The sequence below is a fragment of the Trichosurus vulpecula genome, chromosome 6, assembly GCF_011100635.1.
Source record: "Trichosurus vulpecula isolate mTriVul1 chromosome 6, mTriVul1.pri, whole genome shotgun sequence".
Lineage (NCBI taxonomy): Eukaryota > Metazoa > Chordata > Mammalia > Diprotodontia > Phalangeridae > Trichosurus > Trichosurus vulpecula.
Window position 1 is genome coordinate 96,340,722 of NC_050578.1, and position 72,089 is coordinate 96,412,810.

General features: G+C 37.9%; 2 pseudogenes; one reads left to right on the forward strand and one right to left on the reverse strand.

The window, feature by feature from the left end:
- Nucleotides 1-1,142: 1,142 nt before the first annotated feature.
- LOC118854689 lies at nucleotides 1,143-34,526 on the reverse strand (annotated as a pseudogene).
- Nucleotides 34,527-40,610: 6,084 nt separating this feature from the next.
- LOC118854188 lies at nucleotides 40,611-42,005 on the forward strand (annotated as a pseudogene).
- The last annotated feature ends 30,084 nt before the right edge of the window (nucleotides 42,006-72,089 follow it).

Sequence of the window (72,089 nt, forward strand, 5' to 3'; positions counted from 1 at the left end):
CTGCATTTAGGTAAGGAAAAGACAGTTTTGGTGATGAGATGGTAATGAGACACACAAATCTTCAAAGGCACCACTGCTGTTGCTGTTTTTGACTCCATTCCTCCCAAAGACTCCCTGCTATATCTGATCATCTATGCCTACTGTGGCATTACATTCACTCAGAATTATGAGTTTGTCCTCTTTCAGCACCTTGAGGATGAGGGTCTTATAGTCTTCCTTTTTCATGGTGGAACCATATGCACTGATGAGGGTGGCATGACACTTTTCCTGAAGTGGCAATTGCGTTGTCACAAGCCTGGCATTCACTCCCTCTGGGAGACATATAAGCATGTTGATTACATTAGATTTGATTGTGAAAGCTATGTAGGCTTCACAGTGCTCCTCATTACTCTGGCCACTTCAGAAAAAAATGTGTATCTAGCTCTGATTTCTTTCTTTTTATATTTTTTTTATATTTTAATTTTTTTTTAGAAGTGCAATAGAGAGGCACATGATGGGCAAGCACAGGCTACAACATATCATCAAAGAAGAACTGAGCAGAAAGGGTAGAAGGAAAGTCATCAGAGAGATGTATCACCAGAATGGGGGGGGGGGCTCATCAGATGGGGAAAACTAAAGGTTTGTGGGCAGACAGCCTGTGAGAGCCATTGGTATCTATGTAACATCAAGAAATGTAGAGTAAGGCCACCAGCACATTGATTAACCAACTTCTGCAGGAATTAGGGAAGAAATGGACAAGAGGCACCCAGGATAAAAAGGTATTGAGGGATTGCAATCTGCACCTCTGGAAGCGTTTCATACTTTGACAGATTCTACAAATCCCAAGTGCTGATGTTTCCTCCCTTTGCTCCCTTCAATTTGTTTCTGTGTCACCAAGCACCACTTGATTCTAAGTCCTCTAATGGTTGGCATGAAGCTCAAGGGACAAAAATGGATAAAAAAGGTACAGAAACAAAGCAGGGTGGAGAGGGTCACTGAAGCTCTGTTGGGGAAATGCCAAAGAGTCCAGACCGAATCATAGATCCAAGGAATAAGGTATTCCAGTGAAGGGGTCAGTACAGCTAATCTCCTGGAGATCTGGGCACAAACAGGGCTCTACCAACATAGAATGGTGGCTGTTCCAGAGGACACAGTGTCAGGGATCACCTCAGGAACCCTGTTAGTTGTGAACCCCGATTTCCTTTCTGACTCCTTTTATGGACAATGAGGCCAACCCCAAAGATCAGCCCCAGGAGGAGGCCCACAACTCCAGTCAGCATCTTACTCTGGGCAGATTCAGATTGTGCTTTCCAGTCCAAGAGGGCAGGTCTCTGAAGGCTGGGGTGCTCCACTTGGCAGATGTAGACATCTCTCTACTTGGGGGTCATTTCCAGCAATTCCAGGATCTGGCAGGTCCAGTCTCCATTGCTGATCAGGCCTGTGGACACAAACTCAGCTGTCTCTTCCTGCCCATTCAAGAACCACCTGACCTCAATTTCCCCAGGATAAAAACCTGTGAGTGACAGAGCACACAAGCAGGTTGTGGTGTCCCAGGGGAGCCATCTTTGATGGATGCACAATCACCTTGGGCTTCATGCTCCTGGGCACTAAGGAGGGCTCAAACATCTCTTTAACCCATTCCTAATGAAAGTAAGTTTTCAGCAGTACTTTCCCTCCCCCCACCAGCTTCTTCCATGTCAATTTTTCCCTTTTTTTGCCTCATTTGTATGAGGTAATTTCTCCTTTTAATCTCTCCCTACATGGTTTTATTTTTTTAATCATTCCATCATACTCAGCTCAACCCAAGCCTTTCTTTCAAACTACCCAAATAAAAATGACAGTCATAATAGAACTTATAAAATTTTCATATATAAGAAGTAAATTATTTGACTTTATTGAGTCCCTTATAAATGGTCCTTAATGTTTACTTTATATTTCTCCTGGATGTTTTATGTCATATTTTCCATCAAGTTCTACTGTCTTTTTCACAAATACCTGAAAATCTTTCAGTTCATGAAATGTACATTTTTTCATTCAAGATTGTACTTGATTTTACTGGGTAAGTTACTTTGGTGGTAACCCCAACTCTTTTGCTCTATGAAATATAGTATTCCAAGATCTACATTTCTTCAATGTAGTAACTACTAGGTCTTGTGTAATCCTTATTGTGGCTCCATGATATTTAGATTGTTTTTTTTTTCTTGTTGCTTGCAATATTTTCTCCTTAACCTGGGAGCTTTGAAACTTGGCTATGATACTCCTGTAAGTTTCCCTCCTGTGATCTCTTTTGTGTGGTGATCAGTGGATTTTTTTTCTATTTCTGCTTTGCCTTCTTGTTCTAGAATGTCAGGGCAATTTTCCTGGATAATTTCTTGTAATATTATGTCAAGATTCTTTTTATAATCATAATTTTCAGGCAGTTCAACTATTCTTGTTATTTCTCCTCAATCTCTTCTCCAGGTCAGTTGTTTTTCTGTTGAGATGTTTCATATTCTCTTATATTTTTTCCATTCTTTTGATTTTGCTTTATTAGAACATCATTGATTTTCCTTTACCCAATTCTAGTTTTCAAGGAATTACTTTCTTAAGTTTTTGGTTCTTTATTTCAAGTTGGTCCACTTTCTTTTCATAATTTTCTTGGATTGCTCCATTTTTTCTAATTTCTCCTCTATCGCTCTTATTTGTTTTTATTTTTTTGGCTTAAGAGAATAGAATTCTTTACTCATCATCAGGATGAAAAATTTTAACAGGATATATTGAAATAAACATGACACAAAGTGGACATCCAGGTGATCTAAAACTTTTTAATCTGTAATCAAGTCCCTAAACCCAGAAGTTCAATGGATTTTGGGTACTTACCTTTAAGCCTACTCATTGTCTTTAATTTAATTTATTTAACATATTTAGTTTTCATATATATATATAGAGAGAGAGCGGACACAGGGTGAGTTGAAGATGAAGGGAAGGTATCTAAAAGAAATAAAATCAAATTAAGGGATGAGAGAGGAACATATTGAGAGAGGGAGATAAGGAGAGACAGAGTGGGGTGGATTATCTTGCATAAAGGTGGCAAGAGGAAGCAGTCCTGTGGGAGGAGGGGAGAGGGCAGGTGAGGGAGGAATGAGTGAATCTTGCTCTCATCAGATTGGGCCTGAGGAGAGAATACCATACATACCCAATTGGGTATCTTACTCATTGTCTTTAGGCAATGCCCAAAGAAACTCTAGGAATTAAAGAAGATACAATTTGGGATTCTAGAATCAAACCTTCTCATCCTTCTTGACACAGGGAAGAGAAGATATCACATGGGCTCTGAATGTCTAAGCATTGGAATTCTCTGCCAGATGTCACCCTGGGGAGCTGGAATGTCACCATTCTAATTTTGACAGGTGTAGGGGGTATGAATCATCTTTGCCCTATTTTGTAGCAATTAATAAAAAAGAAAGGGATTTCCATGGGACAAATTTGGTCCATGTCTCTCAGACCTGTCTAGTCCCCATATCCCTTTCACTGCCCTTGCTCCTTTTCAAATTTTCATGCCATCTACGCTCTAGGTCACTTTTGCCCTCAAATTGATGCCTTACCTGCTCTTTAGTTCTTTCTTTATTATCTCAGTAGCTGAAGCTCTGTGGGTATGTCTACCATTAATTTTCCTAAGAGCTTTATGGGTAAGTCTGACCTGATATATGGGTCCAACTGCCTAATGGGTTGTCAACTGAGATTCCTTTCCCATCACTCCTTCTACACCCTACTATAATTATCCTTATACGTCACTGCTCTAGACCAGGGTTCTTAGCTTTTTTTGGTTTGTTTGTTTTTCGTATGGACCCCTTTGGCAGCCTAGTGAAGTTTATGGAGCCTTTCTCAGAATATTTTTAAATGCATAAAATAAAATACACAGAGGTACAAAATGACACAGAAATTCAGTTATCAAAATATTAAAAATATGGAATCCAGAGCCTAGTCCCTTCCTATGGAAGGATTTTGTCTTTCACTTGCAAACTTGCCTTGCTTTTTTTTTCCATTCCTGGATTTTTTTAATTAGATTTTTTATTTTCAGTTTACAAAACTCAGTTCTACATGTTCTTGAGTTTCAATTTTCTTCCCTTTCCTCCCCTCTCCCCTCCCTCCCAAGATGGCAGTATTCTAATATAGATTCTATATATACCTTCACATTAAACTTACTTATACAATAGTCAAGTTGTAAAGAAGAATTATGACCAGTGGAATGAATCATGGGAGAGAAGAAACAAAACTTAAAAAGAAGAGAAAAGAGAAAGAGCAAATAGTTTGTCTCAATCTACTTTCAGACTCCATAGCTTTTTTTCTCTGGATACGCATAGCTTTTTCCATCATGAGTCCTTTGGAGTTGTCTTTGAGTCTTGTATTGCTGAGAAGAGCCAAGTCTATCAAAGTTAGTCTCCAAAGAATCAATATGTCTGTGGTTGTGTACAGTGTTCTCCTGGTTCTGCTCCTCTCACTCAGCCTCAGATCATGTAGGCCTTTCCAGGTTATTATGAAGTCCATATCTTCCTCATTTCTTATAGCACAATAGTATTCCATTACATTCATATACCACAACTTGTTCAGCCATTCCCCAATTGATGGGCATCCCTTTGATTTCCAATTCTTTGCTACCATGAAAAGAGCTACTATAAATATTTTTGTACATACAGCTCCCTTTCCCACTTGTGTGATCTCTTTGGGATACAGCCCTAGGAGTGGTATTGCTGGGTCAAAGGGTATACACATTTTTATAGCCCTTTGGGCATAGTTCCAAATTCCTCTACAGAACAGCTGAATCTGTTCACAACTCCACCAACAACGTATTAATGTTCCAATTTTCCCACATCCTCTCCAGCATTTATCATTTTCCTGTTTTGCCATGTTAGCCAATCTGACCTAAGAGTTGTTTTGATTTGCATTTCTCTGATCAATAGTGATTTAGAGCATTTTTTCATATGCCTATAGATACCTTTAATTTCTTCCTCTGAAGACTGCCTGTTCATATCCTTTGACCATTTCTCAATTGGGGAATGGCTTTTATTCCTATAAATTTGACTCAGTTCCCTGTATATTTTAGATATGAGGCCATTATCAGAAACACTGGTTGTAAAAATTTTCTCCCAATTTTCTGCTTCCCTCCTAATCTTTGTTGTATTGGCTTTGTTTACACAAAAACTTTTCAATTTAACAGAATCAAAATTATCCATTTTGCATTTTGTAATGCTCTCTATCTCTTATTGGGTCATGAATTCTTCCCTTTCCCATAAATCTGTTAGGTAAAATATTCCATGCTTTCCCAAACTGCTTAGAGTATCAGCCTTTATTTCTAAATCATGAATCCATTTTCACTTTATTTTGGTATATGGTGCAAGATATTATTCTATGTCCAATTTCTGCCCTACCATTTTCCAATTTTCCCAGAAGTTTTTGTGGAATAGTGAATTCTTAGCTCAGAAGCTAGATTCTTTGGGTTTATCAAAAGTAGATTGATATACTTGTTGACTACTGCGTCTTGTGTGCCTAACCTATTCCACTGATTCATCACTCTGTTTCTTAGCCAGTACCAGGTAGTTTTGATGACTGTTGCTTTATAGTAGAGTTTTATATCTGGTTTGGCTAGGCCACCTTCCCTTGAATTTATTTTCATTAATTCCCTTGATATTCTGGATCTTTTGTTCTTCTAGATGAATTTTGTTATTATTTTATCCAGCCCTTTAAAATAAGTTTTTGATAGTTTGATTGGTATGGCACTGAAGAAGTAAATTAATTTAGGTAAAATTGTCATTTTTATTATATTAGCTCAGCCTAACCATGAGCAACTGATATTATTACATTTATTTAAATCTAACTTTATTTGTGTGAGAAGTGTTTCATAACTGTGCTCATATAAGCCTTGGGATTGTCTTGGCAGGTAGACTCCCAAATATTTTATAGTGTCTACAGTAACTTTGAGTGGAATTTCTCTTTCTATCTCACGCTTTTGGGCTTTATTAATAATGTATAGGAATGCTGAGGGTTTATGTGATTTATTTTATATCCTACAACTTTACTAAAGTTTTTTATTATTTCAAGTAGTTTTTTTACTTGATTCTCTAAGATTTTCTAAGTAAATCATCATATCACCTGCAAAAAGTGATAATTTAGTTTCTTCCTGCCTATTCTAATTCCTTCAATTTCTTTATCTTCTCTTAATGCTAAAGCTAACATTTCTAGTACGAAATTGAATAATAGGGGTGATAATGGACATCCTTTTTTCACCCCTGATCTTATTGGGAATACATCTAGATTATCCCCATTAAATATAATGCTTGCTGATGGTTTTAGGTAGATGCTATTTATAATTTTAAGGAAGACTCCATTTATTCCTATGCTATCTAGTGTTTTTAATAGGAATGGGTGTTGTATTTTGTCAAAAGCTTTTTCTGCATCTATTGAGATAATTGTATGGTTTCCCCTAGTTTTGTTATTGATATGATCAATTATGCTGATAGTTTTCCTAATATTGAACCAGCCTTGCATTCCTGTAATAAATCCTACTTGGTCTTAGTGTATTTTTCTAGTGATAAGTTGCTGCAATCTTTTTGCTAATATTTTATTTAAAATTTTTGCATCAATATTCATTAGGGAAAGTGGTCTATAATTTTCTTTCTCTGTTTTGACTCTTCCTGGTTTAGGTACTGGTACCATATTTGTGTCATAAAAAGAATTTGGTAGGACTCCTTCTTCACCTATTTTTCCAAATAAAGTATGGGAATTAATTGTTCTTTAAATTTTTATAGAATTCACATGTAAAACCATCTGGCGCTGGAGATGTTTTCCTAGGGAGTTCATTGATGGCTTGCTCAATTTTTTTTCTGAGAAAGGGTTATTTAGGTAATTTATTTCCTCTTCTGTTTACCTGTGCAATTTATATTTTTGTAAATAATCATCCATTTTCCCTAAGGTTGTCAAATTTATGAGCATAAAATTGGGCAAAATAATTCCAAATTATTGTTTTAATTTCCTCTTCATTGGAGGCAAATTCACCCTTTTCATTTTTGATACTGGTAATTTGGTTTTCTTCTTTCTTTTTTTAAAATCAAATTGACCATGGGTTTATCAATTTTATTGGTTTTTTTTTCATAAAATCAGCTCTTAGTTTTACTTATTAGTTCAATAGTTTTCTTGATTTTAATTTTATTAATCTCTCCTTTGGCTTTCAATATTTCTAACTTGGTATTTAATTGAGGATTTTCAATTTGTTCTTTTTCTAGCTTTTTCAGTTGCATGCCCTTTTCATTGATTGCCTTTTTATCTATTTTATTCATGTATACATTTAGAGATATAAAACTTCCCCTAAGAACTGCTTTTGCTGCATCCCATGAGTTTTGGTACGCTGTCTCATTATTGTCATTCTCTTGAATGAAGTTATTAATAGTTTCTATAATTTGTTCTTTGGCCCACTCATTTTTTAGGATTAGATTATTTAGCTTCCAATTAATTTTTAGTTTATCTTTCCATGGTCCTTTATTACAAATAATTTTATTGCATCATGATCTGAGAAGGATGCATTGAGTATTTCTGCCTTTCTGCACTGGAGTGTGAGGTTTTTATGTGCTAGTACACAGTCAGTTTTTGAGTATGTGCCATGTACCACTGAGAAAAAAGTATATTCCTTTTTATCCCCATTCATTTTTATTCATAGGTCTATCATATCTGCCTTTTCTAAAATTCTATTCACCTCCTTAACTTCCTTTTTGCTTATTTTGAGATTAGATTTACCAAGTTCAGAGAGTGGGAGGTTGAAGTCCCCCACTAGTATGGTTTTGTTGTCTATTTCTTCCTGTAACTCCCTTAACGTCTGTTCTAAGAATCTGCATTCTATACCACTTGGTGCATATATGTTAAATAATGATACTGCTTCACTGTTTATGGTGCCTTTTAGCAGGATGTAATGTCCTTCCTCATCTCTTTTAATTAGATCTAATTTTGCTTTTGCTTTGTCTGAGATTAGGGTTGCTACTCCTGCTTTTTTTTACTTTAGGTGAAGCACAATATATTTTACTCCAGCTTTTTACTTTTACCCTGTGTTTATCCCCCTGTTTCAAATATATTTCTTGTAAAAAAAAATATTGTAGAATTGTGGTTTTTAATCCATTCTGCTATCTGCCTCTGTTTTATGGGACAATTCATCCCATTCACATTCACAGTTATGATTACTATCTATGTCTTTTTCTCCTTCCTATTTCTCTCATTTATGCTTTTCTTTCTCCCTTTCCCCTTCCACTCCTCAACAGAGTTTTGCTTTTGACCATTGCCTTCCTCAGTTTACTCTCCCTCTTGATTCCCCTCCCTTATCTTACCCTTTTCCCCTTACTACTTCTTCGATCCCTTCTGACCACACCCCTTTTCTTTCCCCTTTCCCCTCTGACTGCCTATAGGACAAGTTTGATTTCTACACTTATCAGAATATGTTATTCTCTTCTTGAACCAAATCCGATGAGAGTAAAGCTCATATACTACTCTTCTCCCTCCCTTTTTTCACTCTACTATAATGTGTTTTTGTGCCTCTTCATGTGATGTAATTTACCCTTTTCTACAACCTCCTTACCTCTTCTCCCAGAAGCCTCCCTTTACATCTCTTAATTATGTTTTTTATCAATATATCAGTTGTTTTATACTGACACTCGCAGTGTATGTGTATCCCTTTCAGGTGTCAAAATAACTTTACTATTCTCAAGATTGACATATATATAAAAATATATAAAGCGATATAATCCTATATAAAGATGTGAACAGTTTGCCCTTATTGATTAACAAGGTTTGTGGGGTTTTCCCCCTGTTTACCTTTTTATGCCTCTCTTGAGTTTTGTATTTGAAGATCAAATATCCCATTGAGTTCTGGCCTTTTCATCAAGAAGATCTGGAATTCCCTTATTTCATTGAATGTCCATCTCCTTGACTGAAAAATTTTTTTCTGGGTAGTTTGGTTAGAGTCCAAGATCCTTTTTCTTCTAGAGTATCATATTCCAATTACTCCTGTCTTTTAAGGTAGAAGCTGCAAGATCCTGTGTGATCCTAACTGTGGTTCCATGATATTTACATTGTTTCTTTTTGGCTGCTTACAGTATTTTCTCCTTGACTTGATAATTCTGAAATTTGGCTATAATATTTCTTTGAGTTTTCAATTTGGGATCTCTTTCAGGGTGTGATCGATGAATTCTTTCAATGACTATTTTCCCCTCTGGTTCTAGGACCTCAGAGAAGTTATGCTTGATAATTTCTTGGAAGATACTGTCCAGCCCTTTTTTTCATCGTGGCTTTCAGGTAGACCAATACTTCTTAAATTGTCTCTCCTGGATCTATTTTCCAGGTCAGTTGTTTTTCTAATCAGATGTTTCACATTTTCTTCTATTTTTTTCATTCTTTACATTTTGTTTGACTACTTCTTGATGCCTCATAGAGTCATTAGCTTCCACTTGCTCAATTCTAATTTTTAATGCATTGCTGCATTCATTTTGCTTGAGTCTCCTTTTCCAATTGGTTGATTTTACCTTTCAAGGTGTCATTTTCTCTATGTAGATTCTGAATCTCCCTAGCCATTTTGCAAATTTTACTTTTTAAAGATTTGATCTGATCAGTGATAATTTTTTTCCCATTTTTTTCCTTTACTTCCCTAATATGGTTTTTAAAATCCTCCTTTAGGTCTTCCAGGAATTCTTTTTGGGCTTGAGACCATTTCACATTCCCTTTTGAGGTATCAGATATGGGTATAATGTCAATGACGTCCTCCTCCGAATTGGTGTTTTGATCTTCCCTGTCTCCATAAAAAGAATCAATGCTCCTCGGTTTTTTTGTGTGCTTCTTCATGTTGATTAGCTTTTTCCTGGCTTTAAAGTGGATTTCTGTTTTGGGGCTCGGGGAGCTCTGTCCCATGTTTCTTGTTCTGGGAATTATGAGGGTAGTTACTGGTTTTGTGTGCTATGGCCTTCAGTTTCCTCTGGTGTAGGGGAGGTGTCGTCTGGCTGCTGGAAGTCTCCTCTTTCCCTGGGGCTGCTCTCCAGCGCCAGTGGTCTCAACCATTGTCTGTGCTGGTGTCTGCCACTTCCCCTGGCTGTGCAAACACATGTCTGGGTTCCTGGTGTTGATCCTTGCTGGCTCCACCCTTCTGGGTCTCAGGAACTCCTGCTATTTGGTTGGCTCCTTTATTCCAAGGTTTTTTTCCCGAGGTATTCTCTGGTTCAGGGAGGGAGGGATAAGAGCTGTTTACCTGGCCCTTATGGCTCCCAGAAGTTCAGGAAGGTGGGTTTCAAACCATTGGGCTGCAAGCCTCAGGAATAAATGTCTCATGGCCACAGGCACTGTGCTGCTGCTTCCCATCACTTCGAAAGACTACCATCCTGTGCTGGGAGGCCTGGGGATCTCTTATTTGATTTTTAAAGTCTTTTTAAAATTTCTTTGAAGAAATATTTTTGTGCTTGGGACCATTTGATGTTTCTCATTGAAAAAGGAGTGGCTTTTTTAGCTCCATTATCTTCCTCTGAATATGAGCCCAGTTCTTCTCTATCCTCATAGTAGCTATCTATGGTTGGGTTCATTCTCCTCTGCTTGTTCATTTTTATTTATTTATTTTATTTCATTTTATCCTTTGCAGTTATTAATGTGATCAAGTCTTAGTCCCAAGTTATGAGGAGTAATAACCCAAGCCTCAGGGCCTTTTTACTCTTATTTTCTGAGGTCTGTCCTGGGGCTCAGCCTTGGGCTCTCCTCTCCACTCCTAAGCCACAGCTAGAGCCCCAAGTTACACTGTCCCACAAATGATCTTATTCCCTGCAATCCCTCAGGTGACTGCAAATTATAGCTATCTTCTCTTCCCCGGAACTGAAACCAGGGACTCTGCTCTCCCGCAAGTGGGAAGACACAACACATAAAAGGGACCTAAAATCAGGAAGGGAGGGGCCAAGAAAGTACCCCTTCAGGGGCATGGTGGTAAAGCCCAGAGAATCAGAAGTATAGCTAGGAGAGGAATAAAGCAAGGCCAGCTTGGACCTGTCCCCAAAATGGAGGCCCCATAAGGAATTCAGGAATAGGAGAAGGAAATCAACATAGTGGAGGGATATTGCAGGGTGAGAAGGTCTTGGGTAATGATAGAAGTCCAAGGATCAAGAGGTATGGTGGTCAAGTCAGAAGTGAAACTGGAAAAAGAATGTAGATGTAGGGCTGCTGTGTTTCCTTGCCACTCTGTATAGTGTTCCAATGCTATAACCTTCTGCAGGGGCATTCTCCTATCTTTCCCACTGCTCTGGGATACCACTTGGAACCAAATCAGTAGTCACATAAGCCTCTCCAGGACCTTATTTTGGTTACACAAGTACCATTACAATTTAGGCAAATAGGGCACAAAATCAAGAATGTGCCGTTGAGGCAATATGGGCATAGTAGTCATCCAAGCTAACTACCCCTAGCCCCAATTACTCTCAATTATTAGGTGAATTCAAACAAAAACTTTCCCTGACCCCGCTCCCTTGTGTCGGGATGATGACAGCTATATAACATGCTGCTCTCTCAGTGGCTCCCCATAGAGCATATGTAAAAGGTGGGGAAATTTGTGGGATCCATGGTCTATTGGTATTGGAAGAGTAGTTCAAAGGGGAAATGAATACACACAAAGGTGAGTTCTTTTTCATCATAGTCCTTAAGTAGTTCAATGTTTTCAAAAGAAATACATCAACAGAACTTCTACAAAAATTCCTAGCAAGAAATGTATACTGTATAAACCACTTGATAGCACTAATCCAGGTGTCAGGCTGAATGTCTTAAACACTGGGATACAGTAGAGCAATCCCTAGTTTTGGAGCCCAAGGACCTGGTTTTAAACGCTGGCTCTGCTGCTTATATCCTTTATGAACAATGGTGTAGCCAGAATGGCCTTTGTTTTCTTTGAATGACTCAGTTTACCTCATTGAGCTTCCCTGGACGCTGGGGCTTGCTCTTCCGGGGCAGAACCAGAACTTCCTGTGTGATGAGTCATGGGGCTGGCTGAGGGGAGGTGTTAGCTCCAGAACCTGGTCTACCCTAGGGGGAGGGGCCAACTCAGGAACCAATCGGCCCTGGTCATTCGGGCGGAGCTTGATGATGTCAAAAACCCTATAAGAGGGGAGAGGACAGCTTGAAGATTCTTCTCTTTCCTTTTTCGGTTGGAGCCAGCGACAGTTACGACAGTTACGTCAGTTACAGCGACCGTTACATCGTCAGTTACAGTTGCAGCTTCAGTTACAGACACAGACACAGCTGAGGCAGGAGCTGCCAGTAGCAGAGCTGACCTACGGGAGGAAGCTGAACAAAGACTTCAGTCCAGTGGGTAATCTTATTACCATAAAAGGGGGAAACATGATTTTGCTTTACGCAATCATGTTTCTCTGTAGCCTCCTGGTTACTCTTTCAAGGCGTACTTATTGGGCCTGGAAGATTATGATCAACATATCAAAATGGGGCTTCTGGTTCATGGGTTGGTTACTGTGGAGCCTAAATAAATGTTTTGATTCTTCTGCCTTCTACTTTGAGAGTTTCTTATATCCGGCGGTTCCGAACCTTTCAGACATGTTTATGATCCTCTTTGAGATTATAAACTCGGCACTCCTGATACATTTGGCGTCATGAACAGGATCGCTAGGTATAAGATCTCTATTTAGAAGCAGAACAATTCCAGAGGAAGAGATGAATATCCCAGGATGGGAGGATCCATTTTATTCCTCCCTAGCAAAAGAATTGGCTAAAAAAGCTGGACCCTGTGAAAACTGGGAACCAAGGCTACGGAGAGGAGATCCTAGGGATTTGGAAAAGTGTTTACGAGAAGTTGGGATTCAGTCAGGGGCATCACTATCTAGGCAAAGCTGGATAGTGTTATCAGCCTACCGGCTAGTATACGAAAGATTGAGATTAAGTGAAAGACATGGGGGCACTCCTACCCCACAGGAAGAAGGGAAATCTCAGATAGCAGAAGACCAAGCTGACTCAAATGAGAACTTTTCTATTAATGTGGCTAAGAGCAACAGGAGACCAAAAAAGCCCAGAGTGCATTTCAACCCAGCCCAGAAAGAGCCTGATTGCCTGCTTCGTCCTAGCCATGGTGGCAGAGGAAGTGAGTGGGGAGAGAATGAGACAATGTTAGGGGCTGAGGCACAAAACACTACTGGGGTTCAGGATGTGCCTCACACAGAGAATAGGAGATGGTTAAATGATCAGACAAGGGCTCGACCCATACAAAGGAGGAAGACAGAAACCCGAGGTGAAGATTCAGTTACAAGGGAAATTCAGGAAGATTTCTCACCGCAAGAGGTCACAGATATTTTGAGTAGATTCAGCCAAAGAATAGGAGAACCATTGATATCTTGGATGGTAAGACTCAGTGATCAAGGGGCCGGTGGAATATCAGTAGATGGGACAGACTGCATGAGATTCATAGGTATCAGCCATGATCCTCTAGTTCAACAAGCTTTTAGGGAACATCATCAGCAAGGAGATGGTGATAGCAGGACTACTCTGTTGGCATTAGCCGCTGTGGGATGCAATAAGAGATATGCTACTGATTCTATGTGGCCCACTGAGCACAGACCCTGGTATTCACTTAGAGATTGTATCATGAGACTAAAGGAGGAGGTAATGAAGACTGCCATTATGACAGGAACTGCAGACAAATATTACAATGATTCAATGGAACTGCCTCATAGGAATTTAATAATTAGGACAGCTCCCCCTGCTTATAAACAACTAATTTTGAATTTATTACTTGGAGAAGTAGGGAGCCGTCTTACAACAGTGATAAATAAGATTTTACAGTTATATGACTTAGGTGACTGGGGAAGGGATAGATCTCCTCAAGAGAGAAGGGTGAATAACCAGCAAACTTGGCGCCAAAGGAGAGTAACAAGGAAAGAAATGTTTACTGCTTTATTGAGAGCAGGGGTAGGTTTTGAAATGATAGATGGAATTCCAACCAATGAATTATATAGAATGTACAGAGATAAAGGCCTTGATAACAGGAGAGATAGGGAAATAAGAACTGCTCCTGCAAATACTACAGATGTTGAACCTTCAAACCCAAGTGAATCACATGAAAGGGAATACTAGGGAACAGGCCGAGCCCCAGTCCAAATTAAGGAAATACACAGGCTGGATTGCAGACCTCACATTAACTTGACCATATATTGGAAAAATGGGTCAAGTACGGTAACTGAGGCATTAATAGATACTGGGGCCGAGGCCACCCTTATTTATGGAAATCCAGACAAGTTCAGCCATGGAACTCCTATTACCATTACAGGACTAGGAGGGACTGAAATATCAGCCAGGCAAGTTAAATTAATGATGAAAATTGGACAGTTGCCCAAGAAAGAATATAGTGTGGTTATTGTGCCTATTCCTGAATACATCATTGGAATAGACATATTGAAGGGTATGACCTTAAATTTACCCGAAGGGAAATACCAATTTGCTGTAAGGAAAATGGGCATTAATGCAGTCTTAGTGGGGAAAATCAAGATGGATCCAATCACTTTGCCCGAACCTTCTGAAGTAATTACTTTGAGGCAATATCGTGTGCCAGGTGGGCAAGATGAAATTGCCAACACTATAAGAGAATGTGTTGAGGCAGGAGTGTTAGTCCCTACAACTACTCAATGGAACAACCCTGTCTGGCCAGTCCGAAAGTCAGATGGAACATGGAGGATGACAGTAGATTATAGACAGCTGAACAAAGTGACTCCTCCCTTGTATGCTGCTGTTCCAGACACGGTTACTTTAATAGAGAGAATACAAAAACATGAAGGGACTTGGTATGCAGTTATTGATTTGGCCAATGCCTTCTTTACAATCCCAATAGACCCCAAGCAATGGAATCAGTTTGCTTTTACTTGGCAAGGCCGACAGTATACATTTACACGCCTGCCGCAAGGATATATTCATAGCCCAACTATTTGCCACAGGATTGTAGCTGAACATTTGGATGAATTAAAGTTACCTGGTGTACAGCTTACACATTACATAGATGACATCATGATACAGGGAAAGAATATAAAGGAGGTGGAGGAGAGTTTAGCATTATTAATTGACCATATGAAAAGCAAAGGATGGGAAATCAACCCCGCAAAGGTTCAAGGGCCAGCTCAAACTGTAAAATTCTTGGGGATACAGTGGAATAGAGGACTGCGAGAAATTCTCCCACAAGCTCGACAAAAAATCCAGGATTTTCCCACCCCTACCAATAAGAAAGAGGCCCAAAAGTTCATAGGGCTGTTTGGTTATTGGAGACACCACATCCCACATTTGGGACAGATTTTAAAACCCTTGTATAAAGTCACCAGAAAGAAATATGAATTTGACTGGGGACTTGAACAAAGTAGAGCTTTGGAGGAAGCAAAGGCTGCTATTCAATTAGCTCTAGACTTATGGCCTATGCAAAATGGGCCAGTGGAGTTACAAGTGACTGTACAAGATGACTATGCAAATTGGAGTCTGTGGCAAAAACAACAAAGCCGAAGTGTACCTTTAGGCTTTTGGTCAAGGAAACTGCCCTCATCTGGAGTGCAATATACACCTTTTGAGAAGCAGCTGTTAGCTGCATATTGGGCTTTAGTAGAAACTGAGCAACTAACTCTGGGTCATGAAGTGGTATTAAGGCCTGGAATTCCAATTATGACTTGGGTAATGAGTACCCCAGCTTCTCACAGAATTGGACATGCACAAGAGGCAAGCATAATCAAATGGAAGTGGTATATTCAGAATAGGTCCAGAGCAGGCAAAAATGGAGTTTCTGCTCTACATGAATCTGTGGCGAACATTGATACTGAGAGCAATGAAAAGCCCCTTGAATCTAAGCAACAGATGGTACCATCCTTAGTGAAATGGAATAATGGATATGACGGACTAAATGAAGAACAGAAGAAACATGCTTGGTTTACTGATGGGACAGCAAAATATTTAGGACAGAAGAGACATTGGAAAGCAGTAGCCTATAACCCCTGTACAAGGAGAACTCTGGAAAGTTCTGGGATAGGTGGAAGTAGCCAATATGCTGAACTGATGGCAGTGCATCAGGCCATCAGAGCAGAGAAAGGAGGACAGTGTCATATATTTACTGACTCGTGGGCGGTAGCTAATGGATTAGCTACGTGGATGCCTATATGGAGGAATCAGAATTGGGAGATTCATGGCAAACAAGTTTGGGGTAAAGAGTTATGGGAAAATATATGGGACATGTCTTTGGTTACAGATCTGTCAGTTTTTCATGTTGATGCTCATGCAACCCTGACCACACCAGAACGTGAGTACAATGCACATGCGGATCGACTAGCAAAGATTGCTACTGAATGTATTGTCCCTACTCCGACTCCAACTGATGACCCAGCCTTAGCAAGATGGGTCCACCAGACTGCTGGCCATTTAGGGGTCCAGGCCACCCATCGATGGGCACAGGATCGAGGTATCAGTATTTCTCATGCGTTGTTAAAACAAATAACAGAGGAGTGTTGTATATGCCAATTAGAAAAAGAACGAACTCTTCCTAGGATAGTTACTGGAGAAATAGCAAGGGGAAAAGTTCCAGCCCAAATTTGGCAGATAGATTATATTGGCCCACTACCCCAGGATAAAGGATGTAAATATGTATGTACGTGTGTTGACACCTATTCCGGTGTACTAGTGGCTTGTCCTTATAAAGACGCAACTCAGAAAAACACCTGTAAAACTCTAGATATTGTAAGTTTATATTATGGAACCCCAATGCAGATTCAAAGTGACAATGGGTCACATTTCAAGGGCAAAGAAGTGAAAAGATATTGTGTGTTGAATAATATAGAATGGATATATCATATTCCATATTACCCACAAGCATCTGGGCTAATTGAAAGAATGAATGGATTGTTGAAAGAACAGCTGAGAAAATTAAGCTCAAATAATTCATATCGACATTGGAAGGATAATTTGTCTATTGCCTTACGTAATTTGAATAATAGGCCCTTAGGAGGGAGTACACCTCTAGCCAGAATGATGACCCCAAATCTGCAGATCAGAGAACAGCAAACATGTGAGATCCAAAACATTGAATTTTGGACTGTGAGGGAAGATGTCCCACTACCAAGTCCAGGAACACCTGGTTCAGCAGGATATGATTTACATTGTATAGAGAATTTTAGGTTAAATAGGAAAGAGATAAGAAAAACCCCTACTGGAGTATGTATGAGAATCCCCAAGAATCATCTTGGATGGATATTACCTAAACCAGGATTAGCGGCTCAAGGAATACATGTATTGGCTGGAGTGATAGATTCTAATTATCAAAAAGAAATTGTTGTGACACTCCAGAATATGGGTAAAAAACCTGTACAATTTTGTAGAAATGATAGGATGGTTCAAGTCATTATTATCCCCTGTGAAAAAATACCCTTTGTGAAAACTGACCCTCCTCCCAAAATAACTACTAGAGGGGCAAAAGGGTCTTGCTCCATTGATAGAATAAAGTCAGGAGCTAAGGTATGGGTAAACGGAAGCCAGATGATATTCCAAAGGCTGCAGAAGTTATAGCCCATGGGAAGGACAACACTGTAACAGTTGTCTATTCAGGGGAAAATAATTACCAAATCGTACCCCTGAACCATATATTTTACCGTGAATAGGTTATAATAATAGATTCACAGACTATTCTTTTTGTCCTTTGTTTTGGCTAACCTTGTTGCTAGTTTTGTTTCCTTCAGGCTTAAGCACCCTGCACTTTCCGGTGACTGCCTAAGCATGTAGCATTCTTGGAATTCCTGCCAGCTCGTTAAAGAAATGACCTCTGGAATGGGACTTTTTGGGGGCAGGGCCATCTCTACATCCAATTTCAGCATGAAGAAGCTATGGAAAATGAGACCTTCACCCCTCACCCCAAGATTTTGAGCCCCAATCGTTCAAGGGGGGTGGAAATGATGATAGTGTTCTGTTTACTTATTTTGTGTTATCCTTGCTGTGTTGTTTTATTGTTATGATATTATTGATCCTATGTAATGGATACAAGGATTTAGGGGTGGACATTTGAATTATTAATAATTATTTTGGGGATAATTGATTGAAGAGATTATCTTGCTGGGATCTAGGGGTGGATCACATTTGAATCGTAAACCAATATTTAGGAATGTCACCAAATGATATGTTTTGCTTTATAATGAATGATATGTTTTAGTTTCCTTTGTAATTGGATCACAATGTATGTTCTAGGATACATGGCTGATTAGATTATGTATCCTATAACAAGGGGTGGAGTGTAGCCAGAATGGCCTTTGTTTTCTTTGAATGACTCAGTTTACCTCATTGAGCTTCCCTGGACGCTGGGGCTTGCTCTTCCGGGGCAGAACCAGAACTTCCTGTGTGATGAGTCATGGGGCTGGCTGAGGGGAGGTGTTAGCTCCAGAACCTGGTCTACCCTAGGGGGAGGGGCCAACTCAGGAACCAATCGGCCCTGGTCATTCGGGCGGAGCTTGATGATGTCAAAAACCCTATAAGAGGGGAGAGGACAGCTTGAAGATTCTTCTCTTTCCTTTTTCGGTTGGAGCCAGCGACAGTTACGACAGTTACGTCAGTTACAGCGACCGTTACATCGTCAGTTACAGTTGCAGCTTCAGTTACAGACACAGACACAGCTGAGGCAGGAGCTGCCAGTAGCAGAGCTGACCTACGGGAGGAAGCTGAACAAAGACTTCAGTCCAGTGGGTAATCTTATTACCATAAAAGGGGGAAACATGATTTTGCTTTACGCAATCATGTTTCTCTGTAGCCTCCTGGTTACTCTTTCAAGGCGTACTTATTGGGCCTGGAAGATTATGATCAACATATCAAAATGGGGCTTCTGGTTCATGGGTTGGTTACTGTGGAGCCTAAATAAATGTTTTGATTCTTCTGCCTTCTACTTTGAGAGTTTCTTATATCCGGCGGTTCCGAACCTTTCAGACATGTTTATGATCCTCTTTGAGATTATAAACTCGGCACTCCTGATACAAATGGCAACTCATAAAGCTTCTCAAGGCTTTAGTTTCCTTATATATAAAATGATGAAATTGGAATAGTTGATCTTCATTATCCCTCCTGGCAACACATCCTGTGATTCTAGTTTCTACATGTTTAAAAATCTGCTAAAGCAGGGATTCTTAACCTGACTTTCATGAACTTAACAAGAAATATTTTAATATAAATGGTTTCCTTTGTAATCTTTTTGTTTTATTGTATGCATTTAAAAACATTAAGCTGAGAAAGGGGCCATAGACTTCAACAGATTTAAATAACATACAAAAAGTTAAGAAATCCTGTATTAAAGAACCTATGGTGCCTGCTGATTTAAACCAATACAGTTAGGTATTATTTTAATACACTATAAAGGTATTCATGTATATTGAGAAAATTGTCAGGTACTAGGAAACTTCTTCCACTATCTTTCCTTTCTTCTGAGCAAGGTGGGGTCTCATATGAGTCAAGCTTCAGGCTGTGATCTAAGCTTCACCACTTATTGATCCTCTCTCTTCTTGGCTCTTCCTCTACCAGTTGCACTCAGACACGGTCAGGGTAGTGTAATGAAACTCCACATTGATGGAAATCCATAGAGAACTATGACCAAAGCTCCCTATTGTGGAGAAGGTACACAAATTCATTTAAGAAGGGTTAATGGAGGGCAGAACACAAAAGACTAGTAAGTGTGACATCAGCTTAATTGTGGAACCCACTTTGCCTCAGATAGTCTGAGATTCAGTACATAATAACCTGCCTTTCCAAGCTTATTCAACATTAATCTCTACTGTCCACCAAAACTGACCATCTTTCTATTTCTTTCACATCACTAGTTACCCTCATATTCCTCCTTCTCCCGTAGAGCCATCTTATAAAACAAACAGTATTTTTAAAGAAAAAAAAAAGTCTGCATAGCTAATTAATTCATTTAAAAGGTCCAAAATATATTCAGTGCACAATGCTTGTGGACCTCCCACCTCTTTAAAAGGATGGGTTGAAGGTATCTCCCACCTCTTCTTTTGAGCCCTGTTTGTTCTTTATAATTTTGCAACATTGATTTTTGATGTGTGTGCATGGTTGTTCTTCTATTTACAATGATATAGTCATTGTATACATTGTTTTCTTAGCTCTACTTACTTTCACTCTGCAGCAATTCATGTAAATCTTTCCTAGCTTCTCTTTATTTATCGTATTCATCATTTCTTCAGTACAATTCCATTACATTTATGTACCTCAAATTGTTTAGCTGTTGTCCAATCAACAAACATCCACTTTGTTTCTGATTCTTTGCTATGACAAAAAGTTCTGCTATTCCTCAAGATGCCTGGAATGTGCTCCCTCCTAATGCTTTCCTCTTAGATTCCTTCAAAGTTCAGCTAATGTCCTCTTCTATGTGAGGTCTTTCCTAATTCCCCCAAACCATTACTGCTTGCTCCTGGGGAGTCACCTAGTCTCTCATTTTCTCCTCCAAGGCATCATAATATGCTTCATGAATGACTTTTCTGGGTATTGGCTCTTCTGCCTAGGAGATGAGGGATCCCTTCTCTCCTGGTGCAGCCCTGCCAGCATTCACAGTCTGCTTCCACTAATAGCTGTTACTGTGAGGATGGGGCCGTGCCTTTGATTGGTCAACCTGAACTGGATTCATGCAGAAAAGTAATGTGCTCTTCTCTGTGTTAGAATTTAACTCTTTCCTATAGTCTCAGGAAGGTCATTTTGGAGATAATATTCTGGTGCCTTGGTAGAAGAAATGAACCCTTTCTGAGAGAGCAGATCACTCCCCAGGAGGAAGCACTGTGTCTTTACGTTTTGGCAAATTGCTTCATAATTATTTCATTACTTATTCATAGAATCTGCAAGTAATGTGTACTCTGGGATTATTCCAAGGTATTTGATAAGGGCGATAGAAGCTAAATAGGGAGTTTAACACATTATTTGGGGAAGGGATTTATACTACCTGCTTAATGACACCATTTCATTTTAATAGAAGATTATTAGAGCTTGTGCTAACAATGAACTTAGGGAAATCTAGTTCAACCCTTCATTTCATCAGTGAGGAAATTGAGGCTCAAGGATGGGAATTTCCTTTCCCAAGGTCATACATATAGTAAGAATAGCTTTGTTATAAGAAGTCATCATTTTCTATCCGCCTCAGACACTTTACTGGCAGCCAGGTGGTACAGTGGATAAAATGCTGAGCCTGGAGTCAGGAAGACCTGAGTTCAACTTTAACCTGTGTGACCCTGGACAAGTCATTCAACTCTATTTGCTTCAGTTTCCTCATCTGTAAAATAAGCTGGAGAAAGAAATGGCAAATCTCTATGGGGCTACATAGCATCAGATACCACTGACACTGACACTTATTGCGTATGAGACCCCAGCAAGTGCCTTAAGCAGTCTGTGTCTCAGCTTTCTCTTCTATAAAATGAAGAGGTTGGATTCCAGGACTGCTTACATTCTTTTCATCCCTAAGTCTATGATCCTAATTCAATAAATATTTACAGATGATCTACAATGCACGAGAAACTGCTAGATGCTAGAAATAACCAGACAAAATTGACACAGTCCCTGCCCTCAAGGAGCTTATATTATTACATGAAACTAAGAAGATTGCTGTAGTCCAGAATGCCTCTGGCTTTTTGAGTACAGCTTTTTTAAAAAAATTGTCTCTCTGTTCTACACATGTTCACTCTTCATGCCTAGTACCTGCCCCCTCTTCCCCCTTTTTTATATGGAACATTCCACACTGGAAACTACCAATTTCCTAGGTCATTAATTCCTCTTCGCTTCTGACATCAGAGGTGGAAAGTCATAAGACCTGCCTACAGGGGACTCTTAACCCGCCTTAGAAAACCCTGGCTCTTCTCCCACAGCAGCTCTGTTGTCTGTCTCGAGAGGTGGGGAAGACCTACAAGGTCCCACAGATAGAATGATGGTAGCTTGGCACAGCCAAAACAGAATAGAGTAATGATAGACTGGCAAAACCTAGGCACTGTTATGAGAGCTTCTTTTTAAGGCTTCTTTCTTCCTTTTCCTCCTTTTGGTGTAGCCTGAAGACCATATTACCCAGGACTGGGTGTTCCTTTGGAGAGCTGGTTGTATCCTTGTCTCTCCAGTGACTGTGAGTCAACAGTGTCCTCACTCATTCCTCCTGGCCTGAAAGGTTTCCAATTAAGCAACAAGAAAGAGGTCACATATATTTAAATTGCCAACAGCCTGCTAGTTTTAGCATGCACTGGACCTTCTGCTTCTCTGGAGACCACTAGTCTCCAAAACAACTTCAATGAATTGTGCCACATGTACACACATCTAAATGCAACAGACATGCAAAGGTAAGCAAATGTGAAGAAGGGAAGCACTAGAGGGCTGAGAGGAAGGGATCAGGGAAGACTTCATGTAGGAGGTAGCACCTAAGCCCAAGGAAATGAGGATTTTAAAAGGTAAAGATTATGCGAGTGTGCACTTTTGGTATGTATCTGTGTTAATGTATGGAGGCAGGGGTTGGAACATTGAAATCAGGGAATGACTAGCTAGTATTTTAGTCTGGCTAAAACATAGAGTGTGTTTAGGAGAGTAATATGAAAAAGTCTGGGAATGTGAGGAAGGTCCAGACTTTGGAGGGCGTTTCTAAGGTACGTAGAGCACTTGGCAGACCTTAAAATGCTCTGTAAATGTCAGTTATGACAATCGTCTCCAGACTCAGAATTTTTAGAGGGCTGGGTCATTTCTGTTCTTTACTAGAAGTTTATTGTTTGTTTTCTTTCATTTTTATCTGTGGTCATTATGAAGTCTCCTGTACCTTGCAAAGTAAAAAATAAATAATTATTTCAAGATTCTGAGAAGTACTCTGATCCCTCTTTATTCCCTCAAGGAGGCCTATTTAACTTTCAAAGAGATCTGGATCTGGAGAAGATGCTCAAGGTTTTTGTTTGCTTGTTTGTTTGCTGGGGGAGTAGAGAGGCAGAGACTAGATCTGGTGTTAATTTTTATGTATGTCATGGACCCCTTTGGCAATCTGGTGAAGTCTATGAACTCCTCCTTAGAATAAGATTTTAAAATGCATAGAATAAAATACACTGGATAAAATTATTTAAATAGTTGTCAAATTATATTAAAGTTATATTATAAATTAAATTATACTTAAAAATTAATAATAAAATCTTTAAAACACATCACAGACTTCTTGGGTCACTAGACCAAGTTCTATTGCTCTGAATCTGGAGAGTAGTTCCAATGCAGTACATACTGGGTGTCATAGTGTGGGCCTAGACTTGACATTACATTAAATGTAGCTATTGGTTATCCAGTGATTGAGGACTAATAAATGTACCCAATAGAAAAGGGGGAAATTAGTGGAAAAATATATATTTATGCTGGAGGCAATGTGATGAACTAGGGGAAAAATAGACTCTAAATCAGAAGAATTAGCCTTGAATCCTTTCTCACCACTTAGTAGCTAAGAGACCCTAGTCAAAGTAATTAACCTCTCTGTGTCTCAGTTTCCTTATCTAAAAAAGAGGGATAATGAAATTTACACTATTTAGCTCACCATGAAGTTGTAAGGATGCAATAAACTAATGTAAATAAGGTGGTTTACAAAGAGTACTATCTATGTTGGTGAAAGGGATAGTGACTAGACCCATTACTTTATTGGTACAGGGAACACCCAGGTGAGGAAACACCCTCTACTAACATTGGACAGCAACTTCTCTGCCAGTTACAATCTCAGAAAGCTACTGAGGGCATTTGACAGGTAGAGTGACTTGCCCAGGGACACACAACATGTGTCAGAGCTGGGACTTCAATGCAGGTCTTCATGTAAGGCCAGCTCTCTGTCCACTATGTCAAGCTGCCTCTCAGTAATATTTATTACTGGGTTATCAAATGATCATATAACTGTAAGGGAGGAGTGAGAAAATTAGCATGGGGGTTGAAATTAAAATTAGTATAACTACTTCACCAACCCTAGCAGACTTGCTATTTCTTAACTCTACCTCCAACAGCTGCTACGTACAAATCTCATTTTAGGTCAATTCTTTTTTTTTGGTTGGGCAGGGGGAGAAAGGGAAACATAACCATACCTAAATAACTCAGGCTTTCTTCTGAGCTAGATGGGACCTTAAAAATAAGACTACAGAGAGGTTGTGTATTTGAAATGATACTAAGTTGTCAATCAGGAGATCAGGGCTTGATTTCTGCTTGTGTTTCTTATTATCTATATGACCTTAAGTCCTTTTACAACTCTGAGCCTCATTTTCTTCTTCAAAAAGAGAGAATTGGACTGGATCATAGGATAAAAGATTTATAATGGGATGGACCCTTGCAAACAATTCTCCATGTTATAAATGATTGATTCAATGCAAAAAAAAATTATTAAATCTGGCAATGTTCTAAACTATGAGTAAACCAGGGCACAGAAAGGTTAAATGTATTGTGCAGGGCTATATAGAGAGTAATTGGCAGGAGTAGGACTTGAACACAGGTTCTCTCTGGCCAAATCTATTGATTTTTTGCACTGTAATTCCTTTGATCCTATGATAAATGTGTTCTCTCCCCCCCCCCCCATGTAGACCCATGTTTGTGGTGTCACCATTGCTTTATGGAAACTCAGTCTCCTCCAAAGAATGATAGTTAAAAGAGTATAAATTTAATCTCATGTCACGTAAAATATTGTAAATTGCTAAACACATTTTATCTTTTTAAATAGATTAATACCACACGTATTGATATAAATTGCTTTAAAATTTGTAGAGGTAAGAGTACCTGTTTTCCAAAAGATAACCCAACAAAACCACCTACTGGGCCAGTGTGGAGTGCCAATAATCAAATTCATTTAAAATTGCTGATCTGGATGCAGAAGATGAAATGAGACCTACAGCTTGAATTATCTGAGCACTCTGAGAATTTTTATGTATTTACTTTTGCTATACCAGTGAGAATGTTTTTCATGTCTCATAAATAACAAGTAAACTTCTGAAATATTTTGATTCCCCTTTGTTTCATCAGAAAGTGGAAATAGGTTATGGCACAAAAGTAAATCCCAATCTTTCAAGCCTCAACTCTTTAGAAAGGGTTATGGTAAAATTATTGTTAAATGATGGCTATGTCTGAAGTTTTGATTCTCAGATTTTAGAAGATGATGACCAAAAAAAATCAAACCAAAAATTTCACCACTCATTAGACTTGTCCATAGGCTGTTCTAATTAGATCTATGTTTTCTGGTTTTATTCAAAATCTCCCTGACCATATAACCATGGACAAGTCATTTAAAGTAGCTGAGACTCAGTCTCTACAGCAGTAAAATGGACCCTACATACTGTAAATGGTTTAATTTAACAAGCATTTAGTAAATACTTCTAGGTGCTGGGTAGACAATGAAAAGATTTCTTACCTGAGGAATACTATATACAGTAAATACAAAGCATTTGTGTAATTGAAAAGTGTTTTCAGGTTGGAGAGACACTAACAACTGTGAGGGATGTCGAAGTCTTTCTGTAGAAGGAAGAACCTTAAAGGGAGTCAGAAATATCAGGAAGAAGAGGAGAGGAGAGAAAACATTCCAGGTTTGGGGGGCAACCCACCAAAAGGTATGAAGGCAGGTAAGGAAGGAAAGGGAATAAGCATTTACATAGTGCCTACTCTGTGTCAGGCCCTGTACTAGGTACTTTAGATGAATTATTGTGTGGGGGGAAGATCAAATAGGCCTCTGTGTTCTGCCAATGTGTACGGCCAATCTTAATGCCACAGAAGGAGAGTAGGATAAGAGGCAGATTAAAAAATATATACCCCATGTTTTCCAGAATTTTAAAACCAGAATTCTAATCATTATATAAGCACTATTAAGCATGTCCCCTTACCCCTAAAAAGGAAATCATGATTTCATCTCTTGGACATTCATTTCACTCATAAAGATCATAAATCTCTTTTTGAGGAGTTGCCATGGACCCAAAAAAATCATCACCTGGGGGCCAGAATTGCAGTGAGGAACCTCTCTGTTTGCTTGAGCTGATCTGTAATATTACCAGGTATATTTAAACTTTTCAGACTTGGTGGGATCTTTCAGAGCTTGTGCTATGCTGGTATTATCTACAAGAACTATAGATAACCATAATCAGACATCAGAGGAGGATTTACGTAGAGTCTCATGGTACTATAATTTCTCAAACCCACAAAAGGGTATCCGTGTTAACCTGTTGTAGTCATTTGTTGTATACAGTTGAATGGCAAACCTGGGTTGGGTATCAATGGAATATATTGCAAGTATTCTCCACTGATTTCTGATACTGTCAAAGAAACTAGAAGGACCCCAGTAGCTTGGGTAGATACACTAGTGGGATGCTGGAAAGAAGCTCTTGGGGACTGAGGACCTAGGTTAAAATACTGACCTAGGTTCAAATCCTGCCCTTGATACTTATACCTGTATGACCTTGAACAAGTCCTCCTAAGCCTTAGTTTTCTCATTTAGGTTTCATGGCTTCTGAAGTCCCTTCCATCTCTAGTTTTAAGAATTCTAAAAACCATATATTTCATGGAAAGACAAGGATGAGCTGAGATTTGTTTTATTTAGAAGCAACACTGACAGCAATGAGATCACATATCAATTAAGTCAAATATTTGATTATAGCAAGAATGTGGAATAGGTACAATCATATGAAGACTCAAAGGATGATTAATATGTCAGCCCCAAAGTTATAACTCTTCTTTCCCTAATGTTTTTGTTGTTTATCTAAGGAAGCTATTTGAGCTAGAATTATTGGGATCAGGATGATAAAATGGTCTCTGTATTGACATAACACTTTGCTTTCTTGTCTTGCTTGCGGCTGTTAATATTTCATAATACCCTATTTCAGAGGACAAAAGTAAAAATGAGACTTCTATGACATAGAGAATTGTTTTATTTCTCCTTTTGGACTTTACTATTGGCATGGTAAAATGCTTTTTAACAGTATCACTTTCTCCTAATATTTTGTTAATGATTTAGAGCTAGAAAGTGGGGTAGGGAGAGGAGGAGAAAAAAGTTTCTTGGTAACCTTCAAGTTCAGATCAATTCTCAATTTAATTAACTACGTATTTACTTTATCTTTAGTTTCTAATCTGTCACCTCTAAATTTGGAAAGAGTTGATAGAGGTGAAAAACTGAATTCAGAGGAATTTTTGGGGACAGTAGTATGGAGTACATTTGGATTATAGTTCTTTTTTGTGTCTGTATTGTCTAGGAAGGAAACTCCATCAATCAAGATAGACCGGCAACTATCTTCTCCTCTGAGGGAGTTTCCTGGAGCCCTGAGAAATTGTGTGATTTGTCCAGGATCACACAGCCTGTACGTCTCAGAGGCAAGTCTTAAACCCAAGTCTTCCTGACACCTAAGTGGATCCTCTATCTGCAATACAATGCTACTTTCCAAAGATTTTTTAAAAATGCATCATAGGAAAAAAATAGATTTAATAGCTAGCATTTAAATAGCACTTTAGGGTTGACAAAGTGCTTTACGTGTCTTATCACATGTAACCTTCAAAACAACCCTGAGAGGTAAGTGCTATTATTATGCCCATTTTACAGAGGAAGAGACTGAGGCTGAGAAAGGTTAAGTGACTTGCCCAGGGTGGCCCAGCTAGTAAGTGTCCAAGGCAAGATTAGAACGCAGGTCTTCCTGACCTGAAATCCTTTTAGGTTGTAAGCTCATTGAAAATAGGGACTGACACCTTTAATAACTGTATCCTTAGGATTTAGCATAGTGCTTAGTATATTGTAGGCACTTAGTAAATCTATATTGGTTTGGATTGATTGTATTGACTCCAGGTCCAGGGATTTTTCCCATGTGCAACTTAGCTTTCTTGAAATGAGCTTCTATTAGCATATGTGGAATTACATTTAGCACAGGAGTTAATGAACATTCAAATAGGTTTCTTACAAAAGGTAAAGAACCCACTTTTTTAATTCCATGCCAATAGTCTCACCTTGATAGCGTTGTGCTCTAGAAATCTCAGGGATGTTTTGTTTTGTTTTGTTTTTAAGTATATTTTGTTTTTTTTAACATTTTTTGCCCTTCAGTTAAGCCTCATGGATCATACAGACATAGACCCAGAGACGGAAGGAAAGTGGAGATGACATCTCTTCTAATTCACTCATTTTACAGATATGGAAACTGAGGCTCAGAGAGGTAAAATTGTTTTCCCAAGGTCACAAAGACAAGCAGTAGAATCCAAGTTTGAATATGGAACCTCTGTTAATTAATTAATTGTATTACTTAGCATATTTACTAAAGCAATCAAGAATTCACTACATGGTAGATTATGTCAATATTTTTTAAAGGTTTTTTTAAATTTTAATCTCTATTTATAACATTCTCTAAATTTTTAGTTTTGAATAGATGTCAACTGCAATCTAAAGTTCCAGAGGACTAAATTCAAATTCTGGTTTTACCATTGACTACATTGGGAACTTGGACAAGCTGTTTAATTAACCTCTCTAGGCCTGAGTTTCATGATTTGTTTAATGAGGGGATGTAAGCTCCTTGAAGGCAGCGAATTAAATTTTATATTTATATTCCCAGTGCCTAGAAAGAACAATGCTTGGCACATAGTAGGACTTTGTTGATTTATTAATGAAGAGTCCCTCTCATTTTCAAATCTACTATAGGTTTTTATTTAAGGAAGGCAATCAACTGTAATTTGCTGTTTATTATAATATGCACCAAAACAAAAAAATGGCCCAATCTCTAGTATCCCTAAAATATACTTGTACAATACATGACTTCCTCGATTTCCTGCTGTCTCAATAGGTTTTTTTAAGTTCATATAATTGATGAGCATGAAGGCAAGAAATCAAACATAAGGCAAAGCAGTTAACACAGTGGCCACAAATGAGAACACTTTGGATGAGAAATTGTTTTAATCAATTTTTCACAGAGATTTGAGAAAGAAAATCCCTGAGCTATTTATTGTCATAGCAACTAGATACCATGTGTCAAGAGAAAAAAAATATCCTCATGCTTTTGCTTACATTAAGAAATCATATGGTCAGATTGTTTTCACTAATGATGTGAGGTGGAAAATTGAAGCTGCAATACAGCTAGCTAGGTGATTAAAGCAAAAATAGATTAGAGCAGGAAGGAGAGAATACGAACATCACTTTATTTCTCTACTCCCTTAGAATTGAGGCAATGTGGCATTATAGTGTCTTTGAATTTACAGCTGTGAAGATCCAGGTTCCAATCTCACTTGTCATGAAGTCACCTCTATGTGATTTTGGTTAAGTCACTTAGCTTTTCTAAAAGTATTTCCTCATGTGCAAAATTTAACTTCTAGTTCCTATCTCACAGGGCCGTTGTGAGGCACAGAGGTGATAATACATGTCTTTTGTAACCTTTAAGGTGCTATCTAGAGGTCAGTTAAATAGGTAATCCTGGCCTCATGGTATAGAGGTGGCACACTTTGAAATTAAGTCATATCATTCATAAAGGATCTAAAACTATACATTGGGGAACTGACATTGTCAGAGAATTATATCTATGCTTCACCCCCAACTTCACAGACATTCTCCACCAGATGTTTTCAGTTATTGTCGTTCAGACATATAACCAACCAACTAAATATTTTGCTGACTTCTACCATCAGGATCTCATCCATACCACACATAATGCCTTTCAAGGACGATTTCAACCTGTTGTTGGATTTAATCTTTCTGTTTTTAATTCTGTTTTTAGGGGGATGTTTACCATCTAATAAATCCCATGAAGGTGGGGGTGGTCTACCCTCATAAGAAAAGAAATAATGGGGTTTAGGCATAGAAATAGCACTGTTCAATTTTCTCTGCCAGAGGTGCCCCTTAAAAGGAGAGGAGATTTGGATTTTTCATGTTCCCTGTAAATTATAAGCTCATTGAGGGCAGGAACTATTTTTCTATCTCAATTCCCTGCATATAACAGGTGCTTTACAAAAATGCTTGCTGAATTGAAGGGAGGACAAATTGTGATTTACATGATTTCAGAGATTTCCATGAGTTTAACTCTCATTTACAGTGGGAGAAATTGGGGAGAAATCAATCTTGTGTGACTTACAAATTCAATTCTATTTAATGCTATTAAAAATAATAAAAAGGGAAGCCTAGTCCAATACTTAATGTGTTAGGGGAAGCATGTCCACATGGTGTTCTAACACCCAGGTTTATCATGATACCACTAATTTAAGATTATTTTTATCATGTTGCATTAGCAAGGCAATAAACATCTAACACATTTAGGTGTTGATTTTCATAGAATTTTGGCAAAGATTTTCCTTCTTGATTCCATTTCTATGATGAAAAATGAAAATATCTTTCCATTTATAATACTTTCATAACAGTGACATATTTAAACAGTCAGGTATAACTTAAACTGCAACAGATTTCTCTTTTTAAAATGCTATATTAATTTTTGATTAATATCAAAATCACTCCCCAATTTTTTGTCCAAGCTCTAGTGCTCTTCGTTACCACATAAAAATATTGCCCCCAAAAACAACAAAGCAAAAGTGTCTGATGCAGTGACCACAGCTGACCTAATATGTAATATTGTACACCTTAAGCCCCCACCTCTTTATTGAAAGGAAGGAAGAATGTTCACATATCATGCCACCTCTGGAACCAAAATCGATCATTGTACTAGCTCTGAATATGGTTGCTGTTTAATACCACCTTTATTTCTATTATTGTAGTTATAAATATCATTTTCCTAGTTCTGCTTTCTTTGCTCTGTGTCACTTCAATCTTTCCACGTTTTTTTCTGACTTCTATATAATTCCTCCATTAGTATGTGATAATATTCCATAACAATCTTCCATTGAAATTTGTTCAGCCATTCTCCTCTAGCTACTGTGAGAAAGGAAAAGCCTTAGTACCTTTAGACTTAGGTCATTATAATGGTAAGAAGAGTGGGACTTTTTTTTCACTGTTTTCTCTTTTGGAATGCTGAGGTAATCAAGTGCCTTTGATGAGTCTTGCCTTTCAAATGTAATGGCAAGCAAAGGGTACATTTTGTTCTCTTCTGTTTGAGTGCTTCTCAGCCCTAAAGCAATCAAGTGCTTTTGATTGAGTCCTTTGTTTCAATCAAGAGTCTTTGATTGAATGGAGAGTCTTTGATGACCTGCTTAGGGAAACAAGAAAGCCCCATGCTCCAAGCCCCACACCCTTTTGCTAAGTAGATGCTAAGCCCCAGGGCCCTGAGACTTGTATATAAGATCTGAGGTTGGCTTTGGTTTTGGGTCTCTCACTTACTGGAAAAGTGTCCTGTCATTTGACCAGATGAGACTGTGAATAGCTGTCACGGAGGAACCTTCCCCTGGGCCTGGCTTTGAAAACCCAGATGTTGCTGCTTTTCTCTCTGGTAACTGTGTATGTGTTGCGATAGACAGATAGAATCCTGTTTGCTGATTTGTGTTATTTTTGCTCTGTTTGTATAGTTTCTGTTTGTATTTGCTCTGAAGTTTAAGGTGCTGATTTTTTCCCCTGAACTAAGTCAATGATATATGTATGTTTAATTAAAGTGAGATTATTAACCCCTTAAAGTTACTTTCCTTAGAAAAGCAGATCAAAGAACCTATGCTAGCAGCCCTCCCGTGTGATGGTGTTATTGGTCTTAAATAGCCTCAGTAGCTGTAAGCAACATTGTCGTTACATTCATGTGTATACATATGTATATATGTGTACATGTACATATATAAATGCCATATATGTATAGGCGTATTTGTGTGTATGCCTGTATTCACAAACCAAAATCACTGTTACAGAGCAAATGAAAAAGAGCCAGTAGTTTCAGCCAATCTACTTGTAATAAATGGAAGTGCCACAACCATATTAATTTTCCAGTAATTGTCTATCCCAGTGAGCATGTTGACTTTTTCTAAGTTGATTATCTTTAAGTATGCTAATATTATTCTGTACAAGTGTCATGTCGACCTGGGCCCTTGTGCAGCTAGATTAGTCAATTTAGGCCATAATCTCCTAAAATTAAAAAAAAAAATCTACTCTAACTTGTCTTACCCATTTTGACATCTGTGATTTATCAGGTTTAATTAGATAAACCTGGTATCGCAACTCAATTGTAATTTGTACTTTCAACCCCTGATAGGCACAATCTTGCTGTTTTTATATTTTGAGTGCTTTACAGATAGCTGTATTGCTGTGTCTAAGAAGTGAAAATAATGATGGAAAACAAGTTGAAGACCTCAGAAATCATCTCCCCCCAACTCCTTACTTTAGAGATGAGGAAACAGGCTTGATGGTGAAATTACTTGCCCAAAGTCACATAGAAAATAAGTAAGAAATTTAGGATTTGAACTCCACATCTCAGATTCTAAATCTAACACTCTTTCTCCTAGGCCACTCTGCCTCTCTTCAGGAAAAAAGGGACATAGAAAATTCAATATTTTCTCCATCTTTTTGTGCCAATCATGCTGCTCGAATGGAGTTTGCTTTGGCCTTGAACACTTATTGAAGAGGACAATCATTGAAGTTGTTAAATATTACTGCTTGGTAACAACATATAAGAATATTTTGCATAAATATTAATGTAATTAACATTGAGAGGTTAGGAAATTCATATTTAATTATGAAGATATGCAAGGGTAGCAATTTCCCTTTCCTAATTCAGGCAAAGTGTTCTAAGTTTGGATGATTTCTCTAAGGAGAGTCACTCTGTGACCATTGCTGACTAAATCGGGACAAAATGAAAGAGCATAAATAAAAGTCATAGCAGTAGTATATGAATAATCAGATTTTTTAGTTCTTAGAGCCCTGTAATATGGATTTTATAGATGATCCATAGTGAATTGGATGGCCTAAATGTTCACTTGTATAAACAGCCTTATAGATTAATGCTTTTTTTTTTAAAGCATCTATTAATAGTTTACAAGTGTCAAGCTTACTAGGAACAGACACAACTGAACAACAACAACAACACCCTTTAAGGGTAAGGAATGTCTATTTTGGGAGGAAGGCAGGTGGCACAGAGGATAGAATCTGACCTCAGACACTTACTAGGTATATGATCCTGGGCAAACCACTTAACCCTGTTTGCCTCAATTTTCTCTTCTGTCAAATTAGCTAGAGAAGGAAATGGCAAATCCTTATATTCTCTTGGCCAAGAAAACACCAAGCAGGGTCACGAAGAGTTGGACAAGACTGAAACAATTGAACAAAAACAACAAAGTGTCGGGCACTATTCTGGGCACTAAGAATATAAAATTAAAAATGGACTTATCCTGAACTCAAGAAGTACATTTCAACCTAATAGGCGGAAAAATCACATATAGGAAATTAGTGGCCAGGGAAAAGAGTTTGGTATGGGGAATCAGAGGAACAAAGAATCTTTGGCAATAGGCCATAGGGCCATTAACATGACTTTTCCAGAAGTAATGTTAGTATTTATTTGATTATTGTGCCAAGGCAAGAGATGGAGGTTAAGGACTGGGGAGTGAGATGGCCCAGGGGAATATACTGTTAGCAGGAAAGCAGATGGCAAGATGGCCAGGTAGAGAGATGGCTGGGTTTGGATGTGAAGCGTGGTGTGGTCAGGAGCCAGCCACATACCGGGGATCTTTTTAAGGAAATTGAGAACTGACTTAGCTTTTCTATCAGAATTTAGATTCATATTTTGGGCAATCCACACAATCTCATTGGGTCAGATTCATTTTCCCCTCTGAGAAACGAGGTTAATTGATGAGATTTTCTTTCAGCTCTAGAATACTATGACTCCATGATTTTTTCACAGAGAATAAAGGTTTTCACTTAGATAGGCAAATATAATGTATTATAATCTAAGTATGCTTTATTCAAAAGAAACACCACTGTGCTCTCTTGTGTTTTGATGGGATTTTCAGACTTGAAACGAGAGTGAGAATAGAATTAGGATTGTTATTGTCATTGTTTTGTTTTAGTTATTTCTTTTAGGTGTGGGACCTGAGAAAATAATTACCTGAAAGAAGTCATTCACTTCCTCAGCAATGGTGTCATGTCTTTATATTGTCCAAGGTCATAATAGAGTACACGATGCACTTTGATAAACCTCACACTTGTTATATCCATGTCATATATTATTATTTTTTATTTGGAAGTTTTGTTTTTAATGTTATTAATTATGTTGACTGTTTTTCTAATGTTAAACAATCCTTGTACGCCTGGTAAAAATCCAACTTTGTTATAGTAAATGATTTCTTGAACAACTCACTGTAATCTATTTGACAGGATTTTGTTTACAATTTTTGAATCATCATTCATTAATGATATTGTCATACAGTTTTAACTCTGTGTTTTATCTTTCCTTGGTTAAGGGATTAGGACTATATTTGTGTCATAAAAAATTAAAATAGTTTTGCAAGATATTTAATCAGCCATTTTATATTTCACATTGGCTCCCTATGATGCCACACCTCTTGTGAACTTTGCGCTCAGCTGCTCCCACAATCATCCGTTGCAATGGATGCTGCTGCTGCACCCTGAAGGTCTTTTCCACATCTGGACATGTCCATATTTGTATATTGGTTGCCCTTTTCATGTTTCTCTTGAATCTTGTATTTGGAAGTCAACTTTTCACTTCAGCTCTGGTCTTTTCATCAAGAATTCTTGAAAGTCCTCTATTTCATTGAATACTCAGTTTTTCCCTTGATGTATTATACTCAGCTTGCTGGGTCAGTGATTCCCGGTTTTAATCCTCGCACCTTTGATCTCTGGAATATCACATTCCAGGCTCTTCAATCCCTCAATGTAGAAGCTGCTAAATCCTGTGTTATCCTAATTGTGTTTCCACAATTGAATTGAATTGTTTCTTTCTGGCTGTGTGCAATATTTTCTCCTTGACTTAGGAGCATTGGAATTTGGCTGTAATATTCCTAGGAGTTTTCCTTTGGGGATCTCTTTCAGAAGGTGATTGGTAGATTCTTTCAATCTCTATTTTCTCCTCTGGTTCTAGAATATCAGGGAAGTTTTCCTTGATAAGTTCTTGAAAGATGATGTCTAGACTTCTTTTTTGATCATGGCTTTCAATAATTTTAAAATTCTCTGTCCTGGAACTATTTTCCAGGTCCATTGCTTTTCCAATGAGATATTTCACAGTCTTCTTTTTTTCATTATTTTGGTTTTGTTTTATAATTTCTTGATTTCTCACAAAGTCATTAGCTTCCATTTACTCCATTCTGATGTTTAAAGAATTATTTTCTTAGATGATCTTTGGACCTCCTTTTCTGTTTGCCCAATTCTGCTTTTTAAGGCATTCTTCTCACTGGCTTTTTAGACTCCTTTTGCCATTTGGGTTAGTCTATTTTTAAGGTGATATTTTCTTCAGCATTTTTTGGGTCTCCTTTAGCAAGCTGTTGACTAGTTTTTTTTTTTCATAACTTTCTTGCATGACTCTCATTTTTCTACCCATTTTTCCTCTATTTCTCTTACCTGATTTTAAAAATCCTTTTTGAATTCTTCCATAGCCTGCAACCAATTCATATTTTTTGGAGGCTTTGGATGTAGGGGCTTTGACTTTGTGGTCTTCTTCTGGTTGTATGTTTTGATCTTCCCTGTCACCAAAGTAAGATTCCATAATCTGATTTTTCCCATTGTTTGTTCATTTTCCCATCCAATTACTTAAATTTTTAGCACTTTGTTAAGGTAGCACTCTGCTTCCAGAGTGGATAGTGCACTGCTCCAAGCTTCAGGGGTTTTGTGCAGCTGTTTTCAGAGATATTTCTAGGGATCTGTAAATTTTTAATTCTTCCAAGTTTGTATGATCAAAGGAAAGATTGTTACTACTCTCCTGGTCTATTCTCTGGTCTGTGAGTGAGCACAAGCACTCTTTTCTGCCTTGAAACTGTGAGGAGGATTCCCTGTCTACTACCACCATAAGCTCCACCATGCTAGCATTCCTCCTAGCCCCAGGATCACCACCCAGGACTGCAACCCAGATCCAAGCAAGGGCAAAGCAAGAGAATCTTGCCTTAGCATGAACAAAGAGATCCCTGCAATCCCCCTCTGATCAGTCTCTCCATCCCCCACTGTCTATGGGACAAGAGCTCCAGAAGCAGCCACCACCACCACCCTGGGGCTGGAGCTGGACCATGCTGCTCTGTCATCCAGGTCCAGAGAGACATTTTCCACCAACCTTCTATATTGTCTTGGGCGTTTGAGGGTTGAGAAGTCTGGAAACCACCACAGCTGCCAGTGATTCAGTCCCCTGAGGTCTACTTAGGATGTTGCTGTGTCTCAGTCCATACCCAATCAGCCCACACTGGACTATGCTCCTCTCCCAGGCCAGTGCAATAGACCTTTCCTACTGGCCTTCCAGGTTGTCTTGGGCTAGAAATTGGTCTCACTCTGTCATTTTGTGGTTTTTGCTGCTCTAGAATTTGTTTAGAGTCATTTTTTACAGGTATTTGGAGGGGTTTCAGGGAGAGCTCAAGGAAATGCCTACTCTTACTCCACCATCTTGGCTCCACCCCCCCATATATTATTATTATTAACATGATATTTGTTAAGAGGCAGCAGGGCATGGTTGCAAGAAAGCTGGTGCCCCCAGAATCAGTGAGACTGGATTTTAAACTCACATCTGGCACAAATTGCATGACTCTGGATGAGTCCCATAATCTTTTGGTGCTCCCAGATAATCAGTAAGACTATAAGTGACAGAACAGTTACAGATATGCTTTGGAAAAGGAAACTCCTCGCCAAGAACTACCCACACCAGTAAAACCACAGGTTTGATAAAAAAAATCATAAGTGTTGAGTAGCCCACATTTTCCCCAGTAGATTTCCCCTCAACAAGGTGAAGATATAATCAAATGGGATATATGAGGAAAGCTGTAAAAATGATGGATGTTTTTAACCCGTGTCATGAAAGTAGGAGTAGATGAAGGAAATTATTAATTCAAATTACAGCTTTGTTAAAATCTGTCAGCATGCCTACTTTAGAATCTTAAGATTTAGAATTGAAAGGAGCTTCAGTGATCAACCTATTTCAATCTCTTTCCCTCTTCCACTCTGTCTCCCCAACCCCAGATCATTTGACATATGAGGAAGCTGAGGCCAGTGAAGTTCACTGACTAGCCCAGGTCAAATAGCAAGTTATAGACAGAGAAGAGACTAGAACCCCAGGTTCTTGATTTTTATAATCCAACACATTGGCAACATGAAGCCTGTATTTATCCTTTGTGAAAAAGAAAACCATGGAATCAGAGTATACTATAGATAGAAGAGAAAATGTAATCAACTAGCCTTATTTCTGAGATGGAGGAAAGGAATCAGGCCCAAAGAGATTGGGTGCGTTGCCCAATGTTTGAGTCTAAATTCTGATAGAAAACCTAAGTGAGTTCTCAATTCCATTGCATAGCCAACTAGTATCTGACTGGCTACTGAGCATGCTTCATGTCCAATCCAGCCAATTACCTGGCACATCTTGCCGTCTGCCTTGCTGCTAAATGTATATTACCCTGATCCTGAACCCCCAACTTCTATCTCTTATCTGGGCAGAGTAATCAACTTTATTATTATTATATTCTGTCTATAAAAATCAGGACAATGGACCTATGGATAAATTCACTGTGCCTTTGAATCTCCAGATCAAACTACCTTCCCTTGAGATTCCTTCTCAGTATAATTAACTATCTGAATTTAATCTATAAGAAAATGGAATCTGAATATTGAACTATACATAGTAGAGACAAATTCAGCTTTCCCCTTTCATATCTTTGCAAAAATCTTTCTCTTGGTAAGATAGCAAATATTCAGATGCCTAAAAATGTTAAAAGAATGACTTCAGTTAATATTATGCTAGTATGAAAGCTGCTTCAGACACTGAAATGGAATTTTTCAGTCCCACAAAGTACCAGGCAATGAAAGAGTTAATGAAGTTTCCAACTAAAGCTTATTCATGCATATGAATACTTGGGCTCCTCATTTAAGGAAATCCAAGTCGTGATGTATGTCTTCCCAAATTACTTTCTGCTGATTCAATCTCCCTTTATTACCCCTGGTTTGTTCAGCAGGTTTCTCACTTGTATTTTGGAGATTTGAGCTCAACTGTGCCAAAAGAAAGAGTCAAGCAATCACAACAGTAGCTTGTTTCTATGGAAGCTAAGTGGTAATAACATGGAAAATTCCTGTTATGATTTCTCAAAGGTTACTCAACCTTAGCAAGTAAATTCCATATTGAAATACTCCCTTAGTCTCAGGGCTCTTTTCAATATAAATTGCTAATATGATTGATTGATGGAAATATAGGCTCAAAGATTTCTCACTTGGGTAAAGTCCAACTAGGTTCCCAAGCTAGAGACCTAGATAAGTGCTTCATGAATGTCAAGATCGTAGTCTAGGCAAGTGCCTTAGTGGTCATTGAATTAGAGCTAGAAGGAACTTCAGAGGCCTTCTAGGCCAACCCCCTCATTTCACAGATGAGAACAATGAAGCCTAGAAATGTTAAAAGACTTGCCCAAGGACTCACAGTAGGAAGTGGCAGAGCTGAGATTTGAACCAAGGTCCTCTTACTCAAAACCAACCCTCTTGCCACTGCCATGGAATATTAGTCATTAGATAGGTGTACAGCTCTCAATACCTGATTCCTTGAATTATTATGACTACTGCTATTATTAACCAATATATATATATATATATATATATATATATATATATATATATATATACATCTTCTTGTTGCTGTTCAGTCATTTCAATCATCTTTGACTCTTTGTGACCCCATTTGGGGTTTTCTTGGCAAGGATACTAGAATGGTTTGCCATTTTCTTCTCTAGCTCATTTGCCAGGTGAGGAAACTGAGGCAAACAGGGTTAAGTGACTTGCCCAGGGAAACATCCCTAGTAAGTGTCTGAGGCCAGATTTAAACTCATAAGGATGAATCATCCTGACTCCAGGCCTAGCACTCTCTCCACTTCACTGAGCTGACCAATGTTTACACGAGAAGGGAAATAAGCATTTTATCAACTCCTGTATGCCAGACATTGTGCTAAGTACTTTAAAAATATTATCCCATTCGACCTTCACAATAACACTGAGAGATAAGTATTGTTACTCTTCCCACTTTAAAACAGTTGAAGAAACAGAAGTAAACAGAGCTTAAATAACATGTCTAGGGTCACACAGCTAGTTAGTGTCTGAAGCTGGATTTGAACTCAGGTCTTCCTGAGTTCTAGACCTAGTATCCATGGTACCACCTAGCTGCCTCTAAGCATTTTAAGGTTTTCAAAACACTTTAAATTTATCTCAGTGACTCCTCAAAATAACCTTGAGAGGTGGAGGTTATTATATGCCCATTTTACAGACAAGGAAACTAATGCTAATAGGGTCAAGTGATTTGCCCAGAATCTCATAGCTAGTAAGTGGCAGAAGTACAGTTTAAAATTCAGATCTTCCCAACTCCAAGTTCAGTGTTCTATCCACTCTGCCAGTTAGCTTTGTAATTTAAGTTACATAGTAAAATTGTCATTGTAAGAGTTTCTGTTCTTTGGTTAAAGTGAAAAACATAACTAATCCTGAATGTATGCACTATTGAACCATGCTATCTTGGGTCACATTACTAGAAGACCTATGAGAAGGTGAAAAAAGTAGTCAGTCAATTTATTCTGTGTATGTGATATCAAAATCTAGTTGTAATTGAGCCCAAGTTCTCTAGACCTCTCTACTGCACCATTCATGAAAATGATGGTTTTGCCATTGTCTAGTTACAGAAACCTAGAGCTAAAAAAATTCTGTCTGTCTCAGTTTCCTCATCTATAAAATGGAGACATAATACCACCCATCTCCCAGTATTGTTGTGAGGATTAAATGAGATAATATTTATGAAATGTGTTGCAAACCTTAAAGTGCCATTATTATTATTATTAATGTTATTATTATACAACTTTGTCAATTTTTTCAAACTCTCAGAAAGTTCCAAGGTAAGTGTCAAGTGTTAGAGGATTGCCTAGGGGATCCTGCATCTTCAGGGGATGTTCAATCACATTGTATCAACTGGGAATAAACCTAAGTATTAATGTGAATTCAATCAACGAGATCATAGGAGATGGATTTTAGCTTCATATATAGTGGTATTCTGTTAAGTTATCACTGATCAAAACAGAAGTTGAGATTATAAGCAAATTATGTTCCTCTTCACACATACCAACTTTGTGTAGAAAAGATTGTGCCACCAAAAAAAAGTTTTCATAAGAGAGATAAAATTGTACTAAATTTTTATTGGCGGAAAAGTACTGACAGATAATTAGTGCATTGATCATTAGGTAGAGATCTCACATTTATAATAACAAAATTAATATTTTTGATAGATGGTCTAAAAACTATGTAGCTAATTCTTAGCACCCTCTGCTACTATCATGTTGAAAGTAGAAAGAGGTTTCCCAGGGCTCAGTGCCGTTTTGTATCATTGTGCCAATATGACCACGGGTTATCATGTCAGAGTTCATCGTGTGGAGATGAATATTGACTGACCTCTCTATGTCTTGGTGGAATTGTCCCCTGTCTGCAGACAAATTTTCTCACTGGGACTATACTCAAAGCTTTTCAAATTTGTTAGAATCTGCCAGAATTCATACTATTCTAAGGCAGCACTTTAGAATTTAGGTCCGCTTTTCTCTGCAGAATCACCATGGCGGCTGACACCCTGCACACATATCCTGAAAACTGGCAGGCCTTCAAGGCCCTCATTGCTGCACAGTACAGTGGGGCCCAGATCCGAGTGCTGTCCGCACCTCCCCACTTCCACTTTGGTCAGACCAACCGCACCCTCGAATTACTCTGAAAATTTCCTGCAGGCAAGGTTCCAGAGTTTGAGGGTGACGATGGGTTCTGTGTGTTTGAAAGCAACACCATTGCTCACTATGTGAGCAACGATGACCTTCAAGGCTGTACTCCAGAGGCAGCTGCCCAGGTGATCCAGTGGGTGAGCTTTGCTGACAGTGACATCGTTCCTCCAGCCAGTACCTGGGTGTTCCCCACCCTTGGCATCATGCACCACAACACACAGGCTACAGAAAACTCAAAAGAGCAGGTGAGGCGGGTTCTGGGGCTGCTTGACGCCCACCTGAAGACTCGGACTTTCCTGGTGGGGGAGCGTGTGACTCTGGCTGACATCAGAGTTGTGTGTACCCTCTTGTGGCTCTACAAGCAGGTTCTAGAGCCGTCTTTCAGGCAGGCCTTTCCCAACACCAACCGCTGGTTCCTCACCTGCCTCCACCAGCCCCAGTTCCAGGCGATGTTGGGAGAGGTGAAGCTCTGTGAGAAGATGGCACAGTTTGATGCTAAAAAGTTTGCTGAAAGTCAGCCTAAGAAGGAGGCCCCAAAAAAGGAGAAGGGACAGCGAGAAGAGAAACAGAAGGCCCAGGCCGAGCGGAAGGAAGAGAAGAAGGTGGCCACAGCCTCTGGCCCCAAGGAGATGGACGAGTGTGACCGGGCTCTGGCTGCAGAGCCCAAGGCCAAGGATCCCTTTGCCCACCTGCCCAAGAGTATGTTTGTGTTGGATGAGTTTAAGCGAAAGTACTCCAACAAGGACAAACTGACAGTGGCCCTGCTGTACTTCCGGGAGCACTTTGACCGTGATGGCTGGTCCCTGTGGTATGCCTAGTACCACTTCCCCCAGGAGCCCAGCCAAACCTTCATGAGCTGCAACCCCATCACTGGAATGTTCCAGCGCCTGGACAAGCTGATGAAGAACGCGTTTGCCAGTGTCATCCTTTTTGGCACCAACAATAGCAGCGCCATTTCTGGAGTCTGGGTTTTCCGGGGCCAGGAACTTGCCTTCCCGCTGAGTCCAGACTGGCAGGTAGGTTATGAGTCCTACACGTGGCATAAGCTGGATCCTGGCAGTGAGGAGACCCAGACCATGGTCCAAGAGTACTTCTCCTGGGAGGGGGCCTTCCAGCACGTGGGCAAGCCCTTCAATCAGGGCAAGATCTTCAAGTGAACGTCCTCTCTGCTACCACCTAGTTGCCCGCTTCCTCCTCTGCAGGGAGGTGCCAGTCATTAAACGAAACTGAACACAGAAGCCCCCCCCCAAAAAAAAAGAATTTAGGTCCACCTCTACACAAAGGTGAGATATTGAAACAGAACAATGACCAAGCCTGCCAATATAGTACTTATATTTCTTTCTAAAACCTTCCTAAATATTCAAGGTATCTAAAGCAATGTTATGTAGTAGATAAGTGGCTAGAAAAATGAAAGGAAGACCTAGGTTTAAATCTGGACTCTGTAATTTACGAGTTAGATAACCCTGGGCAATTCACTTAACCACTCTCTGACTCAATTTCCTCAACTGTAAAGTAGGGATCATAATCTCTGAAGTACCTGACTCACAGAATTTTTGTCATGCTCCAACTACAACCACATTGATATTACTACCATAAATAAAACTACACATACAGAAGCTGTGACCAAATGAAATAATTTCTTTTGAGCTCTGTTTCCAGAGACAGTGAAAGCTCTTATAGAGTCAGTTTCATCGTGAGCCCCAAGACAAGAGAAAGTCTTTTCATGGGACATTTTCTCATTTCATAATCAAGATGACTAAGCCAAAAGACCATTGGGGAGATAATTGTGGCAAGATCTGTTGGAAATAGTGAAGTAGGAAAGAAATTCTATAAATCACTTTGCATAATCCCACAAACCAAGTAAATTCAATTCTTTCAGTATTTATTAAGCTCCTATAATGTATAAGATAGAATGCTATGTCCTGGGGATAGTTATAAAAGCAAGAAACAATAGTCCCTGTCTTGAAGAAGCTTTCTTTCTTTCTTTTACATTTAACATGCAACATAATAAGTAAATATTCTGAGGTGGAATAGAACATTAACAATTTAAGATTACTAGGAACAGCTTTGTACAAGAGATAACAACTGAGAAAAAAATTCCAAAAGCTGTAGGGAGAAGGAAATAAAATCAATACATGGGGAACAGTTTTTGCAAAAGTACAGAGGTGATGGATGAGTTTGTAGAATAATAAATAGACTTATCTCTTTCAATGTTGAGTGTCTGAGGAGTAGCAATGTAAAATCAGGTTGGAAAGGTAGACCAGAACAGATTATTAACAGCTTTTAATGACAAACTTCTGGTTTTATATGTTATCTTATAAGGAATAGGGAGCTTAACAATTCTTGAGCAGGAAACTGATGTGGTGAGATTTTTCTTTAAGATTATTTTGACAATTTTTTTGGTGGATGGATCAGAGTAGGGATGAAATAGAAAGACCAATTCAACCTGATGCTTTGATGTTTGGTATTGGCAAACATAGTGGAAGATGCTGAAAAAATTATTGGAAAATATGCCTTGGAATTAGGAAGTAAAAGCAGCCAAAGATATATATATGTATGTATGTATGTATATGTGTGTATATGTATATATGTATGCATGTATATATGCATATATACACATACATGCATATATATATATATATATATATATATATATACATATATACATTATTCAGGACTGCCACACAAATATTTTGAATACATCTTTCAAGAAGGGAGGCAGAAGGCACTGAACATGAGACTGGAACATTCCAAAAATTTTAAATGATTATATCTTTATAGATTTAAAAAAATGGTAGTTACTGGGATCTCTTCACAATCTCTTGTCTGTGTGAAGTCAGATCAATGACTGAATAGAGCAAAGGTTAAAATTAATCTGTCTCTGTCTTTAAAGGATAAAGGTGAAATGATATACAGTGAAAATGTAAAAACTCCCTCAATTTTCTCATCCATTAAATGAGGGAATTGGATAAGATAATCTCTTAAGGTACATTCCAACTCTAAATTCTATGATTCTATTTTTAAATGATTTTGATTTTGTAAAATGGGAAATCAATCAAAGTAAATATATTTCTTGTGATTATCACCATTCCTTAAAGGAAGCCAACAGAACCCATAAACCACTTCAGTCAACCAATAGTTGATTCTCCTTGCCAAGTGAAGGGAGCTAATGGCAATACCAGTTTAAATTGTTAGTTCATTTAAGAAACATTGTGACAAAAGACTGTTACCTTAATAATTATGAAAGTAAGATTGCAAACAATGATGTAGATAGGGAAAGGACCTTTTATTTCATTGGTATAGGGAATTCCTTGCTGACGAAACTCCTTCTACAAGAGCAAATTCTAAAGCACTGAGAGGGTGAATGATTTGCCCAATATCTGTCAGAAGTGGTATTTGAACCTAGATTCTCCTGGTTTTAAGTCCAAATCTCTATCTGTTACTTTCATTGAAAGCAATATTAACTCACAAAATAAAACAAACAAAAAAAGCTATGGCAGTAAAAATTTTCTCAGAATACTTAGGAAAAGACTCAGTTAGGTCAGATCATCCTGAAAGCATTAATAAATGAGATTGGAAGGAGGATAGCAAATGGAAGTGAAACAGATCAGACTGACAAACATTTATCAATGATCTTGTAATTGCCAAATCTAATGACTTTTTATCATTTTTCAATGTTCTTGACTTCCACGCAGCCTTTGACACTGTTGAGCGCTCTCTTCTTCACCTTTACGGAGCACTGCTCTCTCCTGGTTCTCCTCCTACCCATTGACCACTCCTCAATTTCCTCTCCTTGAGCTCATGCCTGCTCACTGTGGGTATCCCCAAATGTCTGTCCTTGGGCCTCTACTCTTCCCCATCTAGACTATCCTGAATGGAGATCTCAGTCTGCTCCCATGGGTTCAATTATTTTCTCTGAGTAGAAGATTCTCAAGCTATTTGTCTACCTCTAACCTCTCTCCTGACCTCCAGTCTAACTGCCTATTAGATATTCTGAACTGGATAAACACATTTCAAAAGTAAAACTAATTATCTTTCTTCCCCAAAGCTCTTCTCTTCCAAATGCCCTTATTAGTGTCAAGGGCACATCCATTCTCTCAGTCACTCATGCTTGAAACCTCTGTGTCACATTCGACTCACATTCATTCCATATATCCAATCTATTCTCAGTTCTTTATGTCTCAATTTTCCAACCTCTCCATTCTTCTTACACTTCACTACCTTCCACCAATTCTACACTCCAATAACACCAGTTTTCATGTTCAAACGAGACCCTCCTGACTTCACGCAATTACATTAGTTGCTCCAACGCATGGAATTCTCTCCCTCTTGATCTTTGTTTCTTGGATTCTCTAGCTTTCTTCAAGACTTAGATCAAATCTTCTTTCACAGGAGGGTTTTCCTGGATTCTCTGATGCTTGTGCCTTCCCTCTGAAACTACCTTTCTTTTACATAGTATCTTGTTGCTGTTGTTTAATGATTTCAACTGTGTGTCATTCTTCATAACCACATTGGGGGTTCTCTTGGAAAAGATAATGGTGAGCCCCAGACCCCCTGGATCTTGGAATTTTACAATATAGTTTGCTATAAAACATAAAATCTTCAAAAAAAAAGATATTGGAGTAGTTTGCTATTTCCTTCTCCAGATGAGGAAACTGAGGCAAACAGGTTAACTGACTTTGCCCAGGGTCACCCAGTCATTAAGGATCTGAAGCCAGGATTTGAACTCACAAAGATGAGTCTTCCTGACTCCAGGACCTGTGCTTTATCCACTGCTTCTATTAGCTGTCCACACAGTATTTATTGAATACCTAATTATTTGCATTGTATGTCTTCCATTAAAATGTGAACCCTTTAAGGACAGAGCCTGTAATTTCGCCTTTCTTTGTATCCCCAGCACTTATCACAGTACCTGACAGACAAATACTTAACAAATGCTTATCGACTGACTGACCTTTATATAGTGATTATTGTCATCTTTGATGGATGATAGGATCAATGGCTCCTGACTCCTACACCTCAATGTAAAATGTGATATTTGAGCAATTATAAGTGGCACAAAATGATTATATGAAATAGATGCTTATTTGAATTATATTATTAAAATATATTATTTGAATAAATGAGTATTCAGCTTAAAAACAAAAACACAGTTGTACTTCATTTCAGCAAATTGGGCAATATCCAGAATAGGGAAGATATATATGATGACTACTCCATACAAACTTCCAGTAAAAGGTAGAATTTTATATTGAGAAGAAAAGGATATTTTTATGAACATATGAATAATTTCCTCCATTTTCCATTAACCTATACAAATCTGTTAAATCATTTACTGTAACTGCAATGCTTGACAATAGGAGAATGTGATTCAAAGAAACTGGGACACAGAGGATTGATTCATATGAGTATTGTATCCATTTATAATTGAGTTATGGAAGTTGGCTTCACTATTTGAGGAAGGCCAATTTAATTCATGGTAAATAGACTTACATTTCCAAAAGTTAATAACAACTACAGACCTTTGGCACTGTTGAACAACCCATTACCAGCAGGAGATAAATTTTGAGTTGACATTCATCCTGAGATTTGTAACCTTTTCATGATTTTCCTATGTCTACCCAGCATCCTTTTATACAAAGGGTACATAATATAAACTTAACAAAAGGTCAGTACGGACAGGAAATTATTTTGTTCAACATTGTGAAAATCTTCTATTCAACCATGTGTGCTACCCTGTAATTTTTTTAAAGTTTTAGTTTGTATTTTTTAGAAAGAGAAAGTTTTATTCTATGAAATATCTTATTTCAGAATTTCAAGGATATTATTAAGCAGGAGAAAATTATTATCATCTTCATCATCAAAATGTTCCTGAAGTTGGGGTTAGGGTGACTAGATTCAAACCCCACCTCAGTCATTTATTAGCCGAGTGACCATGGGTAAGTCATTTAATCTATCTGAGCTTAAGGCAACACTAAAACCATAAGTTATGGGCAAGTTGCAATCTTCATGGAAGGTTGTAGTTCTCATACTGAAAGTTCCTACACTAATGAAAACACAGGTCTTTGACATGTTGACATACTAAGCAAAACAAAAATTTTACCTGTGCTGGTAAGAGAGCATCCTGGGGAGAGTAACACTCAGTAAACTTTCTTTAACTCTTTTTTTCATAGTAGATATTTAGGGGCTGTCTGTAAGGCTGGAAAAATGATCCCAAGAGAACCGTTGCCACTATCAAGAAGGTAAAACTGCTAGCTGTGGCTGAGTAATTCCATTTGATACAAGAATAAACTGTGGAGATTAAAGGGCTAGAGAGAAAAGGAGGCTAATTATTTCCTTCTTATTAACTCCACATGGAATATTGTATATGTCCTATATAATTGGAATGGGATAAGAGGGAAGAGGGAAGATTGGAATGTAAAGGGAATAAATATTTGTTGAAGTAAAATGGCTGTAATATTTTATTTACACACACACATGCACGCATGCATGCAGACTGAAAAATTATAGTTGAGGGTGATCTAAAGGGTCGTTGAGAGGCACATGGTAGGCATGAATAGGGACACATAACATCGGTACAAGAGATGTGGTATAAATGACTATCGGTCAGTCAACAAACATTTATTAAGCATTTACTATGTTCCAAGCATTGTGTTAAGCACTGAGTTTACAAAGAATGACAAAACACAATCTCTAACCTTCCAGAGTTCATCTTTCAAGTAGGGAAACAACATACAAAATAATTACGCATTTAAGATATAAACAATGTAAATGGAAGTTGTTATTCAGTTGTGTACAATACTTTGTGATCTCATTTTGGGGTTTTCTTTGCAAAGGTACTAGAGTGGTTTGCCATTTCCTTCTTTAGCTTATTCTGTAATTGGTGAAACTGAAGCAAACAAGGAGAAGTGACTTGCCCAGGATCACAAAGCTATTAAGTGTCTGAGATCAGAATTGAACTGAGCGCTCCTGACTTCAGGCCCAGCACTCCATCTCCTGAGCCACCTAGCACCTGAAAATGGAAGTGCTCTCAGGAAAAAGGCACTAACAGTGGGAGAGGGCAGGAAAGGGGAGAGGCCTCCAGCAAAAGGTGGGATTTGAGCTGAGTTACAAAGAAATCCCAGGAACTAGGAGGCAGAAATGGAAAAAAAGGCATTCTAGGAATGGGAGAGAGTCATTGAAAAAGCATGAAGGCAGGAGGTAGAATGATGTTTTTCCTTCTGCTTGAAGAGATCCAAGATGATATCAGGGTTAATGTAGAATGTATCCAGCTGTGGCTGCTCATGTCAATAGGAGCTCAGAAGGCTCTACCACAGGTTGGGCACAAATAGTCCATATAAATGGTATAGATAATGTCTTTTGACTCGTCTGTAAGTTGGATTTAAGTGAGGCAGAGTGGCACAAAGTCATCAGCCTCACTCTCTCTTCCAGAGTTATTGGAACCCAGTGGCAAGACAGAAGTCAAGATGACTAGTGATGGCTCTGGATGCAGTGGAGGTCCTTGGCTCCTTCAATATCTAATCAAGCTCCACAGAGCCTGCTTCAGCTGCCTTTTTTTCAGCGGCAAAATTCCCTTTTATTATGTATTTTCATGGCCAAGGGTACAGGGGTAGAAAAACCCATCAAAAATCACAGATGGGGGGCAAGGCAGTTGGAACAAATTTTTTCATCTGCACATTCCTCTGGGAGGTCTTTACATGCTTGGGGTAGGCATCCCCCAACTCACCAAAAGGTTTGAGGCCAGTTGGTTAACCTCAACCTGGTTTAGCCCATCTGCCAAGACAGTTTTATCAGGGTGTGGCTACTGTGTACTGTACAAGGGTGTAATGGTAGTTAAGGTGGGACATTTTTACTGTTTTCTTTTTTGGAGCATTGTTGTAATCAAGTGCCTTTGATGAGTCTGGCCTTTGTTTCTTTGATCAAATCGGGAGTCTTTGATGACCTCCTTATATCAAGGGAAAGGCTAGTTCACGTAGGTTTATAGGTTTGAGTTGCATGGTTGTGACATCCTTTGACCCTTAACAGGGTATATAATATCAGAGGTTAGCATTTTGTTTGGGACTCTCACGCACTGGAAGAATGTCATGTGATTTCACCAGAAGAGATTCTGGGTAGCTGTTAAGGAGCCCCCCAGCTTTGATAACTCAGAATGTTGGTGCTTCTCTGGTAACTATGTATGGCTATAGATAGACTGGTTTGTGTTATTTGCTCTGTTTAGATAGTGTGATGTTTGTAATTTCTGTTTGTGAATGCTCTGAAGTTCAGGGTGCTGGCTTTTCCCCCTGAACTAAGTGAATGATATATGTATGTTTAATTATAGTAACATTGTTAACCCCTTAAAGTTACTTTCCTTAGAAAAGCAGATCAAAGAATTGTATGCTCTTGTTGGTCTTACACAGCCACAGCAGCTGCTAGCAACATTGTTGTTACTAAGGGATAATAAAATCTAAAGAGGTTGGGCTGACAATGCAACAAGAGTAAGAGACAACCCATTAGCAAGGCCGTGTTCACAATGTCTAAAGCAATGGAGGAAGTACCTTAGGTGGAACACCTGTGAAGGATTTACGGGAGGTCATGAACAAGCATCACATAGGATGCAAAAGGATGGAAGAATTCAATATTAACCAATGGAGGAAGTGCCCCTATCAACGAGATGGGAGATTCATTGAAGTATCAAAGAAAACACTCACTTATTTCTTAAAAAAGTAGGAAAAATCCAGCTCGATGTTCCATTCTTGTTAGGGTTGTCATAAGCGAAGGATAACCCTTGCTATACGTAGGAGGGTAGCTCTTACATATAGTGTAGTATGTGTGGTGTTTTAGATACAGATTAAGCTCTATGGAATTTTCTTTGACAGAGCTCCTTGAAATAAGTTTGGGTACACTAACGCTTTCTAACTCTAAGTAAATAAGATAGGACTAAGAGGTGATGTTTCCCAAAGGAAGAAGTTTAAAAAAAAGACAATCTTAGCCTGAGGACATTCTGTCAAGCTTTTGACTTCCGTGGAGTGGTGGCTCATATTCTCATCTGTAAGAAAAGAGATTTTTTTTTCAAGGAGAGGCCTCATAGTCACTGCACCTCAGTGAACAGTACCAACCAGTATCCTGAAGAGATCAAACCCAGGAGCAAGCTGCAGAAAGAAGCTTGAAAGCCACAAGACCAATGTAAGTACCTACCCAATAGTGACCATGTGAATTATTTTTTCCCTCTGTTTCCTTTCTTTTAAGATAATTGAAACATCAACATGGCTTCATTAATTTGATAGTCCATTCTACTTTGCAAAGAATCTGTTACTTGGGAAAAGTTTTGCACCTCTTAATAATCTGTTAATTTTCTATTGAAGTAAGTCTTCCATAGTTCTCTTTTCAAATTCTTTCTTTTATCACTCTCATTTCATTCATAAAATTATTTTAACTCCTTAGGGAAAAAATCTTGCTTCATTCCTTTTAGGAATTCTAGTTGAAGCTGAGCCCAAACTATTTTTCTTTGAGACTTTGCTTGTAGATGTTTTGGAATCATTGTCTTTTTCGTTTGTAGCTTAAGTGCCTTCTATCACCATATAACCTCTTCATGGTGAGATTTTTTTTCTTTTCCTTTTCTTTTTTTTATTTTCCCTCCTTTTTTTCTACAAATTTTTTTAGTTTTACTTCCAGAATTTAGATTTTGTATTAGGAATAGGCTCTATGCACATCTGTAAGTAAAGTCTGGGCTTCATTTTGTCCTGGTTTGTATTCTTTTAGGTCCTACATTTAACTTCTCATTGTTGAATACTGTTCTTTTCAAGGATCTCAGGGACAGCTCAGGTTAGAGACCTCTATGTTTTCAGTGAATCCAAGTGGTCTGATTAGGGGGAAGTTTGATTGCTGCCTTTCTGGTCTCAACTTGTACATTCCTGAACTGGGTTTGTGCTTGAGCAATACAAATTTATGCTTATCCCTGGTTGCAGTACCACTCTCTGCTAGATGAAAACTTTGTAGATTCTGGGTGACAGATCTGAAGTCTGCCTGATTATTTCATTACAGGCTTCAAATGGAGCTAGGGATAGCATATAAGATCCCACTTCACCCCTGAGTTTAAAAACACACAGATATTACTCTATTCTTCTCCTAGTCCTTGCACAGCACAAAGCCTAAGACCCAGTACTGATCCCTGCCTAGAGCCATCACTTCTAGACACAGGTTTCCTCAATCTGTACTGGTTTTTTATCCCAACTATGGAGTACAATCCACAGAGCCATCAATTCACATTCATGTTCTCTGCCTTCTATCAGGACCCTCAGGTCTGGATCATAGACATCTTCTTACTGAATAATTCAGCTTTGGATACTCAACACTTCAACACCCTCAGCTCTCCCTTAACTCTGATTGGAGGGTTGGAAGGGTGGAATACTAAGCTTTTCCCTAAGCTTACCTTTATAGAAGTCTGGGATGTATCAGCATCTATGTTTGGTTTGGAGTCCGTGGAGTATGATGCCCCTGTGTCTAGTGGCCCTTAGTGCTCCCCATAGCCACCCCATCCTTCACAGCTTCCTTTTTCATATTGTCTATCTCTGTTATATTATCAACTCCTTGAAGGCAGAGACTGTCTTTCTTTTTCTTATTTGTATTCCCAACACTTAGCACGGTGCCTGGCCCATCATACATTGCCAATGCTTGCTGCTTTGCCTACAGTTATTAAACTGAATTGACAAGTTTTGCCTCAGCTCCAGGCTCTAGTTCAATTCTTTCACTGGAAGACTCCACATAGCACTCTCTGGGCTAGGACCCAACCCTAGTGTCCAAAAGCCTCAGTCTTTCTCCCTGGACTGAAGAATATGACAGTGTGATTTTTCTTTGGGTTTCACAATACTCAGTCTGGGGTATCTTTGAGTATTTAAGAATTGGTTGTACTGGAGATCTAGGATCTACTGCTTCCTCTTATTCCACCATATTGGATGGTTTCTCCAGCAGTGACAATGTAAGACTCAAAGGAAATACTATCTGGCTGAGACTCCCACCATAATCATATGTCTGGCAGAGAACAACCCATTGCTAAATAGGAATCTGAATACATCTGCCTCTGAATTATTCTTTAATTTTCTTTTCCTTTTTAAAATAGATATTTATTGACCAACTTTTAAAAAAATACATTAATTACTTGCTACTAAAATTCTCTTCCCTCATTTTTCCCTTTCACTTATTAAAATGAATAACCATGGGACTCACACAATTCCCTCACTCAGGAAATTGAGCCCCAGAGTAGGGAAGAAATGTGGAATACAACACCAGTCAAACTTAATGGGAAAGGTCCCAGAATAGCATTGTTTAAAGCTTATAAAATATCATGTTTTGTGGAGAGTGAATTTTTTTCAGAAACATACATTTGTATGTCATGAAACTTTAATAACCTACTTTCTACTTAAAGAGAACTTGCAAATATCAATCACTCTCTCTCTGTTCCTTTCCCTCTCGTCTTCCTTCCCTCCTCTCATTGTCCCTCTCTCAACTGTCCTTCCTAGCTCCTTTTTCCTTCCTCTCATTGGGGCAGTGGGTTTTTCGCTTGCTTGTTTGCTTTCTTGTTTATTAGTCAGGATTTTTTTCCCACTGAAATAGGGTAGAGTTTAGTAGAGATATTAGGACTGGATATATAGATTTGGGAATCAGCTTCATAGAGATGATAATTGAACCCATAATAGAATAAAATAAACAGCATAAAAACATCCCTGCGAAGGGTACAAACTAGAGAATTCCTCTACTCAGTAATGTTTGTAAATCAATTAAGCTACCCTTGCACTAAGAGGCACTGAGGGGACAGGAATCTATATCAATATCAGTGGTATGGAGAGATGTTTTTCCTCTGTGGATGATTAGGCCAAGCTTTGGGGTACTTCTGAATACCTTCTAGTAGAATATACAATGTTCCTGGGCCTCATGTAATTGCACCAAGTAGGAGAATATCTCCAAATAGGAGAATTTGGAAGCCTTAGCTATACATAAGGAGTTTATTATTGCTTTTCTTGTGGTTTTGGCTGCTATTTTATTTGTCGATGATGTTACTATCATTGCTACTAATCATAATGATGATAGCTAAAACATATATCACTTTAAATGTTACAAAGATCTTTACGAATATCTCATTTTTCTTTACAACCTTGGGAAGTAGGTGCTATTATTATCCCCATTTTACAGGTGAGGAAACTGAGGCATGCAAAGATTAAATGTGTAGCCCATGATCACATGGCTAGTAGGTATGTAAGTCTGGATTTGAACTCAGTTCTTCTTCATTCCAGGTCTAATATTTGAATATTTTTCATATCAATAAACACCTGAAATATAAGGAAACAGACATATAGGTAGATAGATCATAGGACATTTAAGTACATGCTATATACCATACTCTACACCACATGCACTGATATAAACATGTAAGACAATCTTCAAGGATCTTGGATTCTAATGGTGGGAAGACAATATATAAACGGGTGCTAGAAGATGGGGAGGAGAATATCAACTCTGTGGCATGGTAAGGAGATAGTTAAGAGGTCTGAGCCCCAGCAAGATAAGGTAAAAGCTCACCTGTTAGAACTGAAGGACCCAGAGATAGGCTCCAGAAAGAATATAAAAATATTCGGAAAGATTTGAGGATATGTGTGTAGATTGTTTTCATGAAAATATCTATTTTTATATGTATACATGTAGGCATGAGAAACAGAGAGAAAGCAGAAATGGCAATAGCTGATGTTTTCTTAGTCACTTTTTAAATTAAATTCTGATTTTTTTTTTACCCTTTTCATATTTTCCCCAATTATGTTGGTGCCCTCCCAATTATGTTGCATTTTATGGAGATATCCTCCCTTTATACATGGCTTAATCTAGCTGTTTTCTTTCTTTCTTTTTCTTCTTTACTTCCATTTCTATTTCCTATAAGCACATCTGGTTCTTTGATGTTGACATTTAAGTATTGCTTTTCTACTTTCTTTGATGGTGAAACAAACCTGTCTTAAAAATCTTTGCAGGTTTTTTTCCATCTTTCTTTTTTTCCTTCCACCCTAAAGATGACTTTGCTCATTTGGATCTCTCATCAAACTTCCTTCAAATTGGTTTTATCTTCTATTGGGTCCCTATTTTTAATGAAGGGGTGCTGAACACAATTTTTATTATCCTTTTACCACCAGGGTTATATTCTAAACTAACATTATCATTGGTAGCCACATATTGTAGCTAAGGTGACTAAATTAAATGATTGCTGACTGAAGCACTTTTTAGGCTTTTTTGGTCTTTTTGATGTGAAAATTGATTTACTGTGGTCAAACTTCTATATGGCATTATTATAGTAGATATCTGTGTTCTTACTTTCATTCATATCAAATTTTTCATAAGCAATAACTTCAGAAACAGAAAACTACGAGAAAGTTAATCATGAAATGGTAAATTGGGTAGCGTGTATGATGTTCCATTATTAATGATGACAAAAGAAAGGCTAAGAAAGCACAGAATAATCTGGAATGGTTCATGGAAAAGATTTCATTTACCAATTTGGATAATTGGAGGGAAAACACAATTATATTGCAAGGAGGGGATAATAATAGAATGAACAAATGTTCAAAGGTAAGAACAAGCATGAATGACAAGAATGATATTTTGCATTCAGGACCTTTGAGAAAAAGTGTCATATGTGTACCTAGTACGTAGCAGAACCCAGCAGTGATATGAACTTGACTTTCTGCCTATTTAGATTCATTTCAGTGAATGAACATTTCATAAGTGCCTACTATGTACACTGTGCTAAGTACTGGGGATGCAAAAAGAGGCAAAGGACAGTCTCTGTTCTCAAAGAGCTCACAATCTAATGTATTACCATGAGATCGATGTTGGAAAGAGGTGGGGTATACTAATCTGGGAAAAAAAAAGAAAACACTTTTAGTCAAACTGAGGGGGTTAAAAAAACTGCCAAAAGAAGTAATAATTTGTTGGACTGGAAACCAAAAATCTTATCATTGGCTGCCTCCTCAGGTCAGGATAGCAAGTTTGTCTAGCTTTCACTTTATGATATGGCTGTTCTACAAGGGAAGATTCATATGCTTATTTCATATGCCCTGCCCTTCTAATCCAAATAACAGATGGCACTGTTATGTCTCCTAATACTCCTTCAGCTATCCACACTGTTGGCAGATATTTTGCCCTTCTAGCCAAATGGACTTTAAAGTCCAGACTTGCCTGTTTTCCTTTATATGCAAACTCTCTTTTTATTGTGGGACAAATCACAAATTCAGGTCTCTAAGTACCATGTGGTTTCCAGAACAAGAGCTGTGAAAGGAGTCACGCTCCCCCTGGAAATGTCATTATGAGACTGACACTTAACTTTGCAAGGGCAGGTGTTATAGTGAAGCTGGATTAAATCATGCCACCACCTGAAGGTTCAAAGACTTTGCAATGGAGCACTCCTTTCTGTTGCTCTGTGTGTGTGTGTGTGTGTGTGTGTGTGTGTGTGTGTGTGTATTCTGTATTCTCATTTTATTTGGATACTCCATGTGGTATTTTGAGAATATGAGATACCAAATTTGTCGGAATATAAAACATACTTCTCAAAGGAAATTTATTTTCTTTTGGCAGCTCATATACCATAAAACAGATTAGCATTAGCTCCTATAAGAACACAATTTTCTATATCCATGTTTCCGCAGGTTCAATTAGTTAAACCATTGTAGTCCCTGGCTTCTAGGAGCATGTTACCTGAAGGACACTTTCATTCCTTCATTCAACTAATACTTCTTAAGCATCTATATAAAATAAAAGAATAATTTGTGGATTTCTAAAAAGTACGAGGTGCATGGTTTAGGCCCTTGAGAAATTTGCCATCTTGCAAGGACAGACAAGATATCTGAAGGGATCATTAACAATATGAGGGACTCTATAAGTGCCAAATGAGAATAATTGTTTTAGAAGCTTGGAGAAGGGAAAGGTCCTTGTAAATTACGTTGGTTTGTGGAGGCTTCATGAAAGATAAGCTGAGTCTTGAAGGAGTGGATGGCATTTGGATGGAGAAGAGGAGTGAGAAGGTCATTTCAAGAGAAGGATTGGAAAACTTCTGATATGTCTTTATGTGCCTTTAGTGAATGAATCTGTCTGGAACAATGGGAACATGTACAATAGTAGTAGAATATAAAAGTAAGTTTGATCTATATTGTGGAGTATCTTAAATACAGAGAGTTAAACCTTAGACTAAAGAAAATGAGAACCACTATCTTTTCACCACAGAGTAGCATTAATTTATTTTTTCTTTTAAATTTTAAAAATGTGCTTATTACTATGACTTGGCAAATGTCAACATGATTATTTCCCATACATTGCTTTCCATAGAAATATATATTCTATTTGCATGTTTCTTTGGGCCCAGTTAACAAAGAACAGAAACAGAGAACTGTATATAAATCTGAGGTATTTTTAAAAAGTATATTTTAAATAGAATATGTACCAGCCCTACTCTGGTTTTGTGTAGACTTCTGAACTTCATTCTGCTTTATTCTGTATATTTATAATAATAATAATAGCTAATAATGTGTGCAAAATAAACCTTTTTTTTCCAGTTCATCCTCATAACCTTGAGAAATAGATGGTATTCTTATCTCCATTTTACAGATGGGACAACTGAGGCAAATAGGGAATAAATGGCTTTCCCTTATTCACACTGCTTATAAATACCTGAGGCAAGTTGTACAAATTTTATTATGCCACTTAATTGCCTAAATAACTCATTGACTTTCCTTTTTCCTTATCATATCATAACCCCCTTCCTATATTCTCCATTAATCTGACTCCCTGAAAATAAATCTTCTCTTATAAAAAATTACGTATAGTTTAAATAAAATTCATGCATTTTCTGTGTCTGAAAAGATAAATCTCATTCTGTACTTCTAGCCTGTCACCTCTTAGACAAGAGGTGGGAGGGTATGACTCATCATCAGGCTTTTAGAGTCATGACTACTCGGGTCAGAGTTCTTAAGTTTTCCATAATTACTTTCCTTCAAAATGTAATTTTCTCCTGGCTCTACTCATTTTACTCTCAGTTAATTCATTCACTTTTGTTGTCCTGGCCACCAGTCAATGATCAACAACTTTTTTTTCTTTTAGTTCTTGGCTGCAACAGAAGTGTCCCTTTGAATATTCTTATATATTCATGTTCTTTCCCTCTTTCTCTGGTCTTTGTGGGCTATATATCTAGTATTGGGGTGTTGCTGTGTCAAATGTTATGATGTTTTATATCTAGCTTTTATATTTAATTAGAGCTTATTGTAGAATATGCTCTGACTGGCTGGCTTCTCCAGCACCCTCCATTTTAAGGAAAACAGATCAGCTCTATCTTCATTCTTCTCTGGATTTGACTCTCAAGACTTTCTCCACTGCAGCCCTGGGAATGCCTTCTCCCCCCAAACTCTCTTCAGTTTTTTTTAATGGTGTCTTCCACCTTTGGAAAGTAAATTCTTTGAGAGCAAGAGGTATCTTTCTGTTTGCTTGTAGGAATCACAAATATTCCTAGTACTTACAACACAGTATCTAGCACATAATAAGCATTTAATAAATATCTCCTTATTGTCTTTCTCTCCCAGCCTCCTCTGCCTTCTGGCCATCTTTTTTGTGAAATTCTAGACTGGGTGAAGGAAATTACTTCTGTTTTCCTTTACTTTCCTTTATGATTTCTCTAGCTGAGGCTCTTCCCAGGTATTTTCCAGGACTTCTGTGGGAGAACTACAACCTTTTACATCATCATCTTAACCTTAAATGTCCTAAAAGTTTTTGATGAGGAAAGTAACATGATGCAAATGTTATTTAAGAAGATTGATCTGGTGGTTGGGTGAAGGATTAATCAACAGAATAATTGAATAATCTGAATATGAAATTAAAAAGGGCTTTGAGTAAGGTGGTAGTAATGAGGGGCTTTAAGGGAAATAATAAGAATGATAAACATTATAAATGGAAAATTAACAGCATGTGTTAACTAATTTGGCCAAGGGCTATAACTAAGAAGTTGTGGGGAATTTTTAAAAAATGGCTCCAATACTTTGAATCACAAAAGTGGGAAAATGTTGATCCTCTATTTTGGAGTAAGAGAGCGTATTTAGGGCAGGTTGGTGAGATATATTTTGAACATTTTGCGTTTGTGATATTGATGATAGAACTATGTAATAAGTCCCTGGAAGTAACAGAAATGGAATTTAGGAGCTTGGTTCAGAATGAAGATAAATGTTAAAACATCTTATTTATGTTCAGCTACTCAATTTTGTTATGTAATTGCTTAACATTTCGAAATAATAACAACAGTTGTTATCATTCTTATTAAAGATAATAGTAAGAAATTGATCTAGTTACTTTAAGAGGTTGGGTTGTAAAAAGCTAAGTAAAGATCTTCTTAAATCCTCTCTCATTGATATATGTGATAGTCATACAAGATTTCATGATAGATAGAAATCTTACTGCTCAGCTGAGTAAACAATGTACTTCTTAGGCATGTCCTAGGGCTGTGGAGGGATATCTTGGATAACATTCACATACACACAGTATTCCTTCTGGTCTTGTTTTTGTGCTTATTTCAGGAACAGAGTATTGTGTTCGCTGTCAGATGTGTAAGTTGTCTTGGTTGGCTTTGCTTGAGAGTTTCTCTTTATCATATGAGGTAATGCCCATCAGTTGGGTGGTAAATTGAGGAGGAATGAAGGAAAGATTGTATTCAGAAATGATTGTGATATAAAAAGGCATAGATAAAAATTTTTCTAAAGGAAAAATAAGTTGAAATTAGGAACCAAGGCCTTCAAAATATCTTCCCCTCCATGTTCTATCCTGGCATTTACAACTCAGACGAGCTCCTCTTCAATGTGACTCATTTTGTTCCCCTCACGCTTGGCATTATCTTCCCAAGAGGCATCCTCTGGATGTGCTTTAATCTCCATTGATGAAGGCCTATGTGATCAGGTCTCTATTTCCCTTATGACCCCAAACTGAATTTTTCTTTAAAAGTTGATTTGATCAAAATTCCACCTCTCACTCAGCCAATTGATAGAATTGACAATGCCAATGTTGGAAGGTTTGGGGAAAGATAGGCATATTAATGCATTGTTTGTGGGACTTTGAATTAGTACTACAATTCTGGAAAGGAATTTGGAACTATACAAATAAAGCATTTTAATACATCTATAGCATTTGAATCAGGGGTTTCACTATCAGGCATAATCATTGGTAAGAAAAAAAGCTCTGATACACACTGAAATATTTAGAGCATCACTTTTTGTAACAACAGAAAATTGGAAACAAATTAGATGCTGAACACCAGGGGATTGTATAAATAAATTGTGACAGATGAATGCAATGAAATAATATTATTGTGCTGTAAAAACCAATACATTAATGACTGCACAGAAGCATAGGAAAACTTGCACGAACTAAGTGATCCAAAATGAAGTAAGTAAAGTCTATAAAGCAATGTACATAATGACTACAACAATGTAAATAGAAAGGATAACAAACTCAAAATGATTTTTTTTTGGTTGTCTCATTCCATTTATTTTTTTTTAAATTTATTTATTTAACATATTTAGTTTTCAGCATTGATTTTCACAAGAGTTTGAATTACAAATTTTCTCTCCATTTCTACCCTCCCCCCCGACTCCAAGATGACATATATTCTGGTTGCCCTGTTCCCCAGTCAGCCCTCCCTTCTGTCACCCCACTCCCCTCCCATCCCCTTTTCCCTTCCTTCCTTGTAGGACAAGATAAATTTCTATGCCCCATTGCCTGTGTATCTTTTTTTCTAGTTGCATGCAAAAACATTTTTTTTTTGTTTTTGAACATCTGTTTTTAAAACTTTGAGTTCCAAATTCTTTCCCCTCTTCCCTTCCCACCCACCCTCCCTAAGAAGTCAAGCAATTCAACATAGGCCACATGTATATCATTATGTATAACTCTTCCACAATACTCACATTGTGAAAGACTAACTATATTTTGCTCCTTCCCAACCCATCCCCCTTTATTGAATTTTCTCCCTTGACCCTGTCCCCTTTCCAAAGTGTTTGTTTTTGATTACCTCTCCCCCCATCTGCCCTCCCCTCCATCATCCCCCCCTTTTTTATCTTCTTCCCTCTTCTTTCCTGTGGGGTAAGATACCCAATTGAGTATGTATGGTATTTCCTCCTCAGGCCAAATCTGATGAGAGCAAGATTCACTCATTCCCCCCTCACCTGCCCTTTCCCCTCCTCCCACAGAACTGCTTCCTCTTGCCACCTTTATGCGAGATAATCCACCCCATTCTATCTCTCCCTATCTCCCTCTCTCAATATATTCCTCTCTCATCCCTTAATTTGATTTTATTTCTTTTAGATATCTTCCCTTCATCTTCAACTCACCCTGTGTCCGCTCTGTCTCTCTCTCTCTCTCTCTCTCTCTCCTCTCTCTCTCTCTCTCTCTCTCTCTCTCTCTCTCTCTCTCTCTCTATATATATATATATATATATATATATATATATACACACACACATACATATATGCATACATGCACATTCACTTACATATATATGCATAAACATATATATATATGCATATACATATATATGCATATTCTTGATATTGAGGTCTCATGAATCATACACATCATCTTTCTATGTAGGAATGCAAACAAAACAGTTCAACTTTAGTAAGTCCCTTATGATTTCTCTTTCTTGTTTACCTTTTCATGCTTCTCTTAATTCTTCTGTTTGAAAGTCAAATTTTCTGTTCAGCTCTGGTCTTTTCACTGAGAAAGCTTGAAAGTCCTCTATTTTATTGAAAATCCATATTTTGCCTTGGAGTATGATATTCAGTTTTGCTGGGTAGGTGATTCTAGGTTTTAATCCTAGCTCCATTGACCTCCAGAATATTGTATTCCAAGCCCTTCGATCTCTTAATGTAGAAGCTGCCAGATCTTGGGTTGTTCTGACTGGGTTTCCACAATACTCAAATTGTTTCTTTCTGGCTGCTTGCAGTATTTTCTCCTGGATCTGGGAGCTCTGAAATTTGACGACAATATTCCTAGGAGATTTCTTTTTGGGATCTATTTGAGGAGGCGATCGATGGATTCTTTCAATTTCTATTTTGCCCTGTGGCTCTAGAATATCAGGGCAGTTCTCCTTGATAATTTCTTGAAAGATGATATCTAGGCTCTTTTTTTCATCATGGCTTTCAGGTAGTCCAATAATTTTTAAATTATCTCTCCTGGATCTATTTTCTAGGTCAGTGGTTTTTCCAATGAGATGTTTCACATTGTCTTCCATTTTTTCATTCCTTTGGTTCTGTTTTATAATATCTTGATTTCTCATTAAGTCACTAGCTTCCACTTGCTCCAATCTAATTTTTAAGGTAGTATTTTCTGCAGTGGTCTTTTGGACCTCCTTTTCCATTTGGCTAATTCTGCCTTTCAAGGCATTCTTCTCCTCATTGGCTTTTTGGAGCTCTTTTGCCATTTGAGTTAGTTTATTTTTTAAGGTGTTGTTTTCTTCAGTGTATTTTTCAGTATTTTTTTGGGTCTCCTTTAGCAAGTCATTGACTTGTTTTTCATGGTTTTCTTGCATCCTTCTCATTTCTCTTCCCAATTTTTCCTCTACTTCTCTAACTTGCTTTTCTAAATCCTTTTTGAGCTCTTCCATGGCCTGGGACCCGTTCATGTTTTTCTTGGAGGCTTTTGGTGTAGGCTCTTGCACTTTGTTGACTTCTTTAAGCTGTATGTTTCAGTCTTCTTTGTCACCAAAGAAAGAATCCAAAGTCTGAGACTGAATCTGGGTGTGTTTTCACTGCCTGGCCATATTCCCAACCAGCTAACTTGACCCTTGAGTTTTTCAGCGGGGTATGACTGCTTGTAGACTAAAGAGTTCTATGTTCCACGTTTGGGGGAGATGTGCTAGCTCTGCCACCCCAGCACTCCTCCTTCCCCAAGAAGCCCCAACCCGGACTGGGCTTAGATCTTCAGCAGGCTGTGCAGCCCTGCTGTGATCTGCCACTTAATTCCTCCCACCAGGCAGGCCTGGGGCTGGAAGCAACAGCAGCTGTAGCTGCCCCACCTCCGCTGCCCCGGGGGCTGTGGTCGAACCAGGAACTCCTTCCACTCCCACAGCTTTTCCCACTAACCTTCTCTGCTGTCTTTGGTGTTTGTGGGTTGGGAAGTCTGGTAACTGCCGCAGCTCACTGATTCAGGGAGCTAGGACCTGGTCTGGTTGGTCCGAGCTGCTCATGCTGGGCTCTGCTCTGCTCTGCTCCCAGCTCCCAGCTCCCAGCTCTGTGTGGGATAGACCTCACCCAGAGACCATCCAGGCTATCCTGGGCTGGAGCCCTGCTTCCCTCTGCTATTTTGTGGGTTCTGCAGTTCTAGAATTGGTTCAGAGCCATTTTTATAGGTTTTTGGAGGGTCTCGGCAGGGAACTCACGCTAGTCCCTGCTTTCCAGCTGCTTTCTTGGCTCAACTCAAAATGATTTTTAATGAATACTGCAAATTTTATAAAGAATCAGCATGGACCAAAAGAAGAGACATTAGAATACACTTACTCATCCCATTGAAAATGTGGTAGATCCAGAGTTATGAATCATTGCATACAAACATTTTTTGACTTTTTGCAATGTATTGATTGGTTGTGCTGATATTTTTTCTTCCTATTTTCTTTTAAAAATAGCTTTTTATTTGGAATGGCTGGTGAGAGGAAAGGAAAAGTTTGGGTTATGCCAAAAATAAAATAAATCAATAAAATGTATTTTAAAAATTATTTGAATATGAACTTCATGCTGCTTTCCCTGACCACATTTCTCTCAAACTTGTCGTAGTTTACAAAAGTTGAAAATTAAAGCTTTAATAGAGACATATTACTAATTATTATTAATTAAAGACCTACTGATATGGTATGGTAGTTGGACACTGAGAGTAAAGCAACTAAGAGCAAATTGAGGCAGAGAGAGCCAAATCTAGAAAAAAGGACTATGTAGATTATTTTTGTTAGCATTTAAGATGTGATAAAGTGCTGTCTCTGTCTTTAGAAGATATACTTCACGTCAAAATAAGGTCATTTACTTTGTTTGAAATTGCATTTTTATATAAAAAGTAAATGAAGTTAATCTGATTTTATTACCACTAAGTGTGCACCGTTATGGAGGTAGGAGGATTTTGTTGTTGTTCAGTCATTTTCAGTAATGTCTGACTCTTTGTAACTCTATTTGCAGTTTTCTTGGCAAAGACACTAACATCCTACATATATATAATATATATGTATGTATATTATATGTATATATAATATATATATATAATATATATAAATGTGTGTGTGTGTGCGTGTGTATATATATATATATATATATATATATATATACACACACATATAATTTACATATTTAATTATTTATTTTACAGATGAAGAAACTGAAACAAACAGGGTAAAGTGATTTGCCCAGGGTCACACAGCTAGTAAATGTCTGAGGCCAGATTCTAAGTCAGGAAGATAAGTCTTCCTGTCCCCAGACCCAACACTCTATCTCTATCCTAAGGGATATGGACTTATGGATATAAAGAATTCCAGTTGAAGAAATTCCTACTGCCAATGTATACTAACACATTAAATTTTTAGAGATTTATCTAACATGCTTAAAAAATTTAACTGACTTGAAGGGGTCCACAGAGTCAGTACGTGTCAGGAGGTGAAACTTGAACTTAGGCCTCTCTGGCTTCAAATACAGTTCTCTACCCACTACACTACATTGCTTCTCACCTCTCATAATAATTATATATTTAAACTGTTTGCTTATAATAGTAAATTTTTAAGTAAGAGAAGTCAAAAATGTGTAAACTATATGGAAACTTTAAACTTAAATATCATTAATACTTTTATTTCAAGAAGAAGAAAAGGTCCAAAATGCAGTAAGCACAGAATAGCATCATGAAAATTAAATTTGTTATACTTTAAACCGCTAAAAAATGGCTAGATATTGATACGTGAGAAATTTCGGTCAGCTATCTGTGTACAATAAAACCAATTTTTTAAGTGTGGATTTGATTAAAAGCAAATTAGAATAAAAAAGAATGTTTTTAACATGCAAAAGTCTGACAAAAGAAAACCATTTAACTAAGCTGTTATTAGTTTTAAAAAAGGTTATAGATATAAGAACAAATTGTCACTATTTCCTAGGGATGTTTAACTAATACACTCAATGCCACAATGACCAAAGAGCCCAGAATCCATTTCAGCTGGGAAACATTTGACTTCCTCTAAAGGAGAGATAAAGAAATGCAAAGGAGCATCAATTTAGAACTTAAATTTATTTGCAAATTCTTATAGAGGATGAGTAGAAAACTACAGGAAGTATCACCTTACAAAATAGTGAAAATAATACAATTTAAAGAAGTTGAAAAAATTAAAGATGAAAAAAACAGATTATTCCTTAAGATTTTATGGGTGAAACACGTGTTTTTTTTAAACAAATAATGGAGTGAAATCTACAATGATTTTTATAACCAATTTTCTCCATTAATGACCACCACATTTGTATTCTAACAATACAAGCTTAAATGAATTACATGAAAAAGTAGAAATTGTGAAACAAAACAAAGATTCACTTGGAGAAAACTAAACATGCAAAGCGGAAATAATTCAGCATGCAACAATTTTAAAGGCACTGAGAGATCACTTCTAAAAACATCTTAGATAAGAATATCAAACACTTAGGATAAAAAAGAATGGATTGACCTTATCAAAAAATGGAACCAAGACAATAAAAGTAACTACCAACTCATTCTCCCTTCTTTAAGAGAATAATTACGGAGAAAAAATATTCATGTGGATCAAGGTTGTGGTTGTTCAATTTTTTTCAGTCTTGTCTGATTCTTCATGACCCCATTTTGGAGGGTTTTCTGGGCAAAGATACTGGATTGGTAGAGCAAATTGCCTACTAAGAGGTCTTCAACAAAAAATTTATTAATACAATTCTTTGGAGGATATAACAGATGCAAGTTTTATATTCTGACCATTACCTTTCAAAATATATGGATCTATTTTGATTAAAAATATTTGCAACTGTAATGAATGATGCCTAGTACAGAGTCCAAATAGAAATGGAATTCACTATATTTGCTGAGGCCCTTCAAATGCTCTTCTTTGTGAATGACATCATCATCTTCATAACATCAAGCTCTAATACATAGAAGAACTCTTTAACGAGCTCAGTAAGCATTCAAGCATTTGTCTCAACTACGTACACAGAGAAAAATATAAATACAGAATTCCTTTTGTACAATATGTAATATGTAGTTGTGTGGCAGATACTTGGAGATAGTCCAGTGAAATCCCAGGTATGTGCTCTGGATGCACAATTAAACAACTGTAGAATTTAGTATATGTTGGAAATCAGGCTATATTGCTTTTGGGAAATTGGGCAATGCTTGGATAAAATCCAGGTTTCTCCCTTGAAGGACACTCTTTAACAAAACAACAACACACTTTTGTTTTCTTTCTGGTGATTCTGCAGTGGTAAAAGTCACATGTAATTCCATAGTGTCTGAGGCAGGAATGTTCTGATAAATGCTTAATGACTGACTCTTTGGGGAAAACTGGTTACATGATGCACTTTTAAGTTTAATCTGCATTATTAATATTTTCTTCATTATTTTCTTAACTCTATACAAATTTCAAAAACCAGTAAATTAAATCTTTATTTTGTAGTGTTTGCCAACTTCTGAGGCATACATACTAACACTGGAAATTTAACTATTGGCCCTCATGAGCCAGTACAAGCTCCAGCAACACCTCTGATATAAAAAATTAATGTTTCAGCTTATCAAAGAATAATAAGTATATGACAGGTATTTTTTCAGCAATTCATGTAAGTATGGATAGTGATGGATTTATTTTTCTTATTTTTCCATGTCCAAAAATATTCTTATTGCACTTGCAATAATATATTGACACATTATTTTAATAAATTTCCCCTGTTACATGTCAAGAAAATTTGTAGCATTCATTTTTACAAGATTCTGAGTTTCAAATTTTTCTCCCTCCCCTCTCCTTTTCCTAAAAGGGTAAGCAGTTTGATATAGGTTATACATGTGCTATTACATAAAACATATTTCCATATTAGTCAAAATTGTGAAAGAAGAACAGATCAAAAGGGAAAAAAGCACGGTGAAAAAAATATGCCTCGATCTGCATTCAGAGTCCATCAGTTCTTTATCTGGATGTGCATAGCATTTTCCTTCTTAAGTCCTTTGTCCTTGTCTTGGATTATTGCATTGCTGAGCAAAGCTGGGTCATTCATACTTGATCATCACACAATATACTGTGTACAATATTTTCCTCGTTTCTGCTCATTTTACTTTGCATCAGTTCATACAAATCTTTCCAGCATTTTCTGAAGTCTGCCTGTTTATAGTTTCTTATTATACAATATATTCCATTACATTCATATACCACAGCTTGTTCAGCCATTCCCCAATTTTTGGGCATTCCCTTAACATCCAAGATTTCACCACCACGGAAAGAGCTGCTATAAATATTTTTCGCACATGTAGGTCCTATTCTTTTTTTATGATCTTTTGGATACAGACCTAGTAGTGGTATTGCTAGATTGAAGGGTAGGCACAGTTTGGTTGCCCTTTGGACATAATTCCAAATTGCTCTCCAGAATGATTGGATCAGTTCATAGCTCCACCAACAATGCATTAGTATCCCATTTTTCCCACATCCTCTCCAAAATTAATCATTTTCCTTTCTGCCATATTAGCCAATCTGATAGTTATGAGGTGGTATCTCAAAGTTGTTTTAATTGTCATTTCTCTAATAAAAAGTTATTTAGAGCACTTCTTCATATGATTATAGATAGTTTGATTACTTCATGTGAAAACTTTTCATATCCTTTAACCATTTATCAATTGGGGAATGGTTTGTATTCTTATAAATTTGGGTCAGTTCTCCATATTTTTGAGAAATGGGACTCTTATCAGAGACACATGCTGTAAATATTGCTTCCCATATTTCTACTTTCCTTCTCATCTTGGTTGCGTTGGTTTTGTTTGTGTGTAAGCTTTTTAATTTAATATAAGAAAAATTATCTATTTTATATTTCATAATGTTCTCTTTCTCTTGTTTGGTCATGAAACTGTAATTCACTTAACTTCTCCTTTAAGAATTTGGATGTGATATGATGTGGTGGACATACTTTTACTATTGACATTGCTTCATTGTCTATGGTACCTTTTAGCAAGATGCAGTTTCCTTCCTTATCTTTTTTTTAATTAGGTCTATTTTTGCTTTTGCTTTGTCTGAGATTAGGATTGCTACCCTTGCTTTTTTTCTTTTTTTTTTTTTACTTCAGGCGAAGCATGATAAATTCTGCTCCAGTCTCTTATCTTTACTTTGTGTGTTTGTGTTTCTGTTTCAAGTGTATTTCTTGTAAACAACATATTGTAGGATTCTGGTTTTTGATCCACTCTGCTATTCACTTCTATTTTATGGGAGAGTTCGTTCCATTCACAATCACAGTTATGATTAAAAACTGTGTGTTTCCCACCATCCTATTTTTCCTACTGTTTGTACTCTCTCTCTCCTTTCACCCTTTTCCTTCTCAACATCATTTTTGTGCTGTCTATCACCTCCCCTAATCTATCCTCTCTTCTGTCAGTTCTCTTCTCTTTATTTAATCTTTTCCTCTCCTACTTCCCTGTCAGGAAAGATACATTTCTTTTTTTTTTTTTTTTTTTTGCTTCTTGCTATACTTTATTGTTACAGAAATATAGTGTCAGATTTGCAAGAGACACAATCTCAAGAGCCCCCCAAAACATACAATACAATTACAATGGATATTCATACATGTTGAGCAGTTCTTGAACCCTTGACTTGATTGTCCCTATAGAAAATGAGAATAATGTATCCTTCCTACCCTCTCTGAGCTCTCTGAAATCTTTCTCCTATAAGTTCATGTCAGATCATGTTCAGGTTTCTTTTCTTTTTTTTTTTAATTTATTTAACATATTTAGTGTTCAGCATTGATTTTCACAATAGTTTGAATTACAAATTTCCTCCCCATTTCTACCCTCCCACCCACTCCAAGATGGCGTACATTCTGGTTACCCTGTTCCCCAGTCAGCGCTCCCCTCTGTCACCCCACTCCCCTCCCATCCTCTTTTCCCTTCCTTTTTTGTAGGGCAAGATAAATTTCTATGCCCCACTGCCTGTGTATCTTTTTTTTTCTAGTTGCATGCAAAAACATTTTTGTTTGTTTTTGAACATCTGTTTTTAAAATTTTGAGTTCCAAATTCTCTCCCCTCTTCCCTTCCCACCCACCCTCCCTAAGAAGTCAAGCAATTCAACATAGGCCACATGTATATCATTATGTATAACCCTTCCACAATACTCATGTTGTGAAAGACTAACTATATTTTGCTCCTTCCCAACCCATCCCCCTTTATTGAATTTTCTCCTTTGACCCTGTCCCCTTTCCAAAGTGTTTGTTTTTGACTACCTCCACTCCCATCAGCCCACCCCTCCATCATCCCCCCCCATTTATTTTTATCTTCTTCCCTCTTCTTTCCTGTGGGGTAAGATACCCAATTGAGTATGTATGGTATTCCCTCCTTAGGCCAAATCTGATGAGAGCAATGTTCACTCATTCCCCCCCTCATCTGCCCTCTCCCCTCCTCCCACAGAACTGCTTCCTCTTGCCACCTTTATGCGAGATAATCCACCCATTCTATCTCTCCTTATCTCCCTCTCTCAGTATGTTCCTCTCTCATCCCTTAATTTGACTTTATTTCTTTTAGATATCTTCCCTTCATCATCTTCAACTCACCCTGTGTCTTCTCTCTCTCTCTCTCTCTCTCTCTCTCTCTCTATATATATATATATATATATATATATATATATATATATGTACACACACAGATATATACATACATACACATTCACCCATATATATACATAAACATATATGTATGCATATTCCATTCAGCTACCCTAATACTGAGGTCTCATGAATCATACTCGTCATCTTTCCATGTAGGAATGTCAACAAAACAGTTCACCTTTAGTAAGTTCCTTGCAATTTCTTTTTCTTGTTCTTTTTCTTGATTACCTTTTCATGCTTCTCTTGATTCTTGTGTTTGAAAGTCAAATTTTCTATTCAGTTCTGGTCTTTTCACTGAGAAAGCTTGAAAGTCCTCTATTTTATTGAAACTCCATATTTTGCCTTAGAGCATGATACTCAGTTTTGCTGGGTAGGTGATTCTAGGTTTTAATCCTAGCTCCATTGACCTCCGGAATATCGCATTCCAAGCCCTTCGATCTCTTAATGTAGAAGCTGCCAGATCTTGGGTTATTCTGATTGGGTTTCCACAATACTCAAATTGTTTCTTTCTGGCTGCTTGCAGTATTTTCTCCTGGATCTGGGAGCTCTGGAATTTGGCGACAATATTCCTGGGAGATTTCTTTTTGGGATCTATTTGAGGAGGCGATTGATGGATTCTTTCAATTTCTATTTTGCCCTGTGGCTCTAGAATATCAGGGCAGTTCTCCTTGATAATTTCTTGAAAGATGATATCTAGGCTCTTTTTTCGATCATGGCTTTCAGGTGGTCCAATGATTTTTAAATTATCTCTCCTGGATCTATTTTCCAGGTCAGTGGTTTTTCCAAGGAGACATTTCACATTGTCTTCCATTTATTCATTCCTTTGGTTCTGTTTTATAATATCTTGATTTCTCATAAAGTCACTAGCTTCCACTTGCTCCAATCTAATTTTTAAAGTAGTATTTTCTTCAGTGGTCTTTTGGACCTCCTTTTCCATTTGGCTAATTCTGCCTTTCAAGGCATTCTTCTCCTCATTGGCTTTTTGGAGCTCTTTTGCCATTTGAGGTAGTCTATTTTTTAAGGTGTTGTTTTCTTCGGTGTATTTTTCAGTATTTTTTTGGGTCTCCTTTAGCAAGTCATTGACTTGTTTTTCATGGTTTTCTTGCATCCTTCTCATTTCTCTTCCCAATTTTTCCTCTACTTCTCTAACTTGCCTTACCAAATCCTTTTTGAGCTCTTCCATGGCCTGGGACCAGTTCATGTTTTTCTTGGAGGTTTCTGTTGTAGGCTCTTTGACTTTATTAATTTCTTCTGTCTATATGTTTTGGTCTTCTTTGTCAGCAAAGAAAGAATGCAAAGTCTGAGACTGAATCTCGGTGCGTTTTTGCTGCCTGGCCATATTCCCAGCCAACTAACTTGACCTTTGAGTTTTTCAGTGGGGTATGACTGCTTGTAGACTACAGAGTTCTATGTTCTATGTTTGGGGGGGAGGTGCCAGCTCTGCCACACCAGCACTGCTCCTTCCCCAAGAACCCCCAACCCGAACTGGGCTTAGATCTTCAGCAGGTGGTGCACCCCTGCTCTGATCCACCACTTAATTCCTCCCACCAGGTGGGCCTGGAGCCTGAAGCAGCAACAGCCGTAGCTGCCCCACCTCCGCTGCCCCCGGGGCTGGAAGCCGAACGCGAACTCCTTCCACTCCTGCAGCTTTTCCCACTAACCTTCTCTGCTGTCTTTGGTGTTTGTGGGTTGAGAAGTCTGGTAACTGCCGCAGCTCACTGATTCAGGGTGCTAGGGCATGCTCTTCCCGGTTGCTGGTCTTGTTGGTCCATGCCGCTCAGGCTGGGCTCTGCTCCACTCCGTTCCCAGCTCTCAGCTCCCAGCTCCCAGCTCCCAGCTCCCAGCTCCCAGCTCCCAGCTCCGAGCTCCGTGTGGGATAGACTTCACCCGGAGGCCATCCAGGCTGTCCTGAGCTGGAGCCCTGCTTCCCTCTGCTGTTTTGTGGGTTCTGCCGTTCTAGAAGTGGTTCAGAGCCATTTTTTATAGGTTTTTGGAGGGACTCGGTACAGAGCTCACGTTATTCCCTGCTTACCAGCTGCCATCTTGGCTCCGCCCCCCCCCCCCCCCAAAGATACATTTCTATATTCAACTGATTGTGTATATTATTCTTTCCTCGAGCCAAAACTGATAAGAGTAAGGTTCAAGCAACACCCATTGTCCACCTTTCCATCTTTCCCTCCACTATAATACATTTTCCATGGCTCTTCGTGTGAAATAATTTACTCCATTATACCTATCCTTTCCTTCCCTTTTGTCTGCGCCCAACGTACTTCTCTTTCTCATTTCTTAGCTTTTTATGTCATTCCCTCAGATTCACTTTATACCCATATCCTCTGTCTATGTATATTTCTTCTAGCTATACTATTAGTGATCCAATTTTTAAGAATTACAAGTATCATCTTCCCATGTAAGGACATAAATAATTCAGCTCTTTTGAACTTTTCCCTTTTTATTTGTTTTTAATTCTCCTGGGTCTTGATATTGGAGGTCAAATTTTTGGTTTAGTTTTGATCTTATTATGAAACTTGAAATCCTTCTATTTCATTGAATATCCTTTCCCCCTTCATGTATTATACTTAATTTTGCCTTAATTTAGCTTCTTTGCTTTTCAGAATATCATGTCCCATGACCTCTGATCATTTAATATTGCAGTTGCCAAGTCCTGTGTAATCCTGATTGTGAGTCTGCAATATTTGAATCATTTCTTTCTAGTCACTTGTAGTATTTCCTTAATCTGACACTTCTGATATTTGCCTATCATGTTTCTTGGAGTTTTTATTTTGGAATTTTTTTCTTTTCCTGCGGTAATTGGTGGATTCTTTCAATACCTATTTTGCCCTCTGGTTCCAGGATATCTGGGAAGTTTTCCTTGATAATTTCACGAAAGATATTGTCTAGTTCCTCCTTTTAATTATGGCTTTCAGGAAGTCCAAAAATTCTGACATTGTCTCTCTTGGATCTCTTTTCTAGGTCAGTTGTTTTACACATGAGGTATTTCATATTTTGTTTCATTTTTTTTTCATTCTTTTGAATTTGGTTGTTTGATTCTTGATGTCTCACAGAGACATTTGCTTCCACTTGTCTAATTCTAACATTTAAGATGTTGGGTTTCCTTTTAATTAGCTTTTGTACTTTCTTTTCCATTTGGCCAATTGTACTCTTTAAGGAGTTGTTTTCCTCAATGGATTTTTAAATTTCTTTTTTCCATTTGTCCAGTTCTATTCTTTAAGCAGTATTTCAAGCTGTTGACCCTTTTTTTCATAATCTCTCACATCATTCTCATTTCTTTTTCCATTTTTTTCTTCTACCTCTCATATGATTTAAAGCTCCTTTTTGAGCTTTTCCATGGATTTTTTCTGGGCTTAAGACCACTACCTGCCCATAGGTGTTTTGACATTGTTGTCTTCTTCTGAGTTTGTGTCTTAATATTCCCTTTCACCATAATAATTTTCT